Source organism: Urocitellus parryii, chromosome Y (assembly GCF_045843805.1).
Source record: "Urocitellus parryii isolate mUroPar1 chromosome Y, mUroPar1.hap1, whole genome shotgun sequence".
NCBI classification, from domain to species: Eukaryota; Metazoa; Chordata; class Mammalia; order Rodentia; family Sciuridae; genus Urocitellus; species Urocitellus parryii.
Genome location: NC_135548.1, coordinates 9,133,695 through 9,194,797, shown reverse-complemented (window position 1 = coordinate 9,194,797; position 61,103 = coordinate 9,133,695). Strand labels below are relative to the sequence as shown.

The window sequence follows — 61,103 nt, the reverse complement described above, 5'->3', positions numbered from 1 at the left end:
TAATTAGGATGCACTTATGCCAATTATCCTATAGTAAATGCCTGATGATTTTTTTTTAAATAATGAATGAAGAAAGAATAAGTGCTTTAAATAATCTGTAAAATGTGGTATGTGGCATTTTTTGGTTTTGCCTATAACTCATTGAATATTGTAACAATTTTACTATGTGGGTAAAATATGACCTACTTATAATAGATAACTAGTAAATTCTGCAATATTAGTAATTCACCAAACATATTTTCAAAACAAGCACTTTGATATGTGTGTTTTAAAAAAATACTATATTGCGAATGAATGGATTTCAGTAAATGAATAGTTAGAGAGCTGTGCTCAGGAGCCCGGGAGGCGGCCACTGCTGAGCCGCCCGCCACCCCGGGCCCCAGACCGCCCGGCACCGGCCCGTGGCCCCCACCGCCTTGCGGCTCCCAGCGCGCTAAGGTTGCCGCCCTGGCGCTTCCCTGCCTTGGGGAGCCCGGGCACTGTCTGGCGGGGCGGGGCGGCGTGGCTCGCCACCATGGAGCCCCAGCGCCAGGAGCTGCTCGTCCAGTGTCAGCAGAGCCTGGCCCAGGCCATGACGGAGGTGGAAGCCGTGCTCGGACTGCTAGAGGCCGGCGGGAGCGCGGAGCACTGGTGAGTGGTGGCAGCTGGACGAGGAGGCCGGAGGCGCCAAGGCGGAGCTACTGCTCAAGCTGCTCCTGGCTAAGGAGCAGGACCACTTCCAGGACCTGCGCGCGGCGCTGGAGAAGACGCAGCCTCACCTGCTGCCCATTCTCTACCTGAATGGCGTCGTCGGGCCGCAGCAGCCCGCCGAGGGCACTGGCTCCACCTACAGTGTCCTGTCCATCATGCCCTCGGACTCAGAGAGCAGCAGCTCCCTCAGCAGTGTGGGCACCACTGGGAAGGCACCGTCCCCGCCACCCCTCCTCACGGACCTGCAGGCGAATGAGAAGGTGGAGAACCTGTCCATTCAGCTGCCGCTGATGACTGGCCAGAGGAATGAGCTGCGCAAACACCTGGCCTTTGCGACCCATGGGAAGACCTTTGATAAGAGGCTCTACCACAGACTGAATCCTGACTACAAGAGGCTAAAGATCCAGTGTGTGCGGGCCATGTCGGACCTGCAGAGTCTCCAGAACCAGCACAACAATGCCTTGAAGAGGTGCGAAGAGGTGGCCAAGGAGACCGACTTCTACCACACACTCCACAGCCGGCTCTTAAGTAACCAGACTCAGCTGAAGGATGATGTGGGCATGCTGAGGCGGGAGAACGGGCAGCTGCAAGAGCGGAACCTACTGCAGCAGTCCTGGGAAGACATGAAGCGGCTTTATGAGGAGGACCAGAAGGAGATCGCAGACCTCCGGGCGCAGCAGCAGCAGGTACTGAAGCACAACGGGTCATCAGAGATCCTCAACAAGCTGTAAGACATGGCCATGGACAAGCTGGAGGGGGTCAAGAAGGATTACAACGCCCTGCAGAAGCGGTACAGCGAGAAGATCGCCATCCACAACTCAGACCTGAGCCGCCTGGAGCAGCTGGGCGAGGAGAACCAGAGCCTACTGAAGCAAACGGAGATGCTGACCCAGCAGAGGGACATGACCATCCAGCTGCAGCACCAGTGCGCCCTGTCCCTGAAGAGGTTCGAGGCCATTCACCATGAGCTGAACAAGGCCACAGACCAGAACAAGGACCTGCAGTAGGAGATGGAGCTGCTCCAGTCAGAGCTGACGGAGCTGAGGACCATGCAGGTCAAAATTGCGGAGGAGTTGGAGAAATACAAGGAGGAGCGCGACGCGACGTACAGCGAGTATAAGCTTATCATGAGCGAGCATGACCAGGTCATCTCTGAGCTGGACAAGCTGCAGACCGAGGTGGAGCTGGCCGAGTCCAAGCTCAAGAGCAGTACATCTGAGAAGAAGGTGGCCAGCGAGGATACGGAGGTGCTGCAGCAGATCAAAGACACGGTGACAATGGATGCTGGGAGAGCCAACAATGAGGTGGAGATCCTTTGAAAGCAGTGCAAGGCTCTGTGCCAGGAGCTGAAGGAAGCCCTGCAGGAGGCGGATGTGGCCAAGTTCCACCGGGACTGGACCTTCCAGGAGCAGGACAAGATTGTGCTGGAGCGCAACAGCATCCGGACACTGTGTGATAACCTGTGGCGGGACGGGACCAGGCAGTGAGTGAGCTGGCTGAGGCCCTGCGCAGCCTGGATGACACTCGGAAACAGAAGAACGGCGTCAGCCCAGAACTTAAGGAGCTCAAGGAGCAGATGGAATCCCAGTTGGAGAAGGAGGCCCACAGCTCCCATGACTTGGCCATCGATACAGATTCCATGGAGTGGGAAACAGAGTCATTGAGTTTGAAAGGGAGACGGAGGAGGTTGACTTGAAGGCACTTGGGTTTGTCATGGCAGAAGGTGTTCCCAGGGGACTGTGGCATATTTGTCACGAAAGTGGACAAAGGAAGCATTGTTGATGGCCATTTAAGGGTCAATGACTGGCTGCTGAGAATCAACGATGTGGACCTCATCAACAAGGACAAGAAGCAGGCTATCAAGGCCCTCCTCAATGGAGAGGGGGCCATCAACATGGTTGTGCGCTGGAAGAAGTCCCTGGGTGGGAAGGTGGTCACACCCTTGCACATAAACCTCAGTGGACATAAAGACAGTGGCATCAGTCTGGAGGGTGGAGTATATGCTGCTGCTGAGGTACCTGGAAGCCCTGCTGCCAAACAAGGGTCCCTCGCCGTGGGAGACAGGATTGTGGTGATCAATGGCATCGCACTGGACAACAAGTCCCTGAATGAATGTGAATCTCTGTTGCGCAGTTGCCAGGACTCCTTGATCCTCTCCCTCCTGAAGGTGTTCCCTCAGAGCTCCTCGTGGAGCGGCCAGAACATCTTTGAAAACATCAAGGACTCTGATAAGATGCTGAGTCTTTGGACCCATGGCCTGGACGCCCAGGCTCATCACAAGCGGAACTTGAAGCAGCACCACACTCCAAGCAGATGGAGCTCTTCTGTGCTGGGCTGGAAGACAGGAAGGAGCCGGGGCCCCCCAGAGGCAGCACCTCCTTTCTACACAAACCGTTCCCTGGGGGCCCCTTTCCAGTCTCCCCCCAGACCTGTCACAGTACCTCCGAGTGCAGCCTGAGCTCCTTCCACTCTGATGCCTCTGGGGAACATGGCTACGGGCTGGTGGACATGCGGAGCAGGTGGCCCCTGCTGCCCTTTGAGACCGAGGTGGGCCCCTGTGGGGTGGTGGAGGCCCTTCTGGACAAGGTGGATGCTGTGGGCTCCAACAGCGGTGGGACCTGGCCCAAGGCCATGCTCGGCTCCACAGCAGGGCCGGAGAAGCTCTCCGTTTACAATAAGCCAAAGCAAAGAAAGTCTATCTTTGACCAAAACACTTTTAAACGTCCCCAGATGCCCCCCAAAATAGACTATTTGTTCCCAGGACCTGGGCCTATTCACTCCCCCCCAGCCCTCCAAGAGAATGGGGCCTCTGACACCCCCAAAGCCCCCCAGGAGAAGCGACTCCATCAACTTCCAGCACAGACTGGAAACCAGTTCTGAGTCAGAGGCCAGACTGGTGGGCAGCTCTCCATCTACTAGCCCACCAGGTGCCCAGCCCCCAGACGCTGACCTCAGAGAACCCATGCATGCATCGCCCCCTCGCAAGGCCAGGGTCCCCAGTGCCTCCAGCTACTACCCCGAAGGGGATGTGGACTCCTCCTACCTACCAGCCAAGAAGTCCTGTGACAAGGATGTCACTTCCCAGAAGGCAGATGAGCTGGGGCAGAAGTGCCGTCGGCCAAAGTCTGCGCCTAGTTCTCCGCCCAAGCTTGCTCCGGTAGTGATTCCTGCTCAATTCCTGGAGGAGCAGAAGTGCATCCCAGCTAGTGGAGAGCTCTCCCCCGAGGTGCAGGAGTGGTCCCCTTACTCATCAGGGCATTCCAGCTGGCATGGGAAACCCCACTCTACCCCAACAGGCCATCCGTGGGAACTGTTCCATGGAACATGACCCCAGCACTGCTGTGAGCTAGCTCCATCATGCAGAACCCCATCTACACTGTGCACAGCCACAGGGTTGGCCCCTGCAGCTCTCTACCTGTGCCCCAAAATGCTGGCCCCCAGGGCTTGCCTCCCAGTGTCCAGCACCAGGGCCGCCTGAGCCTGGACCTCAGCCACAGGGCCAGCAGTGACTATGCTGAGATGAGAGCCTTCCATGGGTTCAAATTGCTGCCTTCCAGCACCTGCCTTGGGTCTTCCAGTAACTTGTAGTTCAAGGCAGAAGGCATTAAGATCCCATTAACGCCGAGGTACCCTCGGTCTGTCATGGGCTCTGACAGAGGATCATTGTCACATTCCAAATGCAGCACCCCTCCTCAGTCGCCCCTCAACATTGATACCCTGTCCACTTGTAGCCAGTCCCAGACCTCTGCCTCTACATTGCCCAGGATTGCTGTCAACCCTGCATCCCTCAGGGAGCGAAGGAAGGACAGGCCTTCTGTGGAGGAACCACGCCATGTGAAGGTACAGAAGGGCTCAGAGCCTTTGGGCTTCTCCATTGTAAGTAGAGAGAAGGGCAGCATCTACGTCTCCAAAGTGACCACCAGCAGCATTGCCCACCAGGCTGGCCTTGAGTATGGGGACCAGATACTTGAGTTCAATGGCATTAACCTGAGGAGTGTCACAGAGCAGCAGGCCTGGCTCATCATAGGGCAGCAGTGTGACACCATCACCATCCTGGCCCAGAGTAACCCACATATGCACCAGCTTGGCAGCGACTCCCGGTCCATCTCCCACCTGGAGCCTGCCGGTGCCCATGCCACTCTCCAGGGCAGTAGTAGCACCACCCCAGAGCACCCCTCTCTAATTGATCTGCTCATGGAACAGGACGAGGGTCCTGGCACACCCCCAGCCAAGCAGAGCACCCCCTGCTCCAGGATCATGGGAGATGCCAACAAGAAGATCCCGGAACCACGCATTGTCTTCATCAAGAAGTCTCAACTGGACCTTGGGGTGCATTTGTGTGGTGGGAACTTGAACAGGGTGTTTGTGGCTGGAGTAGAGAATGACAGTCCTGCCAGGGGTCCTGATGGCCTGGTGCCACGGGACCTGATCCTTGAGTATGGCAACCTGGATGTGCGCAATAAGATGATGGAGGAAGTATATGTGGAGATGCTGAAGCCCAAAGACAGTGTCCACCTGAAGGTGCAGTACCACCCATAGGAGTTCACCAGGATCAAGGGCCTGCCAGGTGACAGCTTCTATATCAGGGCCCTGTATGACCGGTTGGCCGAGGTGGACATGGACGACACCTTGCCCCAGGGCACATTCGGGTCCTGGATGGTGTGGCTGCTGGATGAGAACGCCCAGAAGATCCAGCGTGGGCAGATTCCCAGCAAATACTTGATGGACCAAGAATTCTCCAGGAGGCTCAGCATGTCAAAGAAGACAGGAGCGATGCCAAGATGCTGTCAGCAGCCACTCACCAGTCTTTCTTTCGAAGGAAGCACAAGCACAAATGCAGTGGGTCCAAAGATGGGAAAGACCTCCTGGCCTTGGACACCTTCTCCAAAGACTCCCTCCCTCTCTTTGAAGATTCAGTGAGTCTGGCCTATCAGCAGGTCCAGAAGGTGGACTGCACCTCTCTGAGGCCTGTCCTGATTCTGGGGCCTCTGCTGGATGTGGTGAAGAAAATGCTGATAAATGAAGCTCCTGGAAAGTTCTGCAGATGCCCACTGGAGGTGATGAAGGCCTCCCAGCAGGTCATTGAGCAGGGCATTATTAAAGACTGCCTGTTTGTTGACTACAAGCGGAGGAGCGGCCATTTTGATGTGACCACGGTGGTGGCTTCAACAAAGGAGATCACAGAAAAGAACAGACACTGCCTCCTGGATGTCGCCCCCCACACACACTATCCAGCTACTGTACCACATGCACATCTACCCTATCTTCATCTTCATCCACTACAAGAGTGCCAAGCACATCAAGAAGCAGAGAGACCCCATCTACCTGAGGGACAAGGTGACACAGAGGCATTCCAAAGAGCAGTTCGAGACAGCTCAGAAGATTGAACAGAAATACAGCAGGTGCTTCACAGGGGTCGTCCAGGGAGGAGCCCTGTTGAGCATTTGCACTCAGATCTTGGGAACCGTCAATCAAGAACAAAGTAAAGTTCTGTGGATCCCCACCTGCCCGCTCTAGGGAAAGTGGGCACCAGGAGGCGACTGGACCAGCCCGTTGGTGGGGAGACCGGCTCGCTCTTCTCCAGCAACTGAAAACAGAGATGGGTCTGTTTAAGGACATGCAGGGGAAGGATCCAGAACCATTACTCTGGAAGCCCCTCCTTTGTAGACAGAGGGGGTTGGCGGCTGGGATCTGGGCCCAGGCCGGCAGACTGCTCCTCTCACATGTGCTTTAAGACAAAACAAAGCAGAAAACGCAAAAGACTTGATAGAGGGGTACAATACCCACCTTTCTATAGCAATCCAATCAGTGATGCCGCACAGAGAGCCTTTCAGATCACAAGTTTACAAGCCTTCTCTAAGTATCTGGTGGTTATGTTTATGTGGACGCCCCATGCTGCTGGTGCCCACCCCACCCCTTCCGCCCCCTGTTGCTTTTGTTCCCCAAATGACCCTGGAACCTCATGGAGTTGGGGAGTGGGGCAGGCTGCCCCGCTTCAGGAGGTTCTTGTCAATGGGACAAGAGCTTCTGCAGACTTCCTGCTCCTCAGAGGAGGTACCTCTCCTGGAAGGACTTCGTCGCTTCAGGTGCTCGGACTGCTGGAGATGGCAGAACCAGTGCCTGGGTGGGGTCAACTCGCCGGCGCTGCGTTTTCCTCCCACAAACCGGAGGAAGGGCAGGGCAGCTTGGGCATCCTCACAAACTCGCCTCTTGGCCTTTCCCTCCTGTTTCTCCATCCCCCAAGCGCTCATTGGTCTCCTGACTCTTCTCTAGCTGTATTTGTTATTTAAACATTCCGTCTGGTCCATCATGTCCCTGTCGGGTCTCAGCAGCAGGGCTGGGTCCTAGGCAGGATGTCAAGCAAGGGTGGATAGCGTAGCCACTATTGAATATCTAAAAAGAAAACCTGCAACCTTGTTCATCTTGGTCCCAGGGCTCACAGCACGGTCCTGACTTTGGCCTTTGTCGGGTTACTTTGGGCTCAGCTGGGCTTCTCTCATTTTCTTTCCTTGGCACTTCCAATGCCAGGGGAGTCTGGTTGAAGATTTGATGTGGTTCCTCCTTAAACGGTGTGTCCTCTTAATAGGTACTGTACCGGGCTCCGCAAGTGTCGTTGGGGTAGGACCTATATTTTAATACTGTTCCTAACATTTCATTTTTTTTAAAAGAGAGAGTGAGAGAGAGAGAGAGAGAGAGAGAGGGAGAGAGAGAGAATTTTTCTAGTTTTTTTTTTTTTTTTTTTTTTAGTTCTTGGCGGACACAACATCTTTGTTATGTGGTGCTGAGGATCGAACCCGAGCCGCACGCATTCCAGGCGAGCCTGCTACTGCTTGAACCACATTCCCCAGCCCCCTAACATTTCATTTTAATAGCAAGATGTCTTTGATTTGATTTGATTCTTTGTAATTCCTAATACAATATGGATAGCGAATTTAAGAAGCAATCTATTCTCATGCTGAATGTGCATGATCCTATTATATAAAATGGAAACAATTTAAATGCATCAGAAATGTATTATTAATCATTAGTTGAAAATGCCATTGATTGATCTGTATCTCACCATGTTTGTCCCTAGCAAATACCGTTTCAGTGTGCAAGACATACAGGAAAAAAGAAAAAGAAATCAAGTAAAATCCATATAAAAAACCAAATATTTGTCATTAAAAATCTCAATGTCTTTTTAAAACAATATGACAATAAAATGTTCCCTGTAACATAAAGAAAAACAGCCATTCTGGGATATTACATATTTTTAGTCTTTGAATATGCCAAGTGTTCTTTGGCAAACTGCCACATATATCATTTTTCTCTCACAGTTGTAAATTATGTCTAGTTTATTCTACATTTCTATCTAGTTAATAGTAATTCATTGAAAAATTATTTGTTCATGAGCTGACTAGTGAAATATTTGAAGAAACACAGATCTCAGAATTGTAGAAGAAAGCAATACATAATGATTAGAAGCATATTTAATACTCTTAGTGTGTTTTCTTAGATTCCACTTTTCACATCAAATAGTGCCTGCTAATGGGGCTGACTATGAAATGTCTTAGAAAGGGCTACTTCAGCAATCAGAAGCAGAAGTTGATATAACTGTTTAGAGAATATGTTTACATGTAAATTAATTAAAGTATTATTAGTTGTTTTGAATATTTTGTGTATTAAATATTTTATATATGTATATATATATGCAAGTGAATACCATGAGTTCAAACATTTTTAAACTGACATATAGAATTTTAATGTTGAAATGGGCAATGATAGTGAAGATTTTTTTTTTAATTTACTATTTGAACTCAAATTGTTCTCTGTTTGATTTACATGTAAATATTCAAAGTTATTCAGTGTTGAACTTCTAGTGGTATCTTCTCATTTGTCTTTCCTGGAGTGTGCCCTTACAATATAAATATTTTATAAGAGAAAAAATGCAGAGAAGAAAACTTATAAAAATCTGAAAAGTACTATAGAATCTTGGTGAATAATAAGCACAGAATATCTTAATATTAAATAATTGAAGATACTTGCATCAAAATAATTCTTTAAATAATATTTTGAACAAAAATGTATTTATGATATTTTCCCCAAATCTGAGTGTCTTACTAAAAGAGGCAGTGCTGTAACAGTTTTATAGTTTAAAACAAAAGGTGAACATACCACACACAAGAATCACAAAACCTTTCACTGAGAAGTGTTAATTTTACATATTTTTTTACAACACACATAAAATGATATTTTGTGAAATATGTGGTTTAATTGTCATATAAAATTAAATAAATTTGTGTATCAATACATTTTTAACACAGGAAATATTTTAATTATTTACCTTTACTTTAAGCTTAATTGAAATGCATATTAGATTAAATAACTATTCAACATTTTTGAGAGAATTAAACATTTCCTACACACTATAATCTTGATTTTCATTATAATTTTCTACATTTTCAACTTATTTGTAATTTCATATAATATTCAAAAAGTATAAGTTAACACTAAGATTGGAATAAATTCTTTTACAATTTCATGTTTATAGTCTACTAAAAATAACCAATAACCAACTTGAGTAAAAAAAAAAAAAAACAACTAATTATTTACTATATTTATTATGAAGCTGTTTTGTTTTTTATTTGAAATGCCCTCCAAAAAACTTATGTGTTGAAGACATTGTCCAATGAAACAATTTTCTGGGGGTGAGGATGTGGATTTCGAGGCTCTGACCTCTTCAATGGTTTTATCCATTGCAGGTTCATCCATTGAGCATTCATAGCTAAATAAACTATTGGAACATAGTTGAAACTGTAGGAGGTATGTCATTGTTGACGTTGGTGGGCCTTTGAGGGTACATCTTATATCTTTTGCCATTTTGATGCTACAAGGTGAGTGGTTTTCCTGAGTCACATTCTTCTGACATGATGTTCTGCCTCAACTTAGAACAAAAAAATGCAGTTTTAGGACCATGAACTATAACCTCTGAAATCAATAGCCAAAATAATTTTTTTGTCCTTTAACTAGTTTCTCTGTTATTTTGACGCAGTGGCATGGCTTTGAATAGCTAATACTCTGCTCATTTGGGTAAGGTTTGAATTAAGCATTATGAAACCTGAAATTACCTAGAATTTTTAAAATGAACTTTTGTCATCAAGGAAAAGTTACTGAATTTTATGTGCTTCTATTTAATAATCATGTAATTGGAAAAGTACATCAACATTTTTCTATAATCTTCACTAAAATATACTCTATTAGTACACATATTTACTTATTTATTTACTTATTTATATTTTTATATGATGGTTTGAATTCAGGGGCACTTGATTAAAGGTTTTAATCATATTACTTTTTGTAAAACAGAGCTATATACATACCAGAGAATAACATTAATTTGAAACAATAGGACATAATGACATTAAACAGAAGTATTGCAAGTTCAAGAGCAGCCTCAGCAACTCTGTGAGATCCTTTCTCAAAAATGGTTCCTTCTGTTTAACTGAAAAAAAAAATGTTGAGGATCTAGCTTGGTGATACTGCCCCCTGGGTTCAATCTCCAGTGTTAGAAAGAAATGAATTTTAAAAAAAATGAAAAAAAAAATAACCAATTAGTTGAACATGTATGTTTTTGAGATAACATATTAAAGGTGTTTTTTTTTTAATTTAGGTGGAACAAACAAAAGGATAATGTTATTTTGTACTAATCATATTATTATACAACTCATATAATTTATTTTGGTAATTTTTAAATTACTGAAAAATTGAAATACGAGTTTAAGTATTTTTATTTCTGTGTGTTAATAACTAGTTAGAAACTAGTTGTATCTTGTGTATAGTGGGCATGGTTTGGCCACCATTCTTTGAATATATCAATAATTTAATCATAAATATGGCTTAAGAATCCTAATCTGGAGCCTTAATGAGGCTGGGGTGTGAGTGGCAAATACTGAAGTATGAAAATAATAACAAGGACTTTGGAAAATGCTTTTTCCTCTCTCTTTCTCTGATTGATATGGGAATCTATCTATATGTCTACCCATTTATTTTGAAACATATTTTATTGGAGATTGAAAAGGCAATTTTATATTATAGCTTTTTATATGGCAAAGGATAAAACAGTCAACTTGTCCTCTATGAAGGACCCAAAGATGTGTGTTCTCTCAAGTCAAGTAATCAAGATTTGAACCATTTGCTCTATGGGGACTGTAGCAATTTACTTATTTTTATTTTGTGTTCCTTTTTTTCTATCTAAAAGGTAGCAGTAAATATAGCAGCTTGTTTACAGTATTTTCCATTAGTTTTAAATAAATGATGTGAAGACAGCTGACATGTAGACAGTGCCCAACAAAAATAGCAGTGACTCTTGCCACTGTCATCCATCTTGTGGTCCTTTGTCATCATATTACAACAGTGCTGTAGGATGAGAGAGATTTAATCCCTCAGAGTATCATTGATTCTCTGTGATCTAAATTGTGATAGCTAATCTTTTTGGGTTTGGTGTGCTGGACAAACACTCTACCACTGAGCCACAACTCTAGCATGTTGTCTGCAGCACTTTTCAGTCTTTTCTGTCCTCATGTACTAATTTCTCCCACTCACATCAAAACCTAAGCTCCAGATCTATTTCTCATCTTTGTCTGATGCATCCCAAATTCCCCAGTTTTCAAGGTTCTCTGTCCAATATTGAGTATCAGTGCATGATTTTATCATGCACCTCAGAGAGAAACAGTTTTCTCACTTTCTGAGTCCCATGTGGTAGAGTTGTGAGAAAAGCCACTTCTTGCTAATCCACCATCATGTCTCCCCTTGTTTAACACTTATATCTTTATGCTACTTTATTTGACAATGATAAGGTTTTCTTTCCTTTTTGCAGCTTTTAGTAAGGATTATGCTTATGGGACCAATGATTTACTTTTAAGTATCAAACTTTTATAATTCCCATGTTTATTTCTTGCATTTGATATGTACAAAGTGGGAGACATAGGAGTTAATGCATTCATTACTTACCTTTCAGAAATACAATTAATATTAATTCTAAAAATTTCTCCAAGTAGGGGCCTGGAGGAATATTTTATAACAAAACTTCAGAGTCATAAACTTTTAATATTTTATATTTCTGTTTTTGATTAAATATATATTTTACTGTTTTTAATAGTGAAAGAAATTTCTAAAGATGACTCATTAAGAAGGTATATATTTATAGATTTTAAGTAAAAAAATGTCTATTAACCAAGTGGAGAGTGAAAGTAAAAAGATTTGTTTAGTATTCTAGTCTGGGAAAGACACCACATGCAGTTAACACTTGTTTCCTAAAGTTGTCTTATAAGCACTTTGAAAGTACCTGTGTTATTATATCCTGCTAATTTCTGATAAAGTAACTGTCATTCACACAGTTTGAGTATTGGTCCCATATTTGCCTAATTCGTAAGTTTTAAGCCTGTGTTTAGACTGTAGTCTTACCTGGATGACAACTGCATTGTGTTGTTCTACTGTACAGGTTGATACTGAGATGTATCATCAATTGTGTATCATCAATTTAGAAAGTCAAAGGCAGTTTGTGTTAATTCCGAATTATATTTTACCTGAGAAGCTGGGTTATAATCCAAGATTTTGTCCTGACATTGACAGTTCCACTGGTAACCATATTTTTTTTTCTTAATACATCAAAGATTTTTAAAAACATCTCACAGAACTATGGCCACATGGTTTCTAATGAACAAGATCAGGCAAATGCTGCATAGGAATGATTTTATGGGAGTGAAGATTATATGGAAATATCGCTTACTACAATAAAGTCTTAATTTCAGAGGATGAAGAGCTCATTATGGGATGGTATGGTTAAGTGAAGTCTTACTTTTCTACAAAGGACCTTTCCATTTCTATCCTTAGTTTCTCTAGCAAGAGCTGAGAGATCTCAGTGTGTTTAAGGCCATGTCTGCTCATCTCCTTGATTTGTAGGTATCAGCAGCGTCAGATAAGGAGACACTTAGCATCATCATCCAGAGGTTGGAGTTTCTGGCAGACTCTTGAATCATTAGATCTCAACCTTAGGTGAGGACATGTTACCATAGCAGACAGAGTTATAGGAATCCCTTTTTATCATGCCATAAGCCTAAATAAAAGACCATGAGCTTTTAGTCACAATAGTTCAGCAGGAAAAAGCTCATGTGTACCTTGGGGGCATCACTTGATTTTTTGGTCTCTACCTTTCAAATAAATGACAGGTATTTATTTACTGAATGGCTCCTATGGATTATTGGGTTCTTGGCTATATGAGACTGTTCAGGATAGAACCCTTGCCCTTGACAAGCATGTATTTCATTTATGAAAAGTAGTTCATATCTATGCAAGTAAATCATAAAAGATTTCATTGAAAGCTGGGTTGCATGAAGATGATGTCACAGGTAATTACTTACATTTCTTTGGGGAGTTAAAAGCTGAATGGTGGAAAAGGGGGAGACCTTGAGGGAGAGGGAAAAATAGGCAGTCAGGGGCCAAGAGGAAGAGAGTCTGGCATGTTACGGAAAATATCTCTTCAATTTCAGTTCCTTGTTGGGAACCCCAGCATCCTTTCTAGTTCTTCCTGGCTCCTCTGCGTTTTATTATAGATAACCTTCCTCCAAACTGAATGCACTACCTACAACCAAGAATTCATCCAAAGGAGGCTGAGGTTGAGCAATGCCATAGAAACATCTGTTGTGTTCTTTCCATGTCCACCACTGACCATTTCTCTCCAATACCAACTGAGGCCTGAGTTATTCTCCCACTCAACGTTACAGTCTAAAACCTTGTGGATAGTGTCATTATATTTAGTGATGCCGAATCTAAGTCCTTGTTATAACCTTAAGTAAATCACTTCGCTTCTCAGACTTCCAGCCTCATCAATGGAAGTGTGACTGCTAGTCTATGATAGTTAAGAGTTGTTTATTGTTAAACTCTTCTAATACAAAGATGATAGACAATGTAATGTGGAATAAGAACTGGGGATAATGATTTTTTAAAACATTTGAAAACAATGTTCCTGCCTTACTCTTGTGAGGGTAACAAAGCATATATAGAAATTACAACACATCCATGGGAAGGTAAAAGTACCACAGAAGAGAAATTTCTGAAGAAGAATCTGGGTAGAAATATACTTTATTCTCTGACTGGAATACTAGGAATGGGAAGATTATCTACATCTGTTAGACTTCGAAGAACAGGGTATTTGGAACTTAAATTTAAAATATAAGAATATATATCTACATCTGTTTGGAATTAGTAATGTAAAATCCCATGGCATAGGCAGGAGAAAATGGTGGGATATGTTTAAGAATATTTCCCTGTCCATTTTGACGAGATGTTAGAAGTAAAAGGAAATAGGGGGAATGAAACTGAAAATATAATTTGTAAGACTAAATTTTATTTTGTAGGAATGAGGGATCACTGAAACTTTATATTATGATGTGACATATTAAGGTGTCTTTTAGGAATATATTCATGTTTCTGTTCATAGGAAAATTTATAAGCCAGGAAGAAATTTTGATCAACAAAGTTTTGAGATCTGGCTCAAACATCTGACAATAAAACATGTTAATGCACATGGACAGTATACTGATATGTGGAAAATAAGACTATAATTCCTAAAAATAGATAAATCATTGTCTATTATGATAATGTATCATATCTATTATGGTACAATTAGATACTAAAGACGGTCTTTCTTTACAACTTAAAATAATTAAATTTAAGATATACACTACAAATTGTAGATAATAATGCATAACTATTCAAGTCCAACTGCTATCCAGAATATTATTCCAGAGTTACCAGCTCTATTTTGTATTTCATGAGCCCAAAGTGCAGATTTACTTCTCTAAAGTCCTCATCAATTTTTCTGGCTCAAGGTTCTAGCTATTTACTACTTCATATAAGGATTGTGCAATTTCGTATCACATTCTATACATTTTATATTTTTCATAAATATTATTCTGAATATTAATTATAGTAAATTAAAGTTACACATAGCAACATTTATTAATCATACGAAATTTTATACTGAGCCTTAGTCACCCACTTTACGTAAAGATATACAACATGCTTTTTATATCCTGGGTTTACCACCTCCTAAGTATATAACCTTGGTTAATATATTTAACCACTTTATTTTCCTCATCTTTAAAATGGAATTTTATTACCTATCTAACAAAACTAAATGGGTTAATGGTAAAATTCTTCTAACAGCCTTAGCACTAAGTAGTTGTTTTAAAACTAGCTATATATCAGGCTCTTTTTCTTCAAGGGTCAATTATATTTTGTAAATAAATCTCAAGATTTAAGACATTGATTTAGGGATTAAAGATGCCAAGGCTCACATTATAGTAAAAATAATCCTTTTTTTTCCAACAGAAGTCTGTAGGACCAAACAGAAGGGAAAGTTAGCAATTAACAAATCAATTAACAAATCAATTTTGACTATGTCCACAGTTAACTTAGATCATACAAACTAAAGAGGGTTTTTGTTGGGGCTTCACTGGCTGTCCACTTTAACAAATTAACCAGATAATTGACATCTCTTATCTTGACAGTGTATTGTAGGAGTACAGTCAGGTTCTACTCTCAAATGCCATGCAGCATTTACAATCTAAAGTGAATTTGAAACAATATGTGCAGTAGCTTTCCCTTTAATTAACCCAGTGACATTCCTATCATTAACCTCATTAAAAAAAGAAATTCCATAGAGATTTGGTAGAATTAAAGGAAAATGCAGTCTATGTACTTTTCCCCTCCATAATTAGTAACGTAGAGACAGCATGTTGTAATTTGAATGAAAGTCAGCATACACTCAATGTCTTCCTAGCTCCATTAACAAACTAAATGTGCAAATTTACCCATATCATTCTAATGCATTTCATTTCTCTCATTGGCAAAATGGAAGGTTGTTGAGTGATCAGAAACTCACTCAACAAGGAAAGTTTCACAAACAAGCATTGTTTTAGTATCTTTTGTTTTTAGCAAAATATCTAACACATAATAAGAAATGATCAATATTCACAAAATCCAATCTAATGCTTCATCTGTAAAAATATGATTTGTATCCATCTATTAAAGTGTTGGTATTTTAAAAAGGCTTCTTAAATACTCAATGTACTTTCTAGGAGGAAACCAAGAAATAATAATAAAAAATAATGGTCAAGGTTGCTAATTTAATCTATCTCTGGGAAATTAGACATGACAGACAAAGAACAAAATGGTAAAGCAGAATACCGGAGGAAATAAAACTGACTCTCATTGAGGTATCTTCAAAGAAATAGATATGCCTGCACTGAAATAGACCAATGTGCATCTGAATCTTATCTTTCAATTTTGTATGTATGCATACAGATCAGGTACAGCCTAGCTAACTTCCTATTTCTCACCGTGCAATTACCTGAAAAACACATGTAATTGAATATATTAAGAATTCTGCAGATGCAACTTATATACCAGCATGAAAATTGCATTTTACCCAATTGTGAAATATTAATTAATTTAGCAATAATAGTTACATATGTTAATAACTTTAAAAGTGCTCACATTCTTTTTACACATTTTCTTTGCAAAAATGTGTACCAAAAATAATACTATAAAAGAACCAAATGCAAGTCATACATGAGTATATACAAGAAATAATTCAATTTTTTAAATTGACAATTAATAATGGTCTCAGATTATTCTACACAGAAGGCATTTATTCTTCTACTTGATATAAGTTAGCATAGTTCATCATTGAGGCAACTATTCTCCTTGTATAATTTCTAGGCCTCACAGTAATTTCATTAGTTAAACAAGTAAACCCATTTTAGAGATGAGGATATAAATCTAACAGGTTTATGAACTATACTTTTTATAGCCAGGAGGTCATTTAGCCCTACACTTTTAAGGAAGAACAGAGTTCAACAACAGTGAGTGCCTGTACTAAAACTAGTAGGCTACAACTAATTGATTCCTACCCCAGGGGTAGGTTTTTTATATTATATGAATCTAATTTTCTTTAGGAAATATAAAAGAAATAATTTAAATACTTCATGCAGTCACAGTCTAAAATTATTAAAGGCAAAATATATAGTTCACAACTTCCTAGTAAATAATAATGGTAAATACCCTGAAGAATAAAGCCATGATTACTTGTAATAAATGATTTAAATTATCAAATAGTTATTCTTTTGATGTTACAGGACTGATAAGATTGAACAATCCATTTTTAGGATATTGATTTTGAGAAGGAAATGGGTATAAATCACTTGAATTTTCAATTACTATTACTTTAATTAGCAAATTGAACAATCTCCTGTCTCCATTAAGATAAAAGGTGAGAAACAGTGTATAATGTAGCCATGAGTCTATTGAGAAAAAATTATTGTTAATTTTCTTTCAGGATTAAAATCCTGTTTACATAACATTTTTAAAGAAAAATAGCATTACATGCATAGTTAAAGAGGAGAGTTGACCAGTTTGGGATTGATCAAGGAGTTTGATAGTAACCAGTGCTATAATCATTAACAGATTTAATTAGCTCTTTGTTGATTTGATTACATTTTATTTAAATTTTATTTGCCACCTATTCAATTCGTAGCAGGAGTGCAGTAAAATCTGAATTTATCTGTTCAGTTATATTCTGAATTTCTACTACCCCAAAGCTATAAAACCACTAAGATGAAATGTTTAGAGTCCAGCTAAAACTATATTTTGTGACATGACGCCTCAAAAATGCGACTGGATCTTTTGGTATTCCTTCAGTATAAATTTCCAGGACATTCAACTGTAAATGTTATACAATGACTACCATAAAAATACTAGAATTACAAAAGTTATAGTTAACTATTTTTTATTTAGATTAGCAAAAATGAAATATCATACCTCTAGTCTACATCACAGTAGACAAAGATTAACTTGTACTCAGATAAGTAAGGTTCAAAATCAGGCCTATTGAGACCAATCAAATAACTTTAGATTTTACTAATCAAATAGATCATAAAACAGACATAAAATTTGCTGTAGTTTAAAAGAAGTTAAATGGCAGCAATCTTTTATATTAAAGAAACAGATGTTCAGTAGTGAATACAAATGAGGACAAAATGACACATTGCAATAACAGGCAAGATCATTTAGAGCTACACCTAGGAGAAACAAAACAATTCTACAAAATCCAAGAAAATTTGGAATTTTTTAGTTATGCATTTCATTCTGTCAAGATTAATACTGTAATTCAATACCAATGTCTCGGCTTGGCACTGAATTATGAGCCACTCACAGATTTGTAGATTCAAACAGCAATTCTTTATTCCCAAACTCACACCAGCCTCCACACACGTTCAGGGGAAATCCAAAATCTCCAATATGCCACTGCCCCCAAACACCTACTCCACAAGGCTTTTTTCCAAATCCCATTTGAATCTCATGAGAACTCAACGGGAACAAGCAGCAGGAACACCCTAATCCCAGCAGCAATAATCTTCAACCTCCAACTTCCCTTAAACCCCTATTGTCTTAAACCGGGAATGCCCTAAACTCAAGGAGAGGGGAAACTTCCTCAAACCTGATCAGCTCTAAACCCGGATCTGCCCTGGTCTTTGAGCAAGGTCACCTTACTAAAGCATACATGCAATGTCCCATCGAATGTCCTCTAAGCAACATGGGGTACGCTGGCAAGGAAAATTCGATGTATCATTCCTATTTTGCAATGGCCCTCAGCATCTCCCCCCTTCTGATTAATTAAACAACAAGTAAATGTGGCTTAAGGACTTTAAAAAGCATTCATTGGGCATAAACTTTCTTAGTTTGTGGAGTACAATATTATTATTCCTGTGGTCATTTTCAGCTATTACATAATAATTTTATGTTCATAGTCTCAAAAATCCTAATAAATTATTATTTCAGCTTCAAAAGTTTATTTCATCATTTTTTACTGACATTTTAGCCTTTTTTTTTTTTTTTGACTCTCTGCGATACTCTTCTCCAAACTCCAGATTATGATTGCAAGTCTGATTATTTACTTTCAAATTATTTTTGGTGGTCCTCAAATCTATCCCTATTCCTTGTTCTACCTCATTAAACTGGCTCACTTTCTCACTAGATATACAGAATTCTGAATATCTTTAATGTTCATGCCCTGTCTGCTTTACTATAAGAGCATTTGTATACATATATAAAGCATCTCACACTTAAAGAATCACACTCGTGAAAACTACGATAAAAAGAACAGTCTACTAATTATTCTATTCAATGCATAATTTGCATATTATGTTATACAGCACTATATAATGAAAAGTGATAAACACACAATATCAGCCATTTGGCATTTAATGAATCCTTTCTACTTGTTTTATTAAATGAACATAAAACTACCTCTATTTCTTAAAAATATTTTAAAGTACCTATAGTATAATATATGCACAATTCTTACATTTTCAGAATTAAATAATAGGGATTGAGTAAGTGGAATAAATTTACAGATTCCACTTTATTTGAACAGCATATTAATGAGAATATAAAAATTCTAGGGGAATGGTTTCAACTTTCTAAAATAGTACCGACATTAAAATATAATAATGGCAGAAAAATTAGAAACTGAAAGAATATACTGCCATTTTAAAATTTTTAGTAGAAAAAGTTTGGCTGAAATATAGCTTTAAAATATGAAACATAACTTTAGTAAAATTTAAGGAGAATTATTATATGTATAAAATTTATATGATAACATAAGTATCTACATAAATATAAAAATCAGCTTCATAAATTGGGAGGACTTGCAAGAGTATATGATTACTTAGATTTCTATATAGAATTAAAAACTGGTGAAATAGGAGGGTAAACCTACAAGTGTCTCAGGGTAGAGGTTTGTGAAAAAAGGAATACATAAAATAAATAAGCAATCAAAGTACAAGGGAAAAAAAAAGCCTGCTCTGTTAAGAATTTTTTCTAAAGCTCAGCTACTTGACTGGAACCTTATTTTCCAGTTTCTTCTAGCCTGCCCATACTTTAACACTGACCTATGTAAATGCAATGCACATATATAAACAGACACACACAAAGTCAACACCTTGTATTTCAAGCATTAAACTCCTATTATTTCAATAGGCAGAAAATATGTACAAGGAAACAGAAATAAATATTTCTACTTTGAGGTACAGTCTTAGCAAAAATATGTATATGAGTAATATGTAAAAAGATGAAATATAGTAAGACTCTACCATTCAAATACTCTTGCAAGCTACATGCCTCAGTTTAAAGGTGAAACTATATTTATATTTGAAGTGAATATTTTGCCAAGCACAGACTGTGGCATATATTAATACTGTCTGGAATATTTAAAAGTTCACAGATTTTCTGGTTAGAATTGGTTGATATTTTATAATAAAAAGATTTATATATGTTCAGCTATATACATTTAAAAATATATGTTCTATATAGAATAACCCACATATAATATTCAAGCATAGGTTATATTTTTACAAATTATTTGGGCAAATATACTTTATTTTTGAGTAGTATTTATTTAAAGATACTCCAGTCCTTCAATCAGAACTCTCATTGTGATGAGATTTTATAAACAGAATGACAAACCATTTAAACGTAGAAACAGTCTGATAATCTTTTTTGCATACTATCTTGATCCAATTATTCATGACTTTTTGCATAATGAGAGAAAGTTTTCCGACATGTTAGGTATGACATACAAAATCTGCAGCTAGTCAACCATCCTGGAAAGTCCTGTTGATTTTTTAAGTAGATATAGCAGTCAAATTATAATTTGATCCAGCATGATTAAAATGGTGAACCTATTTAGTGAATTCCTTGAAAGCAAAAAACACTTTAAAATATTTCAGTGAATCATCACATGCATAAAACTACCTTATACTTGCATAAATTGTCTAAATGAGCAATTAACACTCTTCAGCACTGTTTTAAAAAGTTCCCTAAACTATTTTACTCTATTACATTTGTTAATATTGTCCATATTTGACTAACTGACAGAAATGTTAGTACATGGGTCACTGCCTCACAAAGAAAATTTAAATTATTCAGAAATACCAATAACAGTTCTCACTTTTATATAATAGCTCACATATAATGACTCACATATAATGACAAATGCTATTTGTCCAAAAAATGAGTCTGCTGTATATTTGAAATTCATAAAGAAAAAAGCTTTGAAACTATAAAATCAGGGCCAATTTTATAATACTTCATGATTTTTATTATAGTTTCAACAAAGAAAGCCACAAGATTTTATGATCACGACCTCATCCTCTGAGAAATCACCTAGCAAATATCCACAGTAAAAGAGAATGTTCCACAAACTACACAATCGTAACCATTTGAGAGCAAAAGCCAGATCAATGGAAAAACTTTGAGCACAGGAATGTTCAATCAAGATCAAACTAATGCAAGGCTCATGTGCATAGATGGATTTTAGGTTTTCAATAAAAATAAAAACATTGAAATCCAAAAGGAAAGATGTATGAATCATACCTGTCATCCTATTATCTGACATTTTGTGGAAAGCCAGGGCACGTACTGCAATCATAACAAAACCATAAACAAAACCACAGAATAGACCTTCACTGTTAAATGTTTACAGCTCTTGATTCATGTATAATGTAAAAGGACTTCATGTTCTGCCTTAGAAACTCATGATACCCTTTGTAATTTTTTTAGAATTCATGAGCCAGAAGAAAAGTGTCTAATATTATTCAACACCAAGGTGAATGCTATCACAATTAAGGGATTTCACAAGGCAGTTGCTTCAATGAGTACCAAGTGACTCCTGTGCTTCCAAACTTTTGCTGGAGCTTTTTGACAAAGATCAGAATATGGGAAATAGCCTTCAAGTGCTTGCCTGACTTCCCTTTTAGACTCTTCCCTGCTCCAATTTGATTCTATGACCAGAGCTTTTCTTTTTCTCCCACCTCAACCCTCCCTATTTTCTCACTGACTCCAAGCTCCTTCCCTGCTCTAGGTCTTCAAATCTTCTCTTCCTGGGGTTTTCCTATACTTGTGCCCCAAATTCTGGCACACTTTGATTGTTGTTCTTAAATGTCACTTTGTCAGAGAAACTCCAATCCCCCCATCCAAGCTAGGAACTCTATGGATTTTTTTTAACAGCTGTAGTGTTTTCACAGTTTATGTGTATCATTATATATTTAGTTTCTTTTTCTGGTGTCCATGAAACTCCATGAAGCAATAATATCTATTTTGATCACTGGTGCTTTCTCAGGGGCTACCTCAGTTATTACTGAATAAATTTCTGAGAATTTTCTGCAAGAGATAGAAATGTGTTTCAAGATACTGGGATTCAGTAGATGATCTTTGGATTATTTTGTAAGTGCATCATTTAAGAAGACAAATTAACATCAGGGGAGAAAACATTAAGAATGTATTCATTGAAATTTTGTATATATCTGTTATAACATGGCTCTTGGAATTTGCCACTTAAACTGTGTGACCAAGGAGAAGTAACTTAAGCTCAGATTGTCTCTATCTTTAAAAATGGAGACAACTATACTTACAACTGAAATCCAAGTGAAATAATCACATAAAACACTCTATAAAATGTGCACATATATGTAGCATATATTCAAATTAATTGAATTGCTTTAAAGGTGACACAGCTTTGTTTGCAATACTCAGCACAAAATATGTTTACAGTTTGTTTACCTTCTTTCATTACAGAATGAGACTCTCACCTGAGGACCACACTTCCTCTTCTCCTGAAGCTCTCTAATGGCAGTTTCTTCCTCCAGAAAGGGAAGGCTGAATTAGAGGGAGGCTTGCACACTGCCTTTTCACATCTGAACAACTTTCCTACCTCCTCAAGCTTTCAATGTGGGTTCCTCTGCCCACACCACCCACAGTGCTCAATTCTCTGGCCATCTTGTTGAATCGTCCACAGGCTGTGAACATCTTTAGAACCTGGCTCAGGGGCACTCCTATGGAACCACCCAAACCTGCAGGTTCCTAAATTTTTTGACTCTCCTGGAATACTCTGTCTCATGAATCCCTTTCTGATCTGTTCACGTTCTGACCTTGGATAGCCATAGACCACTGACCTTGCATGATCACAGCAGACTCTTCACTTCTCAGTTCCAAGTGGCCCGCTCTTTAATCATACCTTCTTTCCTTGTAGTTCAATTGTTCTGGTAAGTTGACCACAAAAAGTTCATTTAGCTCCACGTTGACCTACATCCCATGGAACTTAACCACCTTTTCTTCATCACGCACCTTCAGCTGTTCTCATTTTCCTCTTGATCCACTCCAAAAAACAGCCCCCACCGAATCACAGTTTCTCACCTTGTCATCCCTAGCATATCCTAACCACAGCTCATTTCTTCACCCACACAGCTAAATGCAACAGAGAAATGTGCATGTTTTCTATGTTTATGGTCAAAACCTGAAGTACTTTTAATTCTTCAAGTAAACATTGAATGTCCAATTTAATGTCTCTTTAATTCTCCAATTGGTAAACATTTCATCCTTCTTTAAGACATCTCCACCTTATCTCCACCTTCACTTTTAACTGAAAGCCTTATTTATAAAACCCTTAGTCTGTCAAATGAATCAGAAGGAAACTACCATAAGCAACTACCACCTGTGCTTTTATTTCTCCCAGTTACTTCTCTTAAATTCACTTCACTCTCCAAACATTGCTCCATTCCTATTGACTTTGAAATCATTCAGAGGAAATGTGCTCACCATTTTTACTTAAACCCTTCTGATTTTCTCTTTGAGTAACAGCATCCCTGAAATTGTTCTTCTTAAACTTACCCATATAGCCTTTGCATTGGGAAATCCTATTTGCAGTTCTCAGTGTTCATGTTATTTGACTCATCAACACCATTTGACCCAACTGAGGGCTCCTCACTCTTCCTGAAAGCAATTTTTCTATTAGCTTTTGTGACACCTCAGTATTTTAAGTTCTTTTCCTACCTCAAAGATTACTCTCCTTCTCTTTGTCCTTTGATGCTTCAACCTCCCTCTAGGGGTGATGACAAGGTATAAGTAGTGTTTTACCCATGCTAAGCTAGCACTCTACTTTTAAGCTGCACCCCCAGACCTGATGCTCCATGTTTTTCTTCATTTACTGAGGGGATCAGAGTGGCCCAGGCCCACACTTTAAAGGTAGCCATAAGGAAAATGGAGTCCATAAAGTACCCTACCCAGATGTCTGGGAAGCCATGAGTAAGAGGTCTTAAGTCAGAAACAAGAGCACATGCATAGTCTTATATAACCCAGGACATCATACTTGGCACAGGGCCAACTTTGTTATAATCTTGTACATAAACTGAACAGAATTTTCTGCTGTGCAAATTGTCAGCCCATCAGATAAATAATGTCAGGTCTCCCTAAGGCTCTGTGCTATCTTCTTCAGGCTGTGCCAATCTTGAGTTCACCTGCCTTGAATGGGGCAGCTGCTCTACATAGTCCCTTCTGATGTACATTTCCATCTTGGTGATTTCATCTGATACTGTGCCTTTGACTATCATTTATTTCATAATGACGTGAGCTCTTTTCCTGAGGTCACCCTCTGAGGGCTTATTCAACAAGTCCTTTGAAATGAAGACTAGCAATGTCCAACTTAATATGTCTTCTGAAGTCAAAATTCTTTTTCCCGAAACAATTCCACCTGCAGTTTCCCCATCTTAACACAGGACAGTTTCACATGTGGAAGTGACATCAAAATATTGGGGTTATCCTTATCTTTCTCTTTTTAATCATTTAGCAAATTCCTTTTTAGCCTCTTGGATTTATGTCTGGAATCCTGAGAGTTTTCACCACCTGCATTGCAACCATACCCAAGAAAGTCACACATTACATTATCACAATGGCCTCTTCATTGCTCTAACTCATCTTTCAATTTATACTCAGTACAGCTGCCCAAGTGATTTTGTCAAATTATTAGTGAGATTATTCTCCCCTTCTCAAATTTTTTCCATGTCTTCTTACCTCATTTAGAATAACCATTCTATGGCCTCTGAAGAATTTATTAGATTAGGCCTTCTTTGACTTCTTTTCCCAGTTCTCTTTGACTCCAATCCCACCCTATTGCAATCTTGGCACCCCAGTTACACCTTTCTGATTTTTTTTTCTTGTTTTAATTATTTTTGTCATACAAGTTACCAGAAGAAAAAAATTAACTTTATTTAAATTTTATCTCTCATACAAGAAAGTAAGGCAGGATTTTTTGTCTGGTTTATTCATGGTTGGATATGCTGTCAGTGCAATTTGGGATTGATAAGTGTTTCTTAACTAAAGAGAATTTTTGGCTTAATCAGTAGGAAACTTTTCTCAACTACTAAGGTGATATAAATCTGCAAGTAAAGAAATGAATGACAATTATTAATTTTTTTTCAGCTGATTCACTATATTGCTGTGAAACTGAAGAGATAAAATGTCATTTATATCACCACATAATTATGAATCTGAAATAAACTTAAGTTTCTGTATTTAATACCATCCTTCTATTCTCTTCTGTAGTTGGAGATAAAGAAGTGTTTTTATACATAGTTGTTTCAATAGAACAATATAAACAGCTGCCTTTTTTCTTAACAATAACATGAATTTATTTTTTTTCCTTTTTGGACATAAAAGAAGTAAATGTGATTTAAAACAGTATATAATAACATACTCTTTTTCATCAAGAAAAATATGCACAAGTTGTATAAGCTCTTTGCTACCAAGATTAACTTATCCATGTTTGCTCTCTCATATTTTCTATTCATTTATAAAATTTTACTTTTAAAGTGAAAAGTATATTTTTTATTCATTTTTGGGGGACTGTTTATACAATGGGAGGAACACTGGGTTTTTGTTTTGGAATTCATCATTTCTCTGCCTGACTGCTATTTTCTAGCCCACTTATCTCAGTTCATTCATAGCAAACTTTTCTTCTTCACTGCAAAATGTTGACATTTGTCCAGATATACTTGCTGGGTCATTATGAGACCAGATGACTTAACACAGGGTTTGTTGAATGTTAGCCTGGGGCTCAGGATATGACAAAAATAAGAACAAAATTTAAAAAGTTTATAATAATATTTAGTATACACCAGAGGATTTTAGAATAAAATTTAGTCCATACAAGAGGATTTTCTTCAAGTTGCTGTTAGGTACTATCCATAACTTTCAGTTATAAGATAATCAGAAAAACATGGTTGTTTTCTTCTTTCATTTTTTTATTTATGACTGTTTAATTTTATTTGTGTATTTTACCTCTGGTGAAACACAACTCTAAAATCCATATGTGAGTTTACCAGATTTTTATTCACTTATTTATTTTTAATCTAACAAATATGTTAAGGTCTGGGGATGACTGAGTTAATATATTCGTGGCTTAAATTTTGATACCTAGCCCTGACAAGTTAGAGGTAGAAAGAAAGATGGTTATTATTTGGGTTCTGTCATTAAAAAAGATTATGACCTGGGGTAACTCACTTATGTTCTCTATATCTCTAATTCTGTTCTATGATATAAAGAAAACAGATTAGAATACTTTGGAAGTGGTTTCTGGTTCAAAATTTATCACATGATATAAATTTCTACTTGATGTTTTCTTATTCCAACATATTATTGAGTCATACTTTTGTGTTCAAAAATTTATTAAGCAGTTGGATAATGAATGCTTTCATGAATTCTTACTTCATCATTGAATAGTACAGTAAAGCTCATATTGTTTTCTGGAAATAAATGTTTTAAATAAACAAAAGCAAATATAAGACTGTAACAGAACAAAACAGCTCATACATTGCTTTACCACCATGCAATATTCAAATTTGGACATGAAGTCATTCTGAATTATTTTCCATTCAGAAAGCTATTTTGCTCAAGACCAACTGGTAATCATTCATCTCTTTAGATGACATTGACTTTTGACCAGACACTGCTAGGTTCTAAAGCTTCATATGATGTTTCAATTAGAGTGATTGTGTAATAAGAAACATGAAAGGGTAGCAGCAATTAACTTTCCCCAGTTTAAAAATGGAAAATTGAAAAACATAAACAAGAGTTTGAATCCATAGGTCAGACATGCCCATAATCATTTTCATTAATTTTTTCATGTGCATATTCATTGAAGGAACTTATGCTTTTTTAAATGTTTTTTATAAAATTCATATTTGGGGAAGAAGCATACAGGACATAGTGCTTAAATATGAGGTTTTCTTATCTCTCACTTTAGCCATGTTATTCAATGAGATGTGTATTCAATGAGTTGGAATCAGAAGATTAATTAAATGGTTCTGATTAACAGTGAGCCTTTTTGCCCCTAGACAAATGTTGAGAGCCCGATATTTAAGTTTATTCTGTTTGCTGAGTTTATATGAAGGTTGGTTGAGGACCAGAAATCACTCAGCCTTCTTACTATGTGATTACTAACCTCATAGATTTGGCACATTGATGCTAAAGAAAATAAATGCAATGTACAACAAGAGAAAATGATCACATCCATATTAACCATGAAGCCAAAAAGGTCAACTTACCTTAAAAAATTGTATCATTTCTATCCAAAAAAAAAAAAAAAAACTAGTAACTATCATTTCTTAAATATACTATTTTAGACAGGGTCGGTATGGGCTTTATAAAAACCATACTAATTCTTTTTCTGCACCTCAGATACAAATATCTAGAATGTATGACATATAAATTCACATGCAGTTATATATTTTATATGACAAATCAGATGTTAGGGAGTTTTTTAAAAATCTAGATTTTCCTCAATTCTTAATATTCTGGAAATTACCTGAACATGGTCCTTTTAACAAAGTATTTAGTAACCAGTTTCATTACAGAATGTGTCAATGTGTCTGATCATATTTTAAAATATTATATCTCAGGAATGAAGTGAATAATTTAGGAATGAAAATTTTGAAGTAATTTTAAGAAGAAAGTGCAATTCTGCAACATATTAGGTACAATTGATTAACCCAAGCCTTATGGCACTTGACAAAATCATTTATTATTGGTAGGTATAGATGATGCCACTTCACTTTCCCACTTCCCCTGGGGAACTTAAGTGTCCCTCATGAAAAACCATTATTTTGTCTGTAAGTGGTATTTTGGTTATTACAAGATGGAAGGACATGTTCGCAAATAACATATTTTTTATGACCTCAAATACTTTAAAAAGTAAAAAGAAGGATAAAACTTAGAGAACAGAAATAAAAACTGAAGAAGAATCAGAAAGAAGGAAATTAAAAATGTTCATTTCCTGCTTGAAACAGATGGTTACATTGATTTTGCCTCAAAAGAAAAAAGAATGTGAAATGGAGGGTTGTTAGAACCATGTCTTTCTATTGTGATCCTGAGAGGAAGGTCTCTAGCTATGAATGGAATGATAGCTCACTTGGTACACAAGAGATAGAGAAATATAAAATAGCTATACAACATAGGGTATAAAATTATCCAAGGGATCCTATGGGTAGGAGCTTGGATTTTCATATCATTTCTAAAACACACATTTTTTACATATCTCCAGATTTGTGTTAATATTTTCATTATGGCATTAATTCTTCAACACCCAAATATTGATTAATTACCTGTATTTTGGTATAAGTTGATATTTTCAAAATTTTTATATTACCTAATTATTTTCTTTCCTTCAAAATAAAAAAGCACATTCTCAGAGCAATCTTACTTTTATATCAAAGTTATACTATGAAATAATTATAAATAATTCTGTGAAAGCTGGCATTATGTCAGATCATCTTACTAGATTTTAGAGATAAGTATTTTATTTATTTATTATTATGTTTCTAGTTGTACTGTTAATATTATTTTAAAATTTTTCTTGTGCTTTTGAATTTATTCCATCAATATGACAATAGTCTTAGTATTATTATTTATTTGCCTTGATTTTAATTTTATTTACAATGACAAGAAATCCTAGAAATATAGGAGAGATAAATCATTAGGATTGAAGCTATAAAATCTTAAAGTATGATACTAGAAGTGTTCTGTTTTATAAATACTAATAAGAAATTCAATTCAGTTGCTCATATTTGTTAGAGTTTCAAATTGGTGTATACATGTACATGTGTTTTGAATTTTTACCTTATATGTGTAAAGGGTTCTTTGTTTATATAGGATTTTTGCATTGTATACATTCAAAAGGACATCTATTCAAGTAGATAAAACCTTAAAAAATAGTCTATTGAAGAATTTACTTACGAAAAATGTTTAGTAGCAAAGAATCTATGTCTCTCTTGTTATCATGAATCGATACCAATAATGATTTGTATTCCAACTTTTAATTTTTGAAAGAAGTATTCACTCTGTGCCACAGTAAGTAAATTCCATTGAAAATTGATGAATTTAAATTTAGTTTCAAATTAAACAAAATTATGTCTTCATGGGACTGGATGCAGTAGATCACACTTTTCCAAACTGCCACAGGCATTGTCAATGTCTTTCCCTCTGTTAAACCCTCATTTGCTCTATCTCCTTTATTTAGTAACCAATTCATCATCAGTTGTCAGATCAATTATCACTTCTTCAGGGAACTCTTTCCTGATATTGCAGTAGACTAAATCACATCACCTATAACATGATTCTAAAAAACTTATCAATAACATCTAAGTTCTATTTTTTATAATATTACATGAAACGTACATGGCTTATTGCTCCTGTACTTCAGTGTATTTATGACATTTAATTGTGCCTAGTAATAATGGTGACTAATAATGCATTGTAGGATTTTACATTATCATTTCAATAAATAAAATCTACAAATGAATGAAATGATCCAATGTAAAGTGCATTACAAAAAGTATTACACCTCTTAAATTATGAAATAAATGTTTTGCATATTTCCAAGAAAATATTTTAAACCATGATTCTTTATATCTAAAAATATTCAAATTGGTAATTGCTATGACTAAAAAAATTCTATCATTACAGTTGTCCCTTGGTATTCATTGGATACTGATTTGTGGAATTTCACAGATAATAAGATCCATGTTTGCTTATGTCTGTTATATAAGATACTTGTACTATTTGCACTGAACTCACACACACACTCCTGTGTCATCTTTATGTTATTTATATCTTCTAATACAATATAGATGCTATGTAAATTGTTATATTTTATTATTTATAGAATAATGAGAAGACAAAAAGTATATATAGCTGTGTTTTTGTTGTTGTTTGGTTTTTTGTTGTTTGTTTCATGTTGTTGTTTTTTGTTTTTAGTATTTTCCAAGTGTAATGGGTTGAAACTGATGATGCAGAGGCTACAGATGTGGGGAGCTCACTGTCTATGCCCTGTATTGAGTTCCTCAGTTTATACCTTGCATATTATAATTTTATTTAATATTTTAAGGTATTATTACCAGATACTTCTTAAGGCCCTGTGGAGACAGTAAAGATTCCTTCTTTCATGGAATTTACTTTCTGTTGGTTGGTTTGGGGGGAGGAATATAATTACTAAAATAAATAAACAGAACATATCTTATGATGGAAAATAAGCAGATCAAAATTAACTAAATGAATAAACATAGTCATTTTAACAATGGCAATCAAGGATGCCTTCTCAAAGATTGAGGCATTTTAATAATGATCTAAAATATGTGAGGAAGTAAAACAGTACAGAGAAGGAATGCTCATGGTAAAGAGCAAGTATTAAAAACAAAGAAAGATTGTATATTATGTATTTGATTTCTTATTTTTCCCTTAATACTGGGGATTGAATCCAGGGGTACTTTGCCATTGAGTTACATCCCAAACCCTATTTGTTTATTCATTCATTCATTCATACATACATACATTAATTTTGAGAGAGGATCTTGCTATGTTACACAGACTGGCCTCAAATTGAGATCTTCCTGCCTCAGTCTTCAGTGTAGCTTAGACAATAAGCATGTGACACTGTGCCTGATTGTGCCATATGTTTGAAAACTACCAAAGGGGTGTAGTGGTAAAGAGAGGTCCCTCATTCCAATTGTGACCAGACCAGACCACATTTCAGACACTACTGCAAAAACTAAAAGTAAAAAAAAAAAAATGTCTCTGTATTATATCTGACATTCCTTGTGAAAGTTGTACTGAGAGATAAGTCATTTAAAAATCATACTATGTAGAGAAATTTGTCTTTACTTAAAATTATGTATTGCCAATATTTCAAATGTATTCTAAACTGAACTTTCAATGTAAAGGGATGCATTTATTACTTATTCAAAACACTATTAAAAAAAACTGCTTACACCTTTCTTTAAATGTATTATTCTCATTTGGTCTTTGTCTAGGTTGTAATGTTAAATCCCCATGCACATTACTTGATGAGGAGAAATTCTCTCATACATTGGAAGATTTCTCAACATAAATAGAGTATTGCTGTTGATTACTAATGAAGATCTACTAGTTAGAGTTTTAAATGGACATTTTTATGCTTTAAGTTGACTAGCAATGTCAAGGCATTGATCCAATATTGGTTTTCCCCTCTATTTCTCCTTCAAAAATAATCTAGCACTTCTACAATATTAAAGCAATAAAATTGCTGATTACCCAAAGGAATGTCATGAAAATAGATCATTAAACAGTTCAATATGAAACACCTGATATCTGTTCCAAAATGATATCCAGGTATTTTAAAGACATTTGCCAACTCTGTAAAAATCTTATAGTCCTGATTCTGCTTAGTCTTTACAGAAAACATTCTTACACCTCTCCTGTCTTTATCTGACAGAAGAATTATTTAGAAAAATCATTTAAAAATGGAGAATTATTAAATATCAATTTTCCAGTGTTGTATTTTTATTTGTAGAATTTCTTTATAATTAAAAGTTTAAGGCTTATTTTTAAAAAACAAACCAATTTGCTTGTCAGACTTCTCTCATAATGTTTATCTTTTTATTACCTATACTATAAATCATATATTTGGTTGGAAAGGAAACAAAATATTGAAATTCAGATAGTCATTACATCATCTCTTCCTTGCATCACATTTAAATTCATTTATTTACAATTTAAAACAATTCTAGGTGAAAGGAATGTCTTCAAATTTGAAGAGCTCATTTTGAAGCTGCAAAAACACAATGGGAAATAGCCAATGTGGTTATTTATGGCATGTTTATCCACAAACTTCATTCTCTATTGTTAGAAGACCATCTCTCCCCCTACAGACAGGTAGCACAGCACAGCCTGAAAGAGAATTGAGACATTCATGCATTCAGAAAGTCAGCTTACTGTTTTCCATTATGAGACTATTTTCTTTCAAACCTTAGGACATAGGAAACAAGTTACTGTTTGAAAAGTTGACAATTTTGGCTCTATTAAGGTAGAAACAGCTACCTGCAAACATGTGAATGAATAATAAAGTCTCTTCAGACTTTATAGTGGAGGGCAGAGAAAAGAGGTTGGCAAAACATATGTTTATTATATGATACAAAGAAAGTAGTTTGGCAAAACTGAAAGTTATGAATAGGAATTATTCTTGCCATTTAAAGTTTCAAAGTGTTTTACATAATACACAGTAATTTGGAATCTTCTTCTCAGACATTATAGTTTGAAATGCATTTATAGGAAAAAAATCCATAAATAGCATTTGGAAGGAAAATTATTCCTTGATAGTACTTCATAACTGGAGAAATGGAAACAACTCAGAGAAGTTAAATTTAATAAATATTATAATGTAATATTTTAAACAATGCAAACAATCTGAAATTTTGTCATTGTAATTATAATATACACATTTAAAGTTGATGTGGATTCTGAAGTTTCTTGCTATTAACCAGATAGATACAGTTCTCCAAATGCCACTGGAGCAATATGTAGCAGCGAGCACTTAACATGTTCTGAATGTTGTTCTGAGGGTGTCAAATGTGTTCTTTTATCTAATTTTCACTGATTAAGAAAGTCATGGCTCAGAAAAGTTAAATAACATGCCTTAACAAAGTTGGAATTCATACTATTCCAGTGGAATGCTGGAAATAGTTTGTGTATTCTTGCAAAAGCCAAGTATTAATATATCTGAAATTTGGTAAATTTGATGTCAAACACAGAAATTATTAAATATTTAATTACCTTCCACATACATGTGAAATGCTTTTTAAGATAGGTAATGCACAATTCAAAACACATAACTTCCTAATTATTTTACTATAGTATTACCTATACTCTTGAAGTTGTTTATGGCCATGATAGCCCTATCATGGAAACACTGCACATTAGTGTGTTATTTTTTATCTTTACCGTTCAGTGACAGCTCCTTAGTGATTGAAATCAGCTATTCTAATAGTATTTACAGACACAAAAACTGGCAATTAATAATGAGAGTTGGATTTATTGTTTTAAGGATAGTCAAAATACACGATTTAAGAAAGGAATAAAAAAGATTTAATAATGAAGATTAAATTTTAAAGTATCTTGGTCTGGGGTTGTGGCTCAGTGTTAGAGTGCTTGCTTAGCATGTGCAAGACCCTGAGTTTGATCCTCAGCACCACATGAAAATAAATAAATAAAATAAAAGGTAATGTGCCCAACTACCATTAAAAAAATAAAACTTTACAAAAAAAGTTTTAAAGTGTATTTAGCTCTTAAGTCATGAGCAACACAAATCATTGAGAATGTATTCATACAATATTCAGAAAACATTGCCTGATTCAGCAATGATAAATTACTAAGTAATGAATGAAGTTTCAATAATTACTTCCTTATTTTATATATGTCTTATTATTATTAATATAAATATAGATAATAATTCAACATTTATTGGAGGTAGACAATTTTGTCAGTTGTCACTGATATTCATATATAAATGGAAACAAAAATTATGTCAAAATCAACAAATCATTCTGTAAGAATGAGCTGACTATATGGAATTTACAATAAATAATGTTTTATTATTATTAGAAATTTGTATGCAACGTATTTTCACATCAGTAAAATTGGATAGGAATCTTACATAGGTATATATACATAGATGTTTTTCCCAGACTTAGTTGTTAAAAATATCACTTGTTTTTTTTCCAAAAAAAAAAGGGTTTACACAATGCTATGGTGTCCTGCTTCAAAATAAATAAAATATAACTAGGTTTACCCATAATGAAAGGTATTGAAAAACATAGATTAGCATTTGAAAATGGCATCGTAAACAACAACCAAATGTTTATTAATTCTTACATGGCATTACCAATCACAACATGGTTGTGAAGCTATGAAGCTGGATGTAGAAATCCAGTGTTTGTCATATTCTGGACCAACTACAGTCTCTCAGAAATTTGAGACATTGTGATCTGCTCAACACCAACATGCACATTCATGGGCAATTCTGAATTTATAGATGTAGCACAGATCTAAATTTAAACAGATTAATTGTTTAAAAATTAATCACAGACAATGAATAGTTCTAGCAAGGATGCCCAAAGAAGAATAATCTAGGAAAAGAATTATGAAGAAAAAAAAATAGTGCCAGAAAACAAATTCATGAAAGAATAATATGCCAATGAAGGACATAGAGTATTTTCTCAGTGAAGTTATAATCAGTATAGGATTTGTATTATCTAGTTGGGCTAGACTCTATGGATTCTAGTTTATGAAGTTCCATTTGCCATGTGGCATAAACATTTGGGCATAGCATCTTATTCATTATATGGCATAAAGTATTTAGAAGGCAAGAGCTTATGCCAGGAACACAGTTAAGATGAGGAAAAGTTCTATCAAAAGGGTTTTCCTATAACCAAGCACATTTGCACTGGAAGCCTCAACAGGAGAACCAATGGAAACTTGAATATGGAGCTTCAATATCAGTTTTTTGTTTGGGTGCTAATGAACAGCACTCAGAACACAGGTTTGGAGCTCAAAAGATAATTCTAGAGAATGAATACAAAAGTCCATGGTGAGATTTTAAAGCAACACAAACAAAAGCTTGTCATATCCAAACTCTGGATAGTAGCAGGGAACAACAACAACAAAAAGTTAGGTCCATAGGTGAATGTTTGATAATGAATGACAGAGAAACTACAAAACTAAAATCCCATTTTTCTTCCATATCTTCCACAAGAATAAACTTATAGTTAGAAATGAGAGAGAAAAACAGTAAGCCAGGGGCATTATATGCAAATAAAACAAATAGGCATTTTGAATGAATCTGAACATTCCAAATGCTATATTTCAGATTTATTTTAAAAAGATAATTGGAGAGATGAAAAACAGAAAATTTTTTTCAGTTATTTGGAAATTTTAGAAAACCAAAAAGTTCTAGAAGACAATGGTGCTAAAATTTCCAGTTTGCAAATGAGCCACTGATATTCATTACATATTGAAGACTGTGTGGATATCATTATAGGAAAAATTCTCATTGCAGTTTTTACATGTAAGTATTCAGGACAAGATTAATAAGGTATTAGTTTATAAGAGCATTGACACTAAGGTAAGGGAGACTCATTTAAATTCTGCACCGCTATTTAATAGTTATGTAATTACAAATCACCTCACCAAGTTATACTCTTCTGCACTATAAACTAATTATTATGGTTATAAGTTAAATAATATAACGAGTGAGAAAAACAAAATCTTGAATGTGAAACACCTTATTATACATAGAATGATTACATTACATTACTGACTTGAGATTTGTATTGTGTAACCCTGTGTGTCTTCATATATTTGCATGGTATAGATAATTATAAAAATGAATAAATAGTAATGATCTAACATAATATACTTACTTACACATGAGATTTGAAATGATTTAAAATATATATGCATTTTTATTTTACCACATTGTAAAAATGTCTGTGTAGAATTTATTTTCTCTATAAAAATAATGAGTATAGCAATTCCAATTAAGAGCAATAAAGAGGGAGGCAAAGTTGTATGCTGCGGACTTCCTTGGTCACCATGGTGCCTCATTCTCAGCTCAACCATGTAGAAACTGTCCTTTCTTATATGGGGCTTAACTCCAAATTTTACTTTTCTTATCACTAAGGGCAATGTTATTGCCTAACTGATAGGTCTTTATTTTTTATGGGACACAGTTATTTAGAAAAGCAGATGATTTTCAAGAGAGAATGCAGACTATCTCAGAGAAGAGACTTCTTTTAGGGAAAAGTAAGAAATACACATTTAAAAGAGAATGCAGGCCACCTCCAGAGGGAGAAAAAGCCTAAAACAAAGGTATTTATGTGAAAGTAAATTTAGAGTCCTTAAACAAAAATATGTTGTACTCTGGCAATTTTCAAGTTCATGATATTACTAACCTTGGCTGTATTAGGGGATTTTTCAGGAACATGATAAATTCAGCCTCATTGAGTAAACAAACTCTAATGTCATAAAATAAAGAAGTCTACATCAATTTGGTTTGATCTGACTGTTTTCTTCAGCATATTTAATCAATGATTTGATGAATGTTAGAAATAAAACATCATTAAAAGTCTAGACTTCTTGATTCCAGATTTCAGACTCAAAAATTTCTCAGCTATTGATAGAAAAATATGACATATAACATAAATAAAATTAGAATTCAGAAAGAGGATTATATTGCCTAATGAGTCACTTCAGTCAAGAGAAATTTGGCCTGGTTTGCATCTATGCAGTTTGAGTTCACTAAAATGTAACATGGTTCAACTTCATGGTTCTTTTTTAATTTTTTTTAAATTTATTTATTTTTTTAGTTTTCAGTGGACACAACATCTTTGTTTGTATGTGGTGCTGAGGATCGAACCTGGGCCGCACGCATGCCAGGCGAATGCGCTACCACTTGAGCCACATCCCCAGCCCAACTTCATGGTTCTAAAAGCAATATGCAGTTAGGTTTTATAATGTGATTACAGACAATCCAAACAAAATATTTCAGAAAGGCACTGAAAAACATGATGAAGATGAAAATAGAGGTAAGATGAAAATAGAGGTAAGTTGAAAACTTTGTTCTATTTTGTAAATTTTATAGGTAGCCTACTTGAAGAAGAGATTTCTTGGGAGTAACTTGAGTTTTCTGTTGTTCAATATCTCAAGTGCTGTCATGAATAATTAAGGCAAATGACTGCTCTGGGAATGATGAGAAACACCCATTTTGCATCTTTTCAATAAAGAGTTGCAGTATTCATGAAAGAAGCTCAGTTTTTACTTTTTGTTTTTGTTTTGTTTTAAAGATATTTGAGCTGACAAAAAAAGCCTATGCACTTCTCTATAAGTTAAATAATTTAATCTGACCCTTAAAAACTCTTTCTATGAAATGGGAATATAAATGTCATCTCAGGATTATTGTAAAGATTTGGGACAATTAAGGAAGTGAAATAACATATATAAATTTTAACAGCTAAGAGTTTATTAAAATAATTGATATTCACTAAAGTCCACAGAAAATATTTTATAAGAGAATTATTAATAGAAAACAGAAAAATATAGAAAGAAAGCATAATGGTGATTAACAAGAGTGTTATGTTTGGGAAGAAAATGGAAAGCTATGAAAAACACTGATCAGTAAATTCTACAAAGAAATGGGTAATAGAAAAGGAAAATAAAGAGGAATGCACTTTTTTTCTTTATCAGAAATGGAAAAAAAAGCAAATCTTTTTTTCCACTGTTATTCAAACTGGAGCTCGTTATCTTGCTAGATATCTGAGAAACTATAGCAAAGTCCAATGCTTAGTGAGTTTCTGGGATTGAATTTAGGACCCTCGATCCATGATTCCTGAGTTAGGATGTTTAGCAAAGATTTTGTTATGATTGCTTGAAAAGCTATAATTTGTGAATGGTTTACACTCTAAATAAGTTAGAACTTACAATATATTTAAGATTATACTCGTCACATAGCCCCTGAGGTTTTTAGCAGAGGAAATAGTAATCCAAAAACAGTGCACTAATAATCACACATAAGCCTGAGATCTTCCTCACTAGGGACAGTCCTTATTAATATGTTGCAAATGCACATGATGTGTGTCAGAGGTGGAAAGCCAACTGAGAAACCCCTGGCACACAGCACCCATTTCTTGTGAATGTTCATGTGTTAAGCTCATTTTAGACATGACACCACAAACCTATAATAACTTACAAATGCAAAAAAGTTATTAGCACTTCAGAAATTTATTTAACTGTGTTGTAAATTTATATACCTTCTTTTCCTAGGAGAAAAAAATGTTAAAAAGTTTTTTCTCAGCAAAAGAAACAATAACAGAGGTAAACAGGGAGCCTACATCCTGGGAATAAATCTTTACTCCCCACACTTCGGATAGAGCCCTAATATCCAGAGTATACAAACAACTCAAAAAATTAGACAATAAGATAACAAATAACCCAATCAACAAATGGGCCAAGGACCTGAACAGACACTTCTCAGAGGAGGACATACAATCAATCAACAAGTACATGAAAACATGCTCACCATCGCTAGCAGTCAGAGAAATGCAAATCAAAACCACCCTAAGATACCATCTCACTCCAGTAAGATTGGCAGCCATTATGAAGTCAAACAACAACAAGTGCTGGCGAGGATGTGGGGAAAAGGGTACACTTGTTCATTGTTGGTGGGACTGCAAATTGGTGCAGCCAATTTGGAAAGCAGTATGGAGATTTCTTGGAAAGCTGGGAATGGAACCACCATTTGACCCAGCTATTCCCCTTCTCGGTCTAGTCCCTAAAGACCTAATAAGAGCATGCTACGGGGACACTGCTACATCGATGTTCATAGCAGCTCAATTCATGATAGCAAGATTGTGGAACCAACCTAGATGCCCTTCAATAGATGAATGGATAAAAAAATGTGGCATTTATACACAATGGAGTATTACTGTGCATTAAAAAATGACAAAATCATAGAATTTGGAGGGAAATGGATGGCATTAGAGCAGATTATGCTAAGTGAAGCTAGCCAATCCCTAAAAAACAAATGCCAAATGTCTTCTTTGATATAAGGGGAGTAACTAAGGACAGAGTAGGGATGAAGAGCATGAGAAGAAGATTAACATTAAACGGGGATGAGAGGTGGGAGGGAAAGGGAGAGAGAAGGGAAATTGCATGGAAATGGAAGGTGATCCTCAGGGTTATACAAAATTACATACAAGAGGAAGTGAGGGGTAAGGGTAGAATAATACAAGTGGAAGAAATGATTTACAGTAGAGGGGGTAGAGAGAGAAGAGGGGAGGGGAGGGGAGGGGGGATAGTAGAGGATAGGAAAGGCAGCAGAATACAACAGACACTAGAATGACAATATGTAAATCAATGGAAGTGTAACTGATGTGATTCAGCAATCTGTATACGGGGTAAAAATGGGAGTTCATAACCCACTTGAATCAAACTGTGAAATATGATATATCAAGAACTATGCAATGTTTTGAACGACCAACAATAAAAAAAAGAAAAATAATTAAATATTTTAAAAAAAGAAAGAAAGAAAAAAGAATGTTGTACACAGAGACAACCATCAGCACTTCAACAGTTTTTCCAGCCAAATCCAGATCTTTGCTGGAAGTTTCCTAAAGATAGACATGGTAACAAAAAGGAATTAAAAGGGATTTGGATTGGAGTATATTTCTTCTACGTATGTCAATATTCAATATTATAAAATTATTGCCTTAATGCTTTGGCTTTGCATATTATTATTTATAAACTATTAACACAAAAAAAGTGTGTCACATTAGATTGGATAGAGGGAGAGGAGGGGAGGAGTAGGGAGGATAGGAAGGGCAGCAGAAAAGAATAGACAATATGATTGATGTATGTACATTCCATGTATGTATTATATGTCAAAATACATTCTACTATCATGTATGACTAAAAAAATATAAATAAAAATTCAAAAAATAAATTATTAAGGCAAACTAAAACCTCTGATCTGATGTAATCATACATATTTATGACAAAAAATTCAAGTCATTTTTTACATATTCATTGAAAAAATCACATTACGATTACATAGCCTGTCATGTTCCACTGAACAGAGGAACATTACTCACTTTAGAAAGAAAATATTTAAAATTTGTTGAAGCAAGAAGGACTTTAGAGAGGCAAACTAACCAAGAAAGGAGTTTGTATTTTTCTGCTCTAAACTGTATTCAAGAGGCTTTAAGAGTTCATTCATCTTCAAAAGATGACTAACCTTTCAGATTGTATCTGCATGAAGACACCCTGGCACAATGATTTTGGAGTGAGCCAAGTTCTCAAAACACAATTACATGTTATTATTTTTCCATCTTATGTTAGACCCATAATCAGATTGGAAATCTATAGTCAGCGATAATTGAGCACCGAGACAATTGGCCATGTCATTCAAGCCAAAAAAACACTTTGATTTGAAATTCTGTATCTAAATGATTGGGGCCAGAGTGCTCCTTTGGTTTGAATGATTTGGATAATTGTTTCAGTTCTCGACTTCATTTTGCTAGTATAAATTGTCCAAAAGCAAACGTATGAGGAGACCATATTCATTCAGTGTAGTGAAAATATGTACATATTTTGTGGCATATAAAGTTTGTAAATGTTTAAAGGAAAATAAAATTGGAAACTACTGAAGGCATAATTTACATAGAAGAGCTGACAGACTGCAGGGATGTTGGAGCAAATGGGGAAGGGAGTGAGCCACTGAAATAAGGAATGGAAGTCAATCCTACCAGAAGTTTGCGGGGGGGGGGAGATTGAGAAAGAGCTAGAAGGGGTGAGGGATTGTTTGGGGGTTTTGTTACCTTGTTTATATTGCCAGAAGAGATTGTATGGGATTATAGAAAGATGGGGGGCGGGGCAACTGAGAGACATCTGATGAAAGGTGTTGAAATAAAGGGAATTACAGCATCTTTTCTAGATAAATTCAAAAGTATGGTAGCCAGGCCAGCAAAGAAAAGCTCATATCCTTTCTTTGTTCAGTGCAACTAAAATCTCTTGTTTCCTGAGGAAAAAAAGTATGGGTACTAGTGTAACATGAAGGCTGTGGGACCCTGCGGAGAGACTACTGTTCATACGGGTTCTAGAGGAAGAATTTCGGGCTTCCCTTAAACTTCTTAGGTTCCAAGCTACCACTCCCAGTGAACTTGAATAATAATAAAGAGGGTGTGGGGTAGGGGACAAGTGTCAAACCTAAAAATGCCATCTGGAGTTTTATTATTTAAAATATTTGTTCTGCAACTTAGGCCGGCAACAGGCAATTTAAAACCATGGGCACTGCAAACAACAATGTAATGGGCACCTCACATGGGTTCAACTCATTACCTGGGGTTGTGTATGTGTGGAACCCAGAGCCTGGGCTGGCCTGGGGTGAGGGGAAGCCTGGGAACTAGGAGAAAGAGATGATACTAGTTGCAGGCCCAGCTGGAACCGCAACATGTAGGTTAAAGCACAGACGGCCACTTCTACCAGATTCCTGTTATTTCCTTCCTTGGGAAATCCTTTATTCCAGATGGTTCTGCGGCTCTTGCTTGGGGCTTGGCCCTGGGCATCCAGTGCCAGCCACGGAAAATTGACAAAAGACATCCCCTGCCTTGGTCTCAGCACCCTGATGGAGCCTTGCCGGGCTGTTTTCCAAACCCAAAGCCTTGGTTGCCACTTTGCCTCCCTCTCAGCCTGGCGTGGCGTCATCCGCCCATCCTCACTCAGTTAAGAGCTTTAGTTGTGACTTGGAAATGCTGTTAGGCTGAGAGAGCCATGTCCAGAATGGATCTTTACATTTTACTTTTTAGTTAGTTAGTTCTTAAGAAAGCAGAGGCCCATCCAGGAAACCAGGACCTGGAAGGATGTGAGCCACTGGGAGACGTGTGTCCTACCTGGAGGAGATGGGAGCCCAGTTCTCTGCCAATGTGTTCCAGGGGGCTGGTCCGACTTGAGTGTCCCCCCCTCCGCCCTCACCGAGCCCTGGGAAGAGATAGAAACAAACTTTAGTATCAGAATCCCAGCCCAAGTGTCAGTTGGGGACTAGGTAGCATTTTTTTGTGATTTTCACATTAGCGCAAGAGGAAGAACCCCCTGATGTTATTTCCCAGTCACCCCCACCCAACCTGCACAGTTGGGAAGAGGTGATGCCAGAGTATGAATTTTGGCCCCTCCCAGGGTTCCGAACAGAAGTCAATCTCTGGCTCTGAGGGAACTGGGTATCTCAGCGAGGACAGGCTCTCCTGGAGAGTTCTGGCTGGACCTCAAGGGGCCTCTGTGCTGGAGAAGCCCCCGACATCACACACCAGCGATCAATTTTGCGTAGGTTCACTAGTTTGTTTAAGGAGAGGAGAGACACTCATTTCTCGCCCAAAGTTTTCATCATTGTCTTTACCAAGAGGCGGAGGATGTCCCCCCACATAGGGAACCTCTGCCCCCAAAGTTGCCCAAAACAACTGGCCAGGTTCATCTAGTCCCTGGCGTCCTCTCTGATTGGCTGCGGGACTTTCTGGACATTCTCCTCCCCTGCATCTGACTTTAATCCCCTTCGAAAAAATCCTTGAGCTCCTGGTTGACTTTCAGTCTGGCACTCACCAGCATCCCTTCCAAATCCTTCATCTTCCTTTTCCCTCGGAGCCCCAGCTGGACACATCCTAGTCCTGTCCCCTCTGCCTCCAAAATGGAGTGGGGGACATTTCTGAAGTCGGTTACTCTGAGGTGCTAACAATTTCTTAGCAATATTTTCATTGCATTCTTGACATAGAAAGTAATTTCGTTCTCTACTTGTCAGGTACCATCTCCTGTTAACAAGGACAGTCCATTTATCTCCTCTATGTTACCATGGTAAGATCTTTGGAGGCTTTGCCAGTTTTTATGGTGATGCCTAAAACAGCAAACCTTGAAGACTCTCATGGTTGATTTTTAAAAATTAATAGGAAAGGTAGCAGAATACAACAGTTACTAATAGGGCATTATGTAAAAAGGTGAATGTGTAACTGATGTGATTCTGCAATCTGTATTTGGGGTAAAAATGGGAGTTCATAACACTTGAAACTAATGTCTGAAATATGATATGTCAAGAGCCTTGTAAGGTTTTGAACAACCAATAAAAAAAAAAACGAAAAAATAAATAAATAAATAAATAAATAAATAAATAAATAAAAAATAGTAGTCTACTATATTACCTGTGTACAGAAAGAAATAGAAAGGCAGAAGAAACTTGGGCAGAGCTACATTAAACGTGTTATAGATGATATCTCTAACCGGGCTGCTTGTGGAATTATATTCATTTAGAGAGTGAAGTCCTTCCATTCTTACATCACTGTACAAGGTTTAACATGACATCTTTTTTAAAAAGACCTTCTTCATTAGGGGCACATACTTAAAATGCACAATGACAGAGACACTCTAAATGTGGCACTGGGAAGAATCTTTCAGAATAAAACAAGGAGTTAGGGTTTTTTTCAAAGTGTTGGCCAGGAGCTGCTTCCTAAGCAAGCGATCAAAATCTCAGCAACTCGTCACACTGAATGCCCCTTAAGCTCAAATAGGGTCTTTCTGGGTGTCTGCACATGTAAATAAATCTTCCAATTTCCCCACCACTCGGTAAACACTGATGTCCCTGCCTATGACTGGACTCCTCAATCTCCCTTGTGCAGATTGACCCCTCCTGACTTTTTGCCCACCCCAACTTCCCTCCCCAGAGTGACTCCACTGCCTTGGTTTCTTTCCTACTTCTGGGCCATTCCAGGAGGTCCCCATCCCAGTCACTTGTAAACACCCCTTTGTGTTGTCTCCTTCCCCTTCGCTCCTCAGGATTCAACCAATCTATTCTCCTTGATATCTGGCACTTCACATTTTCTTCTTTTAAATCTCTGTTCAGACATTGCTACCCAGAAGAAGAGTCAGAATGAGCTGACTGCGGAGGCTAACAGGGTAAAGGAAAAGGACCCTGCAGAGAGTGCCTGGGACGCAGGTGTCACCGCCCATTAGCACCCTTGGACCTGAGAAGTCCTGCAACCCCTTGCACAAGTGGAGGGCAGGCACTCCTGCACTTCAGGGGTGGACTGTGTCTTCCTTCTGTGGGGAGACTGGCTAGAAGCCCCCAGAAGTGTTGGAAACCATCAAACGTCTTCAATGTGAAATTCTGTTGGTCTTCAGGAGCGCCCACCCTACTCAATGATCTGAAGATCTCCCGGGCTGGGCTGTTGGGGTGTGTGGGCAGAGAACACTGGTCTAGGACTCCGGCGCCAGCCTCCACTGTTTCTGGTGTGGGGTTATGGCCTTATTATTATACTTCCCAAAGGTCAATAAACAGCCCATCCAGGGACAGGTTAACAGAGGCCTCCTCTCCCACCCTTATCCACTCTCCCACCCACCCCCACCACCTTTTTAAGGAACCTTTGGCTTTCCCGGAGCACTGCCTTCTCTCTTTGTTTCCTGTGGAAATCTCTGGCACACGGTTGAGTCTGGGTTAAGGTTTTATAAGGAACTGGCTACCCTCCTCTACCTGTTGGCCTTTCCTGACATAATACCAGGATGAACTCGCCCTTTGGGGTGCAGAGGACACTCCCCCAAGCCCGCAGCAAGGGTCCTCCTTTCCAAAAGTCTCAAAGTGGGCTGGAGACCCCTCTCCCTGGACCCCCTCACCTCTTGCCTTCAGTGACGCGCTCCAGCACCCAATTTCAGTTGGCGAAGGGGTAATCTGAGATTTCCTTTCTGCACTTGACATACCGCAGAAAATTTGCAAATCCTTTGATTGTCTGTTTAAAATGAGGAGGAAACAGCTCCCTTTGTGGTGGGATTACAGTGGGAACAAGATCTAAAGATGCTCTTGTAATTTGGTGAGGCCTAGGGAACAGGTTTTTGCAAAGAAGAAAAGGAGCTCTGTGAGGGAGGCAATCACTAAATTGGGTTTTAGACCAAAGGGTTTTCCCCAGCTACAGTGGCCAAAGACAAAGGAAAACATCATCTATTTTGGAAGATTCCCAAGATATGCCACAAATTAACCTTGGCAGATAAATTTTGCTTCTACCAGGTCCCCCTCTTTCCTTCAAGTCTGGTTTATCATATTTGCATAAGTAGCATTAGAAGGGATGTACCTATTATGGATCTAAAGGGATAGCTCACATTTCATGTGAAAACCCTGGTAAGTTGCACGGTTGCTTTACCCTTGGTACACTGTTGAGCCATTTCCATTTAAATACCCCCTGACCCAAGGATTACCTCGATGGACTGACTGCATGGGTTTTGTAATTTCCTGAAAATGAGATTTTGATTTATAAAACAAGAAACCAATTAGTAACCAAATAAGGTGAAGTAGATCCACTAAAATCGACCCTAATCCCATAGGCACCATTTAGGCCCTTTCTTGGTGAATGAATGATGTCAGTCTAGCTGAGCCCAACGCATCATCCAGCTGTGTTTTTGCAAGCAGCAAAAATAAATGGATCAAGGTTTTCCTTCTGAATGAATTTCATACCCTTGACAAAATAGAGATTGCAGACCCTGCATCATGGCTGCATTCACTCTGACAGGAAGAGGTGGAAGGAAAGAGCTTGTTCTTTCTTTTATTCTGTACATACTATACTGCCTCAGAAATGCATCCTCCTTGTAGTTTTTCCTGGGACCACTATATACTCCATGGATCAAGACATGCCTTTTAGGCAATGAGGGGATAAATGCATAAACTAGAGATGCTGTCCCTCCATTGGACCACAACCTAGAGACTGGGGCTGGAAAGACCCTGGAAGGCACAACTCCTATTTTTTAGTCCCAAGTCATCTGTCCAAGCTACCTGGGTCAACCGTGGTGGAGGGTGAGGGGGAGAAGGCTGGACCAAGGAAGAAATCTCAAAGCCTATGTATCCTGCAGAGCCTGGGCACCATTACTGAAGGCAAACCCTAGCATTCCTCCGCTAGAGATACCAAGCCACCTTGGTGTTGGGGTTCCCCGCACCTCTGGGGCTGGACTCTCTGGGGAATAGAGACAGAGAATGGACACTCCCAATCGAGACAGAACTCCTGGATCCGTCTTTGGGCAGAAGGTCGACTGGGGAACGGATGTGCACCCTCTCCCTCCTCTAGCACAGGGGCCCTTCTAATCCCCCCAGCCAGTGTGGCAGTGCTCCCTAGATCATCGATAACCCTGACCTTGTCCTGCACCAGTTTCCAGGGACCCCACAATGTGCGACTACCTTCTGTCTGCAATACGTGTGCCCTGCCTTCCTCTGCCTGCCACTCAGGGGCCAGAGACGCTCTGTGGCTGTGCCTGAGAAGCCACTGTAAATGTTCTGTAAATGTGGGATGAAGCCGGACGGTCACAGGGCTGACCTTTTCTGTACCCTCTGAGTTTAGGCTTTCCTTTTGGGACTGAGTCTGGCAGCCACACGTCTGAGCCGGCTGCTAATGAACAAAAACTGCAAAACATGAAGGGAGGGGAGGGTTCGCCAAGATTCAGACTAAAACTGGGTATAAATACCTGGGGAGTGTCTTGCATGGTGGCTGAAAAATGTCAACCGGAGTCTCCCAACTCTTTGGGCCTTTGAGAGCGGCGGGACTGGGCGATGCCACTTCCCTAGAGGCCCGCTCCTGCGAGGCAGAGCCGCAAAGGACAGAGGAAGTCCACTGCGGTTCTCCTGGAGCTGAGATCCTCTACAAATGCACGGAATCTTCCCTCCCGGAATAGACAGATGCGACATAATTTCAGATCTAGACAATCGCCAGTCACTGGGGCTGTGCCTAGGCAGCGAGAAAGGGCTGCGGGCACACAGGGGCACTCCGAGCGCTCCACAGGGCCTCTGCTCCAGACCCGGGAGAGACATTCTGGGCTTTCCTACACCTGACCCGGCCTGGGGAATGGGGCGACTGGGCCACTGCAGGGAGAATGGGACCCACTGTGCCAATTTAATTGGCCTTGGGCCTTCAGACCTTGAGACAGGTGAAATGAACTTGAGACTGTGATATGGTCGCTGTCCCTAGCCTAGCCTGAGCCACAAAGGCACAGTAGTTGCCCACTGTGTGGGGAGACCTGAGGAGGAAGATTTGTTTCATGTGGACATTCTTTGAGCATCCTCAGAAGAGCAGGACCATTCCTAAATAATTGGGGTTCCTCTTCCTCATATAAAATTTAAATTTTTATGGATCAAAGACTGGGAATTAATAACCCACTAAAATCATTAATATTATAAGAGTCTGAACCTCTTTTTTTTGAGAAATAACTGGACCTATAGAGAAATGCAGCAAGAATCCGTGGCTTTGTATTCTGTGTCACCATTTGTCAGGAAAAGTTTCAAGCTGCCGGGATTCCCTAGAACTGAAAAACAACTCTTGTAGAAATCAGGTTTTTTACTCTGTAAGTTTAGTGTTGTTTTAGCTTCAAGTATGTGATCATACTTTATTTGAAATCATCACCATAGCTTTTTATACCTGTTTTTTTAATATTTTTTTTCATGTTATTAGACTTCAGCCTATTCATTTAAAGTATGTCTTATGTTTTTGCCAAGTATGATATCTGATTGAAAATTAATTTTTTGTTTTGGATGAATCTGTGGAGCTCAAGTTGTAAGAAGAAAAGGGAAATGATTCACAATGAAAGAGAAGTCCAAAAATGCTGCCTGGACTAGGAGGAGAAGGAAAACAGTGAGTTTTATGAACTGGTTAAATTACTGCCTTTGCCCTAAGCTATCACCTCGCAGCTGGGCAAAGCATCCATAATCAGACCCACGACCAGCTATCTCAAAATGAGAGGGGTGTTCGAAGAAGGTGAGTTACTTTACTAGAAGGAATTTCAAAGCAAAGGGGGTATGAACTTGCGAGACAATGAGCCTACCCCAGTGAGGGAGGTGCACCCATATTTACTACATTTTTTATTCTATGCAAAGGGAACTCTAGCCTAACGACTTGATTCAGGTCCTTGATAAACTCAAGGTTGCTTTTCCTTTCTTTAGCTCCCGCTACTGCCCCATTAATACTTTCTGTTCAGTCCGTCAGATGTGTTTGGTTGGGAAGCAGCCAAACAGTGCTTTTGTCAACACGTCAGATACAGGGCTCAAATGAAAGTACTAGTAATCCAAACATGACTTTCTTTTTTAATCCAGTTGTTTGAATTGTATCCAGTAAAAAGCAGGAACACTGATAGATTCTGCATATTTGTTAGAAATGGATAGATCTACTTACATGTAACTAAATCAGATAATAATTCCTCTATATGTCTATGGTTCTGCAAGTTAGGAATTGACCCAGTCTCTTGGCTGCCTATGGTAAATTTATTCTGCATTTTCAAGATATTCTCAAATTAGGAAACTAATTCTGGGACTTGGTGATTTGCAACTCTGGCCTTTGCATTATCTGTAAGATACTAATCTAGTTTCAAAATACATCACTTAGAAAACTAAACTGATTTTGTGGGTGTTTCAAAACTGGAACCAGCTAATGGGATCTAATCTAGAAGGAGGAATCATTTCCACAGTGGGTGCAGCCCCTTATAGACCTACTCTGGGTGGTTCGGATCATGAAATGGTATACTGTAGCAAGAGATGGTTAGGAAGATGGAGATGGACGTGGTTGCTTTTACACGAAATTCCAGAAAGATCAGATAAGGTCAAGTCAGCTACCACAGTAGTGGTAGCCAGGGGAATGGGTGGGAGGGATTTGGAGGGCCTGAAAGAAGCTTTCCTAGCTCTCCTCTTTCTGCCAGTGTGGACAGATATTAGGGTAAGATGGAGCCACCGGGCTAAGCAATTCCACTTTAGGGTTAAGAAACAGTTTTCTACTGTTCTAGACAGGATTTCAGTGAAGTCTGAGGCTGCTCTAAACCCTATCTCTTTTGCAAATAGTGTGCAGGCATGGAAGTGCTTTTCTGGAGTCAGAAACCTGTCCTCTGTAGGGACTCTGGGTGGGGGCGTGGAGAGTCTGCAGTTTCCCCCTTTTCCTGCAGGTCGAGTTAGAAACGGAAGAAATGAAGTATTTTTTCTTCAGAAGCAAAAGGGGCAAAATCAGTATTGTAGTCTTTGCACCAAAGGCTGATGTTGTGGGGTACCTAGCGGGTTACTCAAGGCCCCAGGGTATCTCTTTTGTCCATGAACCCAGTAAATGTCATTTAATAAACAAAGTGAACATAGGGCCCTGAGGTGACAGTCCCTCATTAAATCCTTGGCATACAACTGTCTGAGCCGTGTTTACCCAGAGAGTGAATTAGCACAGCGACCTAACACCTGTTTTTCTAATCTCTGAACTCAGGTTGGAGCAAGGACTCTTTCACTGTCCCACCCCACCCAAGAACCAGACTTGGCAGCCTCTTGGCGAACCCACCCACCAGCCTCCCACACATGTGCGCCTTGCCAGCCTGGGACATGAACAGTGAACAGGGACTTCAGGTGCCTCTCACGTGCTCTGTGAGTTCGAGGTTGCCTCCAGCATGGGAAATTTTAGAGAAGTTTCTTGAGACTAAGAGGCTAATCCTACCAACCTCTTTTCCAATAGAAGAGGAAAGCAAAGAGATGGGCACAGCGAGCCACCCACACCAAACAGGGATCCTACAGAATCTAGGCCATCGCCTCCTTTGTATTAAAACTTAACCCTGTGGTCCAGAGGCAGTCTACACTGCCCCTGATCCTGATCTATACAGACATCTCCCCCAACCAAGAAGGGCAAACAGAAGAAAGGCATGACATTGCTTCCTGAGAGCCACTTCCACCTTTGGGGCTCCCTGGAACACTGCCTTCATGGAACCTGCTAGCAGCTGTGGCCCAGACACCTGGACATGCATAAGCCCAGGGCTCTGGTGGGGGTGAACGCTGCAGCTCGCTGTGGTGGATTTGGAATCATGTCTGTGCCTGCGAAGTCAGAAAAAGAGGGCCCCCCCAGGGCTGCCTGACCTTTTCAACAGCAGGTCAACTCCAGACTAGAGATGCTGTAACCTTGTATTATAAAAGAACAGGTCAATGCCAAGAGGAATCCCAAAACAAACTGCCAAACCGGATTTTAGCACTGTGGCACAGACCTGGGCACATTGCAGTTCCGATCCTACTCCAGTATAGACCTCCGTCCTGTCTTCCTGTAATTCCTCTCTGTTCCCAGCTATCTGAACATTTTAAACAAAATAAGAGTGATTTCAGATGCTTTTATTTTTAAAACTGCCAGAAAGACACAGTTACATCTTCTCACATCGCGTGTGCACAGATGCACAAAAAACACAGACATGGATTTTACTCAGTGATCAAGGTCAGAATGAGGGATATATTTATAATCAAGATGAAAAATCCAAAGGCGTCCACTTAAACATGTTACATCCAAATGTTCACTCTTTACCACAGAAAAAAGGAAATTTTATCTAGAAAACATTAAGGTCTTAAGAAATAAATACTCACATTTTTCTTCCATGTATACAAGGTGGGTTTTTGGGTTTGCTTTGGTTTGGTTTGTTTTTGTGGTACTGGGGAAGGGACTCAACAAGTTAATGTTAATCTCGTCCTTGACCCATTTTATTACCATATTTAGATGTTGACAACTCTGTAAAGTTGTGATATTGAAGCAGAAAGAAGAGATAAGCCCACGAGAAAAGAAAGGAGAAGCAGAAACAAAATAAAGGGGGAGGGGTCATTCTTAATGCCTTAAAATTTCAGGAAATATTACTTCTTTGATCAGGAAGTTTTGAAAAGTATATTTTCTGCCAAATAAAGAAAGAAACCACACAACACACGCACACACACACACACACACACACACACACAGAAAATAAAGCAACTTGAAAGATAAGAGTGGTGGATACAAGAAAGGATTCTGCAGTTTCTCTAAATATTCTGGATAATATTTACCCATCCAGATTTTCAAACCATATTCTAAAACATAACCTTTAATTGGTTACTGAAAAACAACACAGTGCTTTAAAACAGTTATTAGAAGTTGCAGTAGCTGAAAAGGAAAGTCTGAATCTGTTTATTCTGAAGAGGGAGTCAGGTGGGGTGCCTTCTGTTCCCAGAGAGGGCCATTTGCACAGTTTTTTCCCCCCTTCCAGAAATCAACTAAGAATGCTGTGTGCACATAAGTCAGAAATGGTGGACACAGGAACACAACAGAGATATCAAACCTGGTGATGAACATGGACTAACAACTTCAGGTTGAAAGATACTTTGATTCCTCAATTGTTTCTGGATTTCAGAGGAAACTACCATCTTGGTAAAACTGCCTATGGGGGGATCCTGCTAACAGCCAAGAGGGACGGGGTAATGTCATTGGCCTGGGAAAGGCTGAGATCCCTGAGAACAGGCTGGATTTAGAGGGCAGGTGCCTATGTAACTTCAGGTCTCTAACACGAACTCTTCACAACCTTTGAGACCTTTTGGACTAGGTTTCTAGAGAATTTCCACCTCTGAGTCCCCTTCTCGGGACCCAGGTGGCAGTGCACCCCCAAATTATGTCACAAACACCTAGCCCTGCACTTTTGAGGCAGAGTGAGTAAGGGATTCTGGTGAATGCTTTGAATCCATAAACAGATTCTCTACTTCCAGACCTGGCTGATCCTCAGGGTTACCTAGGACAGAGGTGGGAAAGGAAGGCAGCTTTTAAAAATGGGCTGTGGGGGCCTATCTGATTTCGGAATCAGAAATTCCTATTGAACTCCAAAATTGGTATTCTGTAAGATGAGAGGCAAGGCGAATCTGATCACCAGGCAACCACGAACACGGGTGGGAGCGGGAGTAAGGGTCCACTGATCCAGAGGCATGGGTGCATCTCCTGCAGCTCAGTAAGGGGGCAGGGATCTGCAGCAGTTTAGCCAGACTACCATATGCAGGACTGAGGTCTTTGAATCTCCTGGCCCAGAGCCAAAAGTAGCTGCTGCCTGCAGTTCCTCTTGTGGTGTTGCCCCAGGACCCTGGGCTAGAGATCAAGTGCCTTAAGTCTAGGTAGCACATCCCTAGGTCCATCTTTATCTCTGGGCCAAGGATACCCATTATCTGCCCTTGAAATGCTGGGTGCTTAGCGTGGTGTATTTGAAACTTGAGCATGCACAGAAATCTCCTGTAGTATTGGTTAAAATACAGATTTCTGGGTCCCATTATAGAGTTCAAGATCAGTAGAACTAGAGTGGGACCCAGTGATCAACTTTTCAGGTGCTGCTGCTGCACACTTAGAGAACCATTGCTTTAGTCTGCTTTTTCTCAGTCTATTTATCTTATTTTATTTTTTATTTGTTCTTTTCAGATATACATACCAGTAGAGTGTATTTTGACATATTATATATAAATGGAGTGTAACTTATTCTAATTAGGATCCCATTCTTGTACATGATCTCAGTCTTTCTTTGATAAGGAGGGAAAAGATATTATAGTATCTAGGGCGTGTGACATGGGATGATATGGCTGACAGGCTGAGGCCCAGGAGTGCAAATCTCCTCTAGAAAAGTGATGGAAACTCTGAAGGTGGCTCCTTCCTGTTTTCTAAGGAAAGAGCATGGCCTCAAGATCAGGGAGGGGAGGCCGTGACTCCAGCCAGACCACACTTCTATGGGGAGTTTGACCTCAGAAAAATGGAGAAGTGCTTGCCACCATTAGAATGTTCCAGGGTTTGGGGTTTTCGGCTCTTGCATGGAAGAAGTCCAGAAAATTCAGGACAAAACTAGGCACTGATTCTTCTGTGCGTCCCAATTTGTTTTCCTAGTTTTAAAATAACATGTATGGATAAAGGGTCCAAGGTATGTGTGGTACAAGGGAAGACTCCATAGAGAAAGAGGCCCTGACACTGGGCTGGGGAGGTCTAGGCCTGCTCCTTCCTCTTCAGATCACATCTCAACATTATAACTTTGTTGGCAATTAGGAACTTCTGTCATGTTTTTATGCACTCCTTCCTCCATAAGAAGACATTTTAAATTATATTTTATAACTATTGGTATAAAGATGAATGCAATTCAGGCTGGATTTATTATTATATACTTATTATTATGTTTATTTTTATTCTGATTATAAAAGAAATTAAAGTTAAAACATTCTCATAACCCATAAAATTATATGGGATCAGGAAATGTGGCTAATGTGCAAAACGGGTAAGTCAGCGTTGCTCCTGAAAGGGTGAGGAAGCTGGTCATGCCTCTTTCCAGCTGTGACTTTTTTAAGCCTCTCTAGGAAATCTAGAGAGGGGTTTGGAATGAGGATATTTATCTCTGAGTCAAGTTCCACATCTGGTATGATACTGGTTGGCCCCTTAGTACATCTACTAAAAAGTCTGTCCACCCAAAAAACTGGGTAGAAAAATCCAGACAATTAGGTTACCGGAATCATCTTAACAGCCAGCCTGTGTAACTCATTTTCTTTACCTGAAAATCCAAATTATTCCATGAAATCCAATTGATGTAAACCAAGCAAATGCATATTTGGACTATTCTTCTCTGCTGCTATACAATAACTTAAGTTCCTAATATCTTTCTAGAATTTCTTTAAAGCAAACACTATGATTAATATTTTATACCCTCTTCTGCACCTATTTTTTGTTTTTATTTTGTACTTCTCATGAGAGTACGAAGGGATCTTCTTTGTCCTTTGTTTCCTAAACATCCATGTAGCATTCCCTTTTAAGGATATAGTGGTACAATTTACAACTGAAGGCATCAGGTTTGTTTTCTGTTATTGTTATCACAAGCAATGCTGCAATGAATAACACTGTATACATGCCATTCACCTGTGTACGAATAAATGTACCCACAGAAGAGTTCTCAAAAGTGGAGTTGCTGGGTCAAAGTTTACATGGATTTGTACTTCTGATATACATTGCTAAATTGTCCTTCATGAGAATTGTGCCAATTGACATTCCCATCAACAATGTGGAAGGACGACTGTTTGCCCTAGTACTGAAGCATCTTATCACACCCCACCCCCTACTTTGATGGGTAAAAGTCATCAGTTTATTTTAATGTGTTTTTCTTTTATTAGGGAGATTCAGCCTAAAAGCCATTTGAATTTCTAACTTGTGAACTGTCAATGCAAAAACATTTGAAGGTGGGGCTTTCTCTGGCTCTTAATTGGTTAAAGCCCCATGAATAGGAAGAAGAGGTAGAACCTGGTTTTTAAAAGGAGATGAGGGTTTCTTAAAGCCCTGGGAGCAGAGCTCACTAATCAACCTGACAAGTGGAGATAATCAGTTCAGAAGTCATCTACCAACACTTTTTTTTTCATATAAAATATTTAGCACTCTCTAATGCAAAACACAGAATAAAAATATGCAAATATAGTTCCAGAGTGTCTTCATCCTACAGACTTCCTGACTAATTATAATAAATTATATTATGCATACATGTTTTAAAATTGTGGTTAATTTCTGGATTCTGATTGCTTTGAAATTCAGTCACCCCAAATTGACATTTGATCAACCTTTTTCTGTATTTTACCTACAAACACACAGGGATTTTACCACAACAACAGCTCAAGTAGTGACATATGCTGGCCAATCACTTTTCATGATTTGAACAAATAACTTGGAGGAAACAAGGGGATAGATTCAGCTTCGCATCAGTTTCACAGGAGAGAAAGCCATAATGTTTTGGTTAAGGATCTAAATAAAAATGATGCATAGGAGAAAACAGAGGAAAACAAGTGTACTGTAAATGTGCAGCCTATGTTTGTTTAGATCTGCTCTGATATTTATTTTCACTCCTGGAGACCCAATAGCCTGTTTTCAATGATAAATGTCATACCATAAGCCATCATGTATTCCTTCTGAATAATCAAAAGTCACAAAATGAAACCTTGATGACAATGTGTTTTACTCCAAATCACTTATAATTTTATATTAACTCTTCTTAATTTTTAAATATCTAATTTATATAAGAGCCTGGCTGCATTGTAATTATAACACAGTTCGATATCAGGTAGCATCCCCTCTCTTTCTCTTTCTCCCCACGCCCACCCTCCTCCCATCAGAAAGATATGATAATGAGAAAGGATTCCAGAGGAGGAGCTGGTTTAGATACAAATGGATTCCATGGCAACTCCTGACTCCACATGACTCCTAATAACCAGCATTTCAGTTGAAAATTGTCTGATATTCTGTCCAACGCTGGTACTTTATGCGGGGTTTTCCCTAGTTTCCATCTCAGAAATGAAGTCTTAACCTCCAGTTTCATGAATAAGCAGCAGCAGCAGAGATATGTCACCACTGTAAGCATGATGTAGCTAGTGATTTGTCAAGTATTTCTGGTTCCAATTTTCAGACTAGCTGATAGAGATGAACACTGAATGAGAAATGCCCAGAGCTGGTACCACACAATACAGCGTGACTCCTTCCCGACGCTGCACCAGGGGCAATGCGCAGGACAGGGTCGGACGCCACCTCCTGCTCTGCGCAGCCGCGAACTCCTCCAGAGCACCGGCTTGTTTGAAATCTGCCTCAAACCTACAGGCTGGCCATGTCTCTTCCCTCCCTCCCCATCCAGGACCTCCCTCCCATTATTTCCCCAACTCCCCAACCCTCTTATTAAAGACTGAATCCAAGAGCATTCTCCCATTGACCTACAGCCCCAACCATTAAAAAAAAAAAAAAAAAAAAAAAAAAAAAAAAAAAAAAAAAAAAACAAGATCTCTCTAAGTTGCTGAAGCTGGCTTCAATTTTCCTGTCTCAGGCTTCCCAGTAGCTGGGACTATAGGCAAATGCTACCATACCCAAGTAGTCTTTTTCTAATCATGTTACTGTGTCTTTAATTTTTTTCCCTGGTTATCTTTTATTCTTAAGAAAGATAAGGCCTGAATTACAGGGTCTGCTTTGATTTAATCCCTGCCTACCTCTCCATCCACATCTTGTACTGAAAGGGTAAAGTTTCTAAGCTGGAAAGCTTGAATGTAAAAGATTAGGTATTATTAAATTCCTCTGTTACACCCAGATTCCTGAGATAGTTAAGACAACACCCTACTGGCCATTTAGCCTAGGGCCCTGTGCAGTTCCTCACAGGGCCCGAACCAATAAGTTTGAATGTGTAACCCGCTTACGAATGACCAATCACCCTCGCACGCCAATGAATGTGCCAATCACGTCTCAGAGTTGTTGTTCAATTTCCCCGTGCCTCATGATGATTTGTTCTGATGTATGCAAAGCCTCCCACCCTCTCCAAAAAGTGTACTTAAGCTCTGCTTGACCTTTGCTCTGGGCTCTGGGCTTCTCTCCCTTCTTGAGTAAGCATGGATCCCCAGCACAAAGTACCAGGCTCCTAAGCTCCATTGTACCACTGGGTCTTTGAAGACACTATGCCCTCTAGAACGATCTTCTTTTCCTTTTTCCATTGGTCAACTCTTACTGAAGAACAAAATTCAAGTATCTGTCACAGAGATATCCCTGAATTTTCCTGGCTAGGAAGGTTTCTCAATTTTTCACTGTCATATCACTGTGGACCTCTTCCCTCTATTTCTTATTGTGCAATTTTACCTGGTTGTGTTCTTTTGTGACTAATGGAAACCCTCCCCCCAAAAAAACAAATCTCCATGAGGAGAAGAACCACAGTTTCTTTTGCTTATTGATACTGTCCTAATGATCAGCCCAGGCCTGGCAAATAGCCACCACAGTGAAAAAGACATCAGAAGCCAATATTTAAGACTTACCATGTGCCAGGCACTCCACCAAATGCTTTATGTTGAATAATGGATCTAATCTTCAATTCTCCTTGAGGTGTTTACCATCATTATTCCCATTATTCAGATGAGCAAACTGGGATACAGAGAAGTTAAATAACTATACCAAGGCCACACAGGGAGTAGCAAAGCTGGGGTTTAAATGCAGGTAGCCTGGCTCAGCCTGTTCTCAACCTCTATCACTGTAAGAATTTGACGATAAATATTTTTTGACTGTATGCTCTTGTCTGAATCTCCCGAACTTTAACTGTTGGGGGGTGCTAGCCCTTGCATGCCTCCCTGAATCTTCAGGTGGCCCCTGCCCTAGAATGCCCTGCCACCTGCCCATAGTCATTCCTCCTGGGTCTCCTATCCTAGACTCCTCTGCATATACTGTTTGCCCTCTTTGGCCTCCTTGGATGAGATGCAAAGTTGTTAGGGCTGATGAAGACCCTTAAACCCTGGCTCTGGTCTGACTTCTCCAGCAGTCTATCAAGCTTCTCTCCTGTGTCCCAGCAGCTGGACAGGTTACTTGACCTCCCCCAGCCTCCTTTCCTCTTCCGTATAACCCAGTTCATCACAGTGTTGCAGTTGGGTGAACGGAATTCAATGAGTTTGGTGACCACAAGCACAAGATCAATATTAATTCTCACTTGTGTCATTATAAGTAACAATAAGCTTCATCATAAATGGAAACTCTTCATAGCTGGGCACCCCAGAGCCCAATGGAGACAGAAAGTAACACGACCTACTAATAGTTTGTACACTACCTGTCCCCTTCCTGATCCTGGCCCTGTGACTGCCTTCTCACTCCCACCAGAATCCAAGAGAGCCTTTGGGCTGCTTAGGCATCCCAGGCCCTGCATGGTGGGGCATGGTGTGGAACATGTCCCCCAGCTTCCCCTCCCTGTCAGCTCCCTGCCAGCCAGCCTTGCAGTTTCTCTGTCAGGCCAAGGACAGGGGACACACTGCCCCAACCAGCCCCCAGGCCCCAGAGCCCTGCCCCTCCCCCACCATGGCATCTTCAACAGAGCTCAGTCTAGGGCTCTTGGTGGTGGGTGGCCATTGGCTAGGGAGAACCACCGAGAGAAGAGGGCTCCAAAATCTGTTCCTTGCTGTCGCAGTGACCTTCTGGGGCCAAGGAATGCTCAGAGCCACAGCCAGGGGGGGGGGCAGCCATGTGCTTTCCTTTTCCTCTGTGTGTTTTCTGTTTAGATCAATGGCTCAGTTCTGGTTGGGCCTCTGAGGGCAGATGGGGTTTGGCAGGTAAGGATTTCTGGGGCCACCCATCTCTGCCAGTCCCTTCAAGAGCAAGAAGCTCCCTCTCTTCTCCATGGCTGGCCCCTTCCGTTCCCTTTCTCACTATTTTCCTTTCCTGCTTTCTCTCTTTCCTGCTGTCTCTATTCACACCCTCCCCCAGCCCCACTCATTCTCTTGTGTCTCTGTCTCTTTCTCTCTGTCCCTGATCGATTCTGCCTCCGGGTGTCTTTTCAGTGGTTCTCTCTGTCTGCTTTATCATCTTCTATTTCTATTTCTTCTTCTCTGTCCATCAAAAATAGAAAAAGAAAACTAAGTTCTGAGCACTGGAAGGCCCAGCCTCTGCCATTAACTCTCTCTGAGTAAACTTCGACGTCAACATTTCTGAGCCTTAGTTTCCCCACCCCACAATAAAGGCTCTACCTTAACTGTGCACTAAAATGGAGGCTGGGGAATCTCACAAAGGTGTCTTCATTCCATGCAGGAACTCAGAGGGAAGGCCAGGTCCCATTCTCTGCAGGAAGCAGAGTCCCCACAGTGCAGTCTGGACAAGAGAGGGGGAGGTCAGTGGAGCAGTCCTTGGGTAGTAAGGACTTATGGGAAAGGGCAAAGATGGAGGAGGCTGTTCCAGCCAGTATCAGAACCTAGTCCAGAAAGTCCAAGGCACAGATTTGGAGCTTGGAGTCTGGAAAGATTGAAGTGCTGATCTAGCAATGGCAGATGGGATTCCAGAACAGAGGACCTGGATTGTTTGTTTATTTATGTGGGGATGGTACCAGGGATGGAACTCAGGGGCACTCGACCACTGAGCCCCAGCCCCAGTCCTATTTGGTACTTTATTTAGAGACAGGGTCACACTGAGTTGCTTAGAGCCCCACTTTTGCTGAACTCACTATCCTTCTGCCTCAGCCTCTCATGTGCCCATAGGATGACAGGTGTGTGCCCGGCCAGAGCACAGGTCCTGCCTTAGGTGATTTGTCTTTGCATACTACTCTGGATTAGGCCAAAGGACAAGTCCCTCCATCTTAAACCTTACTTCTCCTCTCCTTGTGGCATCTACCCACTACTCTGTAGTGATTTGAGGGTGAATGAGTCTGAGCTCTGGAGTGTCCCAGGTCTCTGCATTGCTTTCTCATTTGGTCCCTGGGGCACCTCCAACTTCACTATAGACCAAACCAAACTCAGTCTCCACGACCCCCCCACCTCTTTCTCCTCCATGGTTTCCTCCCAGGAGCTCAGGCTCAGACTCTTTCTTCCCCATCCCTTCTCAAATCCAGTCCAGCCCTGTACACGCAGACTCGGCCTCCTTCCTCTCCTTCCTCAGGACCCTGCTGCCCTAGCTCCTGCTGGCACCATTTCTGTCTCACCATCCCCAACTCTGCCTCCACACAGTTGCCAAGACAACCACAATTTGGGGTACTAGGAGTAATTTCAGGGTTTTGGCTATTACATATTGAAAGGGTAAAGTTTCTAAGCTGGAAAGCTTGAATGTAAAAGATTAGGTATTATTAAGTTCCTCTGTTACTCCCAGAACTTGGAATTCCTGAGATAGTTAAAACAACGCCCTACTGGCCATTTAGCCTAGGGCCCTGTGCAGTTCCTCACAGGGCCAGAACCAATCAGTTTGAATGTGTAGCCCGCTTACTAATGACCAATCACCCCCGCCCCACCTGTTCCCGCCAATGATTGTGCCAATCACGTCTCAGAGTTGTTGTTCAATTTCCCCGTGCCTCATGATGATTTGTTCTGATGTATGCAAAGCCCACCGCCCTCTCCAAAAAGTGTACTTAAGCTCTGCTTGACCTTTGCTCTGGGCTCTGAGCCGCTCTCCCTTCTTGAGTGGGCACAGAGTCCCAGCGCTCTGGAAAGGATACCTAATAAATTTCCCCCCTGCGATTGCATGAAGTGAGTCTCTTGTGTGTTCTCTCCCCTCCGACGCTTCGCTGCACCCCAACAATATAAGATAGCTAGAAACATTCTTTTGTGTGTCCTTTGGATTAGAATTTTCAAGCCACAGATAAGCACAGAGTCATCTCTTGGTATCCATAGGGCATTGGTTTCAGGACCCCACCAATACCAAAATGCACAGATGCTGAAGTCCCTTATGAAAAATGGCATAGTGTTGCATGTCTTCTTTAAGTCATCTCTAGATGACTACAATGTCAATTCTATGTAATAATTAGACTGTGTTGCTTAAGGAATAATGGCAAGAAAATTTTTTCTAAATGTTCAGAGCAGATGCAATCCCCCCCCCCAATATTTTAGATCCTCAGTAAGTTGAATCCACATGTACACAACCCATGGCTATGGAGGGCCAGCTGTCTTCAGCTTCAGCAGATGCTGTTTTCTTTCATTTTACTCATAGCAATGGGTTTTTGGTGGCATCTTATTATGGTATTAATTTTCATTTTTCTTTTTGATTAAGTGGAGCACCTTTTCATATGTTTATTGACTATCGATTTTTTTAGTTGTAGTTGGACATGATACCTTTATTTTATTAATTTATTGATATGTGGTGCTGAGGATTAAACCCAGGGCCTCACACGTGCTAGGTGAGTGCTCTGCCACTGAGCCAGAACCCCAGGCCCTATTGGTAAATCTTGATATTCATTTTTTGTGAAGTATGTCATTCCTTCACACATTTTTCTATTGTTTTCTCTAATATAATTTTAATTATAAGTCCTTTATCAAATATTGCAAATATTTTATCCTATTCTGTGGCTTGTCTTTTCACTCTCTTAACACAGCCTTTTGATGCACAGAAATTCTTTCTTTTAACATAGTCCAAATGAAATGGATGGCACTAGAGCAGATTATGCTTAGTGAAGCTAGCCAATCCCTAAAAAACAAATACTAAATGTCTTCTTTGATATAATGAGAACAACTATGAACAGAGCAGGGAGGAAGAGCAGGAAGAAAAGATTAACATTAAACAGAGACATGAGATGGGAGGGAAAGGGAGAGAAAAGGGAAATTGCATGGAAATGAAGGGAGACCCTCATTGCTATACAAAATTACATACAAGAGGTTGTGAGGGGAATGGGAAAATAAACAAGGAGAAAAATGAATTACAGTAGATGTGGTAGAGAGAGAAGATGTGAGAGAAGGGGAGGGGGGATAGTAGGGAATAGGAAAGGTAGCAGAATACAACAATTACTAATAGGGCAATATGTAAAATTGCGGATGTGTAACCGATGTGGTTCTGCAATCCGCATTTGGGGTAAAATTGGGAGTTCATAACCCACTTCAATGTAATGTATGAAATATGATATGTCAAGAGCTTTGTAATGTTGTGAACAACCAATAAAAATAAATAAATAAATAGATAGATAGATAAATAGATAAATAAATAAATAAATAAATAAATAAAAACATAGTCCAAATGATCAAAGTTTTCCTTCATAGATAGCATGTTCCCATTTTGTTTAAGAAAAGTGTCTACTTCAAAGTTGTAAGTTGTTCTCTTAGATTTTCCTCTTTTCATTAGTATTATTTTATTTAAAAAAATATTATAGCTGTAGATGGACACAGTACCTTTATTTTATTTATTTAATTTTATATGGTGATGAGGATTGAATCCAGCGCCTCACATAACCCATTGCTATGAGTAAAATGAAAAAAAAACAAACAAACAAACAGCATCTGCTGATATATTTATAATATTTCTAATTCATGAGTACAGTTTATCTCTTAATTTAAGTATTTTTAAATTTCTCTCCATCATGTGTTGTACCTTTCAGTGGGGAGATGTTCTGCATCCTCCATTGCCGCAATCTAGCTGGGC

General features: G+C 39.0%; 1 pseudogene; it reads left to right on the top strand.

The window, feature by feature from the left end:
* Positions 1-514: 514 nt before the first annotated feature.
* On the top strand, positions 515-6,207 carry LOC113177882 (disks large homolog 5 pseudogene; annotated as a pseudogene).
* The last annotated feature ends 54,896 nt before the right edge of the window (positions 6,208-61,103 follow it).